General features: G+C 39.1%; 2 protein-coding genes and 1 long non-coding RNA gene across 3 annotated transcripts in view; 2 read left to right on the plus strand and 1 right to left on the minus strand.

The window, feature by feature from the left end:
* Positions 1 to 3,871: 3,871 nt before the first annotated feature.
* On the minus strand, positions 3,872 to 23,832 carry acyp2 (acylphosphatase 2, muscle type). The gene is made up of 4 exons (XM_066697219.1): positions 23,621 to 23,832; positions 22,995 to 23,011; positions 22,190 to 22,299; positions 3,872 to 4,357 (listed from the first exon to the last, which is right to left on the minus strand). Exons 1-4 carry the CDS (start codon positions 23,784 to 23,786, stop codon positions 4,243 to 4,245), a joined length of 408 nt encoding a protein of 135 aa, XP_066553316.1. The 5' UTR covers positions 23,787 to 23,832; the 3' UTR covers positions 3,872 to 4,242.
* Positions 23,833 to 39,276: 15,444 nt separating this feature from the next.
* foxg1b (forkhead box G1b) lies at positions 39,277 to 42,274 on the plus strand. Its single transcript, XM_066697024.1, has one exon. It carries the CDS (start codon positions 39,655 to 39,657, stop codon positions 40,723 to 40,725), a length of 1,071 nt encoding a protein of 356 aa, XP_066553121.1. The 5' UTR covers positions 39,277 to 39,654; the 3' UTR covers positions 40,726 to 42,274.
* A 2,543-nt stretch (positions 42,275 to 44,817) lies between these two features.
* LOC136719067 (uncharacterized) overlaps positions 44,818 to 72,089 on the plus strand; it is a 29,178-nt gene continuing 1,906 nt past the window's right edge. The window contains exons 1-2 of the long non-coding RNA XR_010805354.1: positions 44,818 to 45,115; positions 71,923 to 72,071. This is a non-coding gene — a long non-coding RNA (uncharacterized LOC136719067). The remainder of the gene's footprint in view (positions 45,116 to 71,922; positions 72,072 to 72,089) is intronic.

The raw sequence follows: 72,089 nt of genomic DNA on the forward strand, positions 1-72,089 counted from the left end.
CATTTTGCTGGTTGGGTAATTTGTTTCAGGGCTTTTTAAGAAAGTTGAAAGCTGTTATGCAATAGTATTGTGCCCCCAAAAGATACAAACAAGAATATGAAATTACAAACCATTCATCAGTTTTGCACTAGAGTCTCTACTTGCTCTAGCTGCTTGTGGTGTACCCTAATGGTGAAGATACAACACAATACAGCTGAAAGCTAAATTGCATCGGGGCGTCATATTCTACAGGAGGGGTGTGGTGAGTGTCTCTCACCCATAGCCCACCCATTTCAAGGTCAACTCTTCCTTTGAGCGCCAGGGTTTAATTACAATTTGCATAGGCATTACAGATGGGAATGAATGGTGCGACACTCACGGCATAATTAACTATACACAGTTTCACTATAGATACAGCAAAGATGTCAAAATAACCACACTATTGCATCGGTAATCATGATAACACCTTACAACACTGATTCTGAGGTAAACAGGTAAACATTTTATATATGAATCTTAATGACTGATTTATCCTTTGTTATCTCTTATATTTCAAGGCACGGCTGCATTCATGTTTAATATGTTCAGAAAACTGCATTACAATCAACACATTTAGTCCTGCTCTTCCAGGTTTTTTGTGTTAGGTAAAAGCAGGCATAAATATAGTCGCTGTGCTGGCCTCAGCAGTATAGTAGTCTTGTTTGGATGTGTACTTTAATTAGTGTCGCCATCGTCAGGTGCTGCAGGGACACAGTGACGCTGCACAACTGGTATCTTCTCGTTCTGGTGAGATGAGATTAGACTGAAGAGGTGTGATCAGGAAAGCCCTGTCTTCACTGTGTGCATGACACCTATGGGAGAAATACATCAGCTCAGCAAGGAGTGCTCCCTCTACGCATTGTCACGGCCACTCAGAAACGAAGCATTGGTTTGTAAAAGGCAAATGTTACTCCACAAAAACCTGTTACATCACTTCTCTTTCACACGCCGTTTATTTAGCCAGAGGTTAACCTGGTGGATACAGGGTGCAGGCCAGGGGACACCAGTCCACCACTGAGAAAATATTTTTATTATTATTAGTATTATTATTATTGATTAATTTGGCCACATATAAGGTTTACAAGATCACATACTATCAGAATGTAAGTGCAAATAAAAGCCTTAGTGTTCATTTTTATATCAATGATGAAAAAAGGCAATAAATACATATCAAATATGATAAATATTACTAATAAATCATCATCATCAGGCTCTGATGAAGACCTCCCACTTGTTTTGATCTACAGCAAAAACAACATTAGTATCACTACTAGTACTACTACGAAGTAACTACTATTACTACTACCAATAATAATAATACAAATGGAAACCAAAGTATTAAAATTACACGTAAACGAAACCGAAACCTAAAGAAGCTATTCAAATATGATGGAGAATTCCTCTAAAGTCCCTGTCTGTACATAAAGCTACCAGGTATGAAGGCCGTGCGATATGTCTAACACTGTAAAGTGCAGCCAGGCGCCGGCATCGCATGATACAGCAATTTTCTACAGCAATAACCCCCCCCATCCCGCCACTCTCGTGAATTACATTACCGGCTTCCCACCACTGCCTGTTTATTATTCCCCCTCCTGGTCGCATCACAGGACTCTCTGATAAACCCCCTAAGCCTGTGATCTAATCAGGTCTTTCTGTCTGCTTAAGAGGATTCTCCCTCCTGCCAGCATGCATGCAGATTGGTGACAGCGAGGCATGCTGGGAGAGAGGAGGCCCTGAATAGATGTCACTTCAATGCGGATTGACAGATTGGTGTCATACGGGAAGCAGGAGAGCAACTTCGGCAGCAGGCTCTTACGTAACAGCGGCAGCGCTAGTGCGGCAGGAGGAGAAGGCTCCTCCTCTCCTGTGGAGGTAAATAAACACAATGGCCGCTGCCTTCAGGGTGTCGTGGGGAACAGCACAGGCCTGCAGGCTGCAGTGGAACAAGGCCACTGCCTCCCGTGTCAAAATATCACATGGAGGCCCAGTGCCCCTGCCATGCATCTCAATTCCAGTGCTCTGCTCTCCTCTACATTCCGTGGCATCTCAGGCAGCGTCTCTCTGGACTCCTCTTGCAGACTCCTTCCCCCCAGAGAAAGCCCCCCCGCCCCATCTCCAACCCATTGTAATCTGTATTTCTCATTTTCCGTTTCTCTCAGGCTTTCCGAGATCTGTATTTCACAGACAGCTGAAGATCAGGCCTCACTTAAATGAAAACTGCTTTGGTTGCCAGAATGTGAAACTGCTTGTGTGTGAACTGAGACGATGCACTGGCTCCTGTATATTGCTGCTTCAATTGTCCTTCCTCTTCAATATACAGCTGACTGTTCTTTCTCCTTGGCATTAAATTAGTTTTTCAAACACCCAAAGAGGCATCACAGTATTTACATTAATGCCAGCTTATTGAGGTCATGAACTTTCATTCTGATTTTTGGCATCGCTGTGCTCCGTCCCTAATTATTTGCATGTTGTCTGAACCAAAGTGTCTCCACTGTCGTGTCCCTGTGTTTTTTCAAAACAGCTAAAGCTATTCTGAAACGGTAATAAGTCACATCAGGCTACAAGTTAAGTGAGACTTTTGAAACAATTTAGGCACGAATGAGTTATAATAATCATTACAAATACCACTGGCACACATCAGTTTTAAACCCAGATTTTATTTTCTTTAATTTAATTTTCAGATTTTGTTTCCAGAGTGATGGGCAAACTACTACACAAATCCGGGTTTTGTGGCTGAATCTTAATCCCCCAGTGTGTCATTGGAAAGCGGTCAGTTCAGTCTCCCTGCACAGGACTGCATTCATACCGAAGCACATCTGACACCATCTGGCACTCCATCAAGAGCAAAAAACAACAACAACAAAAACTAAAAAAAACTAAAAACATTGAGAATCGCTGTTTGTCTCAAAGCAGCTGCTTCCACAGTGTTTATATTTGGTGTCGATGTCCCTGCCAAAAATGCTCTTGTGGAGAAGTTATTTTTCCGGGCTTCCCACAGACCTGTAGAGGAGATGTAATGAGGCCTAGTCAGGAAGATCATGGGGTTTATGAATATTCATTACTCAGTATCTGCATGAAAGACAGAGGAAGCTATATCCTCAAGACTGACAATGGTACTGCCAAAAAATTGAATAATAAAAAACTCAGAGAAGGCAGCTCCTAAGTGATGCTGACACAAAGGTCACTGTATTCAGACAAGAGATGAAACCTGGAAATTAAATGTTTTAACACTAAAAACAGGAGACCCTTCTTTACACCAAGGGTTGTAGGAGTCTTGAACAAGTTACCCAGCCACATTAGAAGCAGACATACTACAATTCTTCAAGAAACAACTTGATACAATCCTTTGTTGATAAAATTAATTAATAGCATGTATGAGCTACATAGGCAATAGAGGACTTTATCTGCAAGATTTCTTACATTGTTGTGCTCATGTATTTGTTTTTTCCTCCAGGATGATTAGGTGAATGTATAAAACAAACAAACTAAATAATCTATTCATAAAATGTCCCTAAAATGTCTTGGAAAACCAAAGACATTTTGCAAGGGTGAAAAACATACATGGAGAGAAAACAATATCTCTGAATTAAACCACATATAGGAAAACCTACAACCCCTCAAAAAACTTTGCAGTCTTCTCAAATGTTTTTTTTTTTTTTTTATGTTCAGTTTACAATGGATCAAAATACTTGAAGCTTTTGTAAGCCAAGTATAAATCAGAAAAATACAAACAACAAATACAAATAATGACAGTCAGGATCCACATTGAAGAATTATATATTTTTTTTGAGGTTGAAATAAACTGACCAAAACAATACCAGTTGGCGCTTAAAATGAGTTCATCAGCCTTGGATTCATCTCATGTCTTTATTATTATATTTTGTTGTTCAACAAAGAGTTATGCTCATGCATCCGGTTTTGCCAGCCCATAAGTACATGAACAAGATTATAAAGCAGGCACTTTGGTAAGAAGCGTAGACTAGGGACAGACCAGGCTACTGTCACATTCTGTTCTTTTATTTGTTCACCTCACTAGGAAGTGAGGGACTTTACTTCCACAAGGGGCAACATTTGCTCATGCCACTAGTATAACAGAAAGTGCTATGTGCATAAAGTAGGACCATGCAATGTTAGTGTAAAATATAGCCCCAAGTGCAAACAGTCTATTACAGCAGTCAGAAGTATTGATGGCTCTTTAGCGGCCGCAGTGCAGAGAGGCCGGGCTCAGTATCGCGTGCTGAAGCCTCTGCACTCCAGCTTGGAGATCTCTTTCTCGTTGGAGAAGACGGCGCGGGAGATGCGAGAGCTGGGGCTCCCCACCTTGCTGAGCCACACCTTCCTGTGGAAAGAACAAAATCCTCTGGTTATCCCTGAGAAGCCAGACGTGAAGAAAAGATTGCTACTGTAATAAACAAATATAGAATCAGAAGACCTTGCTGAGCCCATCTGGTCAAAGTCTCTGTTGGAAGTGTGCCCCATACCTTGGGCCTTGCCAGTGCTAATTCAGATTATGCCTCTAGTCCTGTCTGCTGGGCCCTTCCCAGGTGGCAGCTCTCAACTGAAGAGGGATGGTTCTAGTATGAGATGATCTGGATGGTCTTGGTTCATTTGCTATTTCCCCATTCATGTTAAAAAAATAACTCTCGGTTCGCCAACAAATGCTTTGCTGTACAGAAGTTGCGAGAAAACACTTACATTTAAATTACAAGCGAGTCCTATTCTAGTTCAACGAGATCAGGTCACAAGCGCCTTATTAACATGCTATGGCAGTATTCCAACAGGAAACTGTTTATTTACAAGAACGCTGTGCCCAGCAGGGGTGGGTTATAGGTAAATGAATCAACCTGGTTTAGCAACACTGGCATAACTAAATGGCACAACGAATACAAAAGCCCTCCGGGACCTTTCACTTGATGCATTTTGATAATTTGCCTCCTCTCTATAATCATCAGTCAAGTGGAAAAGAAATAGAATAGAAATCCAAAGCCACATCATTTCTAGCTAATCTTGCTGTACAGCGCTGTGAAGTGCAGGTGAAAGATGACTGCAGGCAATCGTTTTTCTTGTGTTACCGTTATCCACCGAGCAACTATGTGTTATTGGGGGTTTTCTAAAATGATACCCTGTACTGGCTGTGACGAATCACAAAAATCTTCTGTAATAATCACACAAACTGTCTGCTTTTATGGTCTCTATACACATCTCAGGAGCCCCCAATGGAATAGGTTTTGGTTGCTTATTGATGAGGGGTTTGCAAATAAAATTACAGGCCAATGTTTTGGGCTCAAATCTGTTTAGCTGAAGGACACTAATGGGATGTAGAAGAGAAGGTGGATACCAGAAGTATCCCCCTCACATGGACTGAGCCAAGGAGACAAAAATAGGAGGTGGGGGAGTAATGGGAAGGTAAAAAGTTGTAAACATATAATTATAACTGGACAGGACAGGGAGTTTAGATGCACCCATTGGAAATGGTCTGCTTTCCTGTCATCTCATAGCTGCATTTTGACCAGGCAGTAATACTGGGTGTTGGCATCTATGTCAGCTGATGTCTCCTGGATCAATAATTAATCTGGGATTCCATCTAAGGGCTGCATTAGACCAAAACGTTGACCAAACCTGCCAATCATAGCCTTCGCTATATCTGATCTAAACATTTGTTTGTGTTGGCAGCCAGGTACAATAACTGAATAGCACTGGGAAAAGACAGAACACAAATGTGGCAGGGCATTTTTTCTCTGTCTCTCTCTCTCTCTCCACATAATTGGTTTAAAATGTATTCCTTTGAACACTGACAGTACATGCGAGATTAAGGATACAGTATTTTCCTCAGCAGGCAGGTTTTCCGCCCGGTGATGTGAGCTCTCCAGCTCCATGCTGGGCCTCATCATGTCATGTGGAAAGTGTTGAACACATAAGTGCAGTCAGCCATCACCTATTGATTTATGCTACATTTTTGTTTAACCATATAAGGGCTAAAAGTGCTGTCAGTGGCAACTGGCATATCTAAGCCATAGCGTGGTAGGTAGAGAAAATAGCACATTCATTCAAATCTATTATCCCTCCATGTTTAAGGCAAAGTGGTTCAGTATCAGTGCAGTTGAAATATAAAGCTATTGAGCTATATTGAGTTTAGAAACAAGCACACAGACATGGTTTATGTAAACAGAGAGAAATCTGAATGCAATCTGGGTGCAGTTTGCAGGAGGGTTTCAAGTAATGTTGCTGTCTGTTCCTATACTTTAAAGCTGCGAGTATGACAGACTGTACACTGACGATAGAAACACAGAATTGTACTTGATATAACTTATTTATTTATTTCAATTTAGAATCCCCAGTTGTTTTCTTCCCAATTTGGAATGGCCAATCGCTGACCTCTGCTCGCTACTATGACGCTATGCTGCTTCTGAACAGCTGAAACAAAACGCGCTTCCGTCAATGCAGCATACCGATCACAGCCCCCAGAAGATCTGGCACAGATGGGATAGCTGACACTCATGAGGACGGGCCTATGGGACACACCCTGAGCGCTTGGAGGATTGCTTTGACCAGATGTGCCAGTTGGGAGCCCAATATTCAGATAATTTATTGCAAATAAAATGGGCAAGAATTTAGATCCACTCCACATCACTGATACAGGGAAAGCTGCAAATGGTAATTTAGATACCATAATACAGATCTTTACATTTAACTATAAATACAGAAGCCTCCTCCCACAAAAAAAGGGAGGTGCGGCATTTTAAGCACTGCCCTGCATTGACTTCATGTAAACCGTTCACTCATTCTTCCTTCAGCAATTCACACTTGCACAAACTGACTTTTTTCTTCCTTCTTTTAAATTCTCTTTCCTGTAAATAGCCTGATTAGTGTCTGTCCAGCATCCTGGCCCCTGTGTGCTTGTGGCCTGTGGAGACGCAGACCGCCCACACATACCAGGCAGGGCTGAGAGAGAATGACGAGGAATTATCTCCATGTAGCCATCGCGGAGCCAGCGTTCACATGCTCTGTGCAAACATATGGAATTCCTGTAACCATTTAAAGGCTGACTGCTATGCAAACTGACTGGACCCTGGATAACTTCTTCTGGGTTCTGGCAAAGCAGTAAAACTATGGGAACAATTGTCAGTATTTCCCAGCTCTCTAGGCGAAATGCAGTTAATATATTCTGTCTTTCTTTACTCTAATTTTGAATCCCCAATTCCCTCCCCCGCCCTATTCCCAATTTGGAATGGCCAATTACTGAAATCCTCACTATGATGACTTCACAAGCCCCAGTGCTTTTTAAACAGAATTGAACAGTGGTCCCGCCCACACTTTTTTCAACACTACTGATAACAGTTCTGGGATCAATGCACATGACCAGAAAGTCCTGTTTCTTTCTCTACTAAAGCCATGTGAAGAAGGCCATTAAACGGGCTGGTTAGAGCTGAAACAATGTCATTCCCATATACACTGCAATCAGAATGTTAATTTGCTGCATCGCATGATGAAAAAGTATCAGACAGGCGGTCACAACAGGGGGTTTTCTGAAATCAAATCAAAAATATTTTAGGTTCAATACATTCAAAACCTATAATACAATGCCATGCAGCACACACATCTTTTTCAACGGGTGGGGGGTGGCATTATCAGGAGTGTTTAATATTATAGTCATATCATGTCAACATTTGAAGCAGAAATATCAGTCTGCCGCCTGCTATGTCTCTCCAGGGAATGGATACACTTTTTAAACAATGTTATAACCTAGTTACTTACAGATCCTTTTCAATCCTGTAGTACTACATTGCAGTTTACACTATATCCTGCCTCCTGTGACACCAATGTGGCCACAGGGTAATTAATGTACTGGGTCTCCCGTGATATCAAACGTGAACTTGCCTTGCTCTGTTTGTTGGCTGCTTCATGTTTTAAGGAGTTTGATCCCCTTAAGAAAAGAGTAACCATTCACGGGGCCTTCATAGGTCGACGCATTCAAAAAAGGTATCATAATTAAATTACACTTAAGTCTAAATCCCATGATTCTGAGTTTATTAGATAACCACATCTTGTCTGAGTGGAGGCCGGCTGAAAGGCTTGGCAGGTTTGCAGCTCTGTCCCAGGACACAGACGTTTGGTTCAGACACTCAGCATGGATGACACTTGCAAATGATTCACAGGGGGGCCATCCAGTGGATAACTCGCATAACTCACTCTGGCTTTGTGGAGATGTCTCCTACAGCCCCCCCAGGGGACTGGACTGTAGCACAGTCACACAATGGCCTACCCTCTCCACACAAGCGCGGCCTAACATGTCACACCCCCTCCTGCTTCTGTTCATTCTCTCACGTCTGCATTATCAACCACAACGACAAAAAAGGATAATAACACTGAATATTTCTGAAGTGGAAAACAATGATATTGCATTTGTGTGGACCTCTAGGATACCTCTCTAGGTTACTGTAAATGTCATCTTTTTTTTCCACTTCATTCCTATGTGACCTTGGGGATGTGGAAATGAGTGGTGTCAAAGCCTGTCATGGGTAGTGAGAAACAATCTCAGATAAGCAGTTAAGGGATCAAGAATAAATCGCTGGGTGTGTGGGGGGGCATGCGTTAAATGTATGAAAAATACTAAATACGTGAAGGAGTTGTTTGTATGGTTTGGGTATGCATCGCGTGTGTGTGGCCCTGATGGCACGATTATATTAATGCTCTCAGATTTGCAGGGACACTGCAGGAGGGTCCTGACAGCCTGGGGATCTTTCATGGCATTAGATGATGGGACTGTGACATAACAGTCCTAGTTCTGTGGCAGAGGGATCAGTTCAAGGGGAGAATTCACCAAAGGATCATTTCTGTACCAGATGGGCCCTGAGAAGTCCCTCCCCCCTGGGGGCAAATCAGGCAGTGATTACACTCACATAAAAACCAGAAGCTTAGCCATCTAGAACTAGAACTGCACATTCCACAGAAAGAGGAAAACATCTCCCAGGACAGCCAAGGAATGAAGTAACGGCTCATGGAAGCAAAGCCCCAAATAGATGGGTGATTAATAAAAACCTAATTTATGCAATTAAACTAATTTTTATGGACAAGACCATACAATTACCCATTTATACAGCTGAGTTTTGAATGCAGCAATCTAGGTACCATACCTTGTTAAACGGTACAACAACAGTGTCCCTCACCTGGGATTGAACTCAGGACTCCAGAGTCTAGCGCCCTGACCACTGATCCACACTGCTGCCCAATCAGATTGACTTTGTGTTTGCCCTTCTCATTTGTACAAGAGGCTATTTTCCATGCAATGTCTAAAAGTAAATGCAGCAGTGTTAATGAATATGTATATATAGAAACTGAAATCCATGTCAAAACAGAGTAGTTAGTATATCTATTATTGTCACACAACAGTGTGCATAATTCCTACATTTCAAAGGTCACATGACTGCCAGAATTAAAAAGTTCAAATGTTTATATTTATATGTCGGATTCTAGATCTGTTTTTTTTTTTTTATATATAATTTACTACTTGTGCAAAAAGTGGACAAAGTTTCCCATGCTCCAGGATTCCAGCTCTTAACTTTGTTTTCAGCTAGACATATATGCCTCGGTTCCTCTGGCTTAAGCGTCCGTGCCGTGCCAGAGTCCCAGAGCTTTCTGTAAAACCAGGCCATTGTGAAGTCCGTCCCTGTTGTGGGAGGAGCAGAGCGATTGTGGGTTTGCTTTGTTTCGCTTTAAAAACAACAGAAAACAACGGCCACGTCTGGCACCAGATAGTTAACCGGCCACAAAACCTGGACTTAAGCCAGTGGAAACACCCGTTTAAGCATCCGGGGCTGGACGTGTCCACCATTGGAAACGGGGCATTCATGTTTTTACTTACACTGTAATTCAATTCCCTTACGTTGACTACAGCACTGACTATGCCACCAGGATGAAGGAGAGCAGGGTTAGTCTTCTGACCAATGAGGACTAGTCTACCCATAACCAATGAACTCCTAATGTAACCAATGATGGCATATTTAAAACACTCATGTGAACACCCATAAGCATCTTGACAACACACTCTTCTGGATGTTCAGCCCCATTCATGCAATGTTTGCCTGTTTTTGTCCTGTTGCAACCCCATTCACCCTGGCTTTAAAAGCTGGCAAAATGCAGGCATGTACCCATTCACACAGAAAACAGAGAATGCAGGCATTAGTGCTGTAGCCATGTGAATGAGAAGCCTGTGGATTTGGGAGAGGAGACACAGACCCATATTCTGGACTTGTTTGTAAAAGTTCTCTCATTTCCCTGTTTTGACAGTTTCTTTCCATTGTATTTACTGGGTTATTGGTTCTAAGCAAGTTCAGTTTGTACTCACTAACCAAGAAGAAATAGTCAGGAGGGAAACACAAACCATACATCAATATAGGGTGCATTTTCACACATGACCAGTTCATCAGGCTGTATGGTTGTGTGTTTTGCGGTCAATGGACCCAGTGGTCACTGATCAGTTGAACCAGTGGACCCAGTATGAGACTCAGCTTCTTGGTTCATGGTCTCATAACGAGAGGTATCATGTGGGGTCTTGACATATACTGCAGATAAATCATCTAAAATAAATGAGAAAAAAGCATGACATTACATTGTGTGTATATCTAGATCTACCAAATGTCTGAGTGTGCAGATCTGCAATTGATTGATTGCTCAAAACAACTTATTTTATTTTTCATTTTATTAAGTTTGACATTACTGCCTTAAAATCAAATGAAATAACTTAAATCAAACTACCATCAGAGTCACTGTAATGCAGTCTAACACGTTTGCCTATATTCAGAGATATTATATTTTGCATGATTTATTGGTATATAACCCCTGACATACACTCACCTAAAGGATTATTAGGAACACCACACTAATACTGTGTTTGACCCCCTTTCGCCTTCAGAAATGCCTTAATTCTACGTGGCATTGATTCAACAAGGTGCTGAAAGCATTCTTTAGAAATGTTGGCCCATATTGATAGGATAGCATCTTGCAGTTGATGGAGATTTGTGGGATGCACATCCAGGGCACGAAGCTCCCGTTCCACCACATCCAAAAGATGCTCTATTGGGTTGAGATCTGGTGACTGTGGGGGCCAGTTTAGTACAGTGAACTCATTGTCATGTTCAAGAAACCAATTTGAAATGATTCGACCTTTGTGATTATCCTGCTGGAGTAGCCATCAGAGGATGGGTACATGGTGGTCATAAAGGGATGGACATGGTCAGAAACAATGCTCAGGTAGGCCGTGGCATTTAAACGATGCCCAATTGGCACTAAGGGGCCTAAAGTGTGCCAAGAAAACATCCCCACACCATTACACCACCACCACCAGCCTGCACAGTAGTAACAAGGCATGATGGATCCATGTTCTCATTCTGTTTACGCCAAATTCTGATTCTACCATCTGAATGTCTCAACAGAAATCGAGACTCATCAGACCAGGCAACATTTTTCCAGTCTTCAACTGTCCAATTTTGGTGAGCTTGTGCAAATTGTAGCCTCTTTTTCCTATTTGTAGTGGAGATGAGTGGTACCCGGTGGGGTCTTCTGCTGTTGTAGCCCATCCGCCTCAAGGTTGTACGTGTTGTGGCTTCACAAATGCTTTGCTGCATACCTCGGTTGTAACGAGTGGTTATTTCAGTCAAAGTTGCTCTTCTATCAGCTTGAATCAGTCGGCCCATTCTCCTCTGACCTCTAGCATCAACAAGGCATTTTCGCCCACAGGACTGCCGCATACTGGATGTTTTTCCCTTTTCACACCATTCTTTGTAAACCCTAGAAATGGTTGTGCGTGAAAATCCCAGTAACTGAGCAGATTGTGAAATACTCAGACCGGCCCGTCTGGCACCAACAACCATGCCACGCTCAAAATTGCATAAATCACCTTTCTTTCCCATTCAGACATTCAGTTTGGAGTTCAGGAGATTGTCTTGACCAGGACCACACCCCTAAATGCATTGAAGCAACTGCCATGTGATTGGTTGGTTAGATAATTGCATTAATGAGAAATTGAACAGGTGTTCCTAATAATCCTTTAGGTGAGTGTATGTGTAACAATAGTTAGCATTACATACGTCACCAACCTGTTGGTTCATCAATAACAAAAAGCCTGCATTTGTTTCAGTGTGAATGGGGTGTTATAAACTCACGCCGGGCTAAATACAAGACAACACACACAAAAGAGGACCTAGTCACACATCACAAAGTCAAGGAACACATTCCTGCTTTTTCCATTAAAGCAGACGATGGATTTCCAAGTGACCAAGTAATATCTTGCAGAGTGTTTTGGGGTTTATGTGGTACATTATAAGGAGACATCAACCAAAACCGATTGTGAAAGGTGCTGTGTGAAAGGAAAATGCGCTGGTGAACCTGTAGTTTAGAATCGGTTCAATTTGTGCAAGCGAGTTGACTGGTTATCCTGCATGTGATTGAATCAGCTGCCAAAGATTGTGGTGGTGTAGCTGCTTCAGTCTGCTATGAACGGGCATAGAGGCCCACAGAGAGACAGGAAAAGAAAACAGAGGAGTAGAGAGGTAAACGGGCTGGCGTGGGGAGGCTGGCAATCGGCAGTGAAAAGATTCAAGGTACAGTGATCCCGTTTCGAGGGCATTTTCATAGACAACCCTGCAATGTTCCTGGATAACAGTGTCTTGTCTCCTAAACAGGCATGGAACTGAAGAAAACGACATCTTGACTCGGTACAGCGAGAGGCAGGCAGTGAGAATGAACCGCAGCAAAACAAAAAACAAAAGGGCAAGACTAATCCTCCACGCTGCTTTCATAAGACAACCAGACACCTGGACAGCTGCCACCAGACCTCTCAGAGTAGGGGGTCATTCCCAGCATGTCTGTTTCGATTAAGCAAAGGAAAGTACTTGGAAACACAGCCCTGTTAGCTTAGCCAAGCCAATTACGCTGAAATTACAGGAGAAAAATCCAAAGATAATTAGAAGTACATGGAGATACGGTACACACAAACACAGAGACAAGCACGAGCGATGGGCCACCGACGCAAACCCATCAATCGGCATGCTTGTGTGAAGCCTGCGCCAGGCCATTAAACGAAAAAACACGGAGGAGATCTGGCCATGGCTCGTCTCTTGTTCCTCCCTCTGGTAACAAAAGCCTTTTATCCTCAAAGAAATTTGGAGAGAATACCAATTAGGATCACTGATGAGGCTGGCCAGACAGCTTCCCATCATGCACGTTCATTGCGTTTAAATATTAATGAACAGTGCATTGTTAGTGCATGTCCCTGATTTTCATGTCAGTAGCCTAACGGGGAAAAAAAAGCGACTCCAGATAGAGATTTCTGAAGCTTTGTTCGGAGTCTGTGTTTTAGGCAAATAAAAAAATTCTCCCTTCGCTAAAAATATTAGGCACCAGTTAACCTCAGCAGATACACAAGCACCATTGTTTTGATGGTGTTGCCTGGAGACATGAGCCTAGGTCTTTGATTGACGTCGGAGGGTAATAGTTTAGCTGGACCGACCAGTTCCTCGATCGATGTGCTCCACACAGTGCCTCACCTGATGATGCATGGGAGAGATTTACTATGTGAACACAGCGGCAGAAACACAAGATTTTTGTTAACCGTCACATGCACCAGGAATTCACGGTCACTGCTTTGTGGAGATGTGCGTCGATAATGGGCCCTTACAAAAGCTTCCTGGAGAGATGCGCTTAGCAACTGCTCAAGCAAGACTCACTCAGTCACTATTGCTCTCAAGGCAGAATCACAGAGCAGTATTAACAGCCCAGTGTGCTATAAATGGACCTTTCATGGCCAGGAATTGTTGTAGCGTTTTCTACTCCAAAGTGGTGAGGACTCAATATTCACTGAAGCTGTGACAGAACACCTGGAAGCCTAATCCTTAGTGAAAGCCGAGAATGAGTATAAGATTTAGTCTTGATCAGGTTTAAGAATGGATATGGGGTATGTTTATGTTTCTTGAGGGAGACAGTTACAAGTTGGAATACTTTTATGAGAAATTGTAGTAATAGTTTGTCCAGTTCAAAGAGTTTGAGGTGCATGCAATGACAGGAAGCACTGAGCACTGGGCCCATAAGATTTTTTCTTCCTCCAGGTGATTAGAGATCTGAGGCATTTTACCAAGTGATGCAAATTGTACAACCACTTGTATTTCTGTAGACATCTTACATAACTCTGGGTAATCAAACATGTGCAATCAAGAAGTGTGGTGCCCTCACCAAAACAACAAGAGTCAAACCTCTAAAACAATATAAGAAAATGGGCTCCGAAAGGAAATGGATTGTTATCAGAGCAGATGGAAATCCACATCCCCCTCCAAGGGACCATGGGCTGGCAGAGTCCCTGAAGGCTGAGGTGCCACAGTGAAAAGAGATGCTGAGAATGGGCACTCTTTCTTTCTCTTTCTTCCTTATTTTTCATCTCCTTCAGTCGGTTAGTAAAATCAGTAAAAAAGCAAGTGGGTCACGTTCTCCTCTGAGAGCCGCGATGCTAAATTTGTTCGGCTCGGCTGTAGGTCAGCTATACAGACAGGATGTGTCGAGCGCTTGAAGACCGTACCTAGAGTAGCAAGCCTGACCCATTAACAAAACTGAATTAGCTAAATATAGATCTCTCTCTACACACACACACAAGTAACCCACACCAATTGGGACTCTTTAGATATTGGTTATTTGCCAGGTTAAATATTTGCTGCAGAAAAAGTCTGGTGGTGCATTCTGGTGCGCATATTCTTGTGGCTCTGTTCAGAGATGCGCAGGCCTGCGGCCGTGATCTCAGAGATCAGGCCCGGCCACACCTGCAGACTGGATGTCTGTCACACTGGCTGCAGGAGCCTGGATGTGAATCAATAGGATAATGCAGAGCTCAAGAGCAACCTGTCAACCTTAATTTAAAGTGATATAAACCGAGCCATTGAAAGCAATAGTAGTCTGGACAAAGTTTTAATTATTCACTGTGGCTCTCCGTCACAATTACGGGAGCAGCTGGAGATATTCCTGAAACACAGCTGAGAAAGCCAGCACCAGAATGATTTTATATTGATTCGGATGAAAATATAACTGATCATGAATGCAAATGTTTCACTACAATTTGCAAACCACTCCCTTCTCACTGTTAGCAAACGCAGACTCACATACTACATGCATTCTATCATACAATTTAAACAGAGCAGGACTTTAATCCATTTTAGCTGGGGGGGCATGGCCGGGGCAAGTTGTGATTTTGGGGGGGCCATCATCATCCCCGCGGTTAGCTGAATTAACGGGGGGTATGGACAGTGTTTTGTCTGCGGTGCTAACGGGGGGGGATTAACGGTGTTTTGGCCGCGGTGCTAGTGGGGGGGGATCTGAAAATGTTTGATCAGCGGTGCGGGTTGGGGGGGCAGCGGGGGATCAAGCACTACAGTTGGGGGGGCAGCTTGCCCTTGCCCCCCTGTAGATCCGCCCCTGGATGGGAGTAAGATCTAGGGAAGTCAGGTCAGTCAAATGTGTTGCTTCCTCGAGACCCTTTGTTCACACACTACACTCTCTGTACCTCTGGACTATGCTCTGATAATTCCTTCTATTTCCCATCACAGAAGGCCCTTTCTTGAGAATGATGCCTGGGGGTTGCCATCATTATATTTAATGTCCTTCCTTGATTTTCATTGATTAGTTTGGGTTTCCCCCAGCGTATATAAAGAACATGAAGGAATACACAATGTTTCAGTGGCAACACGCAGAACGCTGAAGCCCCCAAAGATCCAAGGACCCCAAACTACAAAAGAAATACTTAATATATGCAGGGTGAGCCAGGGATCCATATAGGTTTTCACAAGTGTCTCAGACCCTGAAACCTCAACAGCATCCCTTACCAAAGTAGAGACACACCTAACAGAACTGAACACAAACTGGTACTGTACAACCCATTCTTCCCTTAAATCTGAATGACTAACCAATGTGGAATTAATCAAATAATAGTGATGCGCCATAATCAACTCTGCAGGCGTTGATTTTAGCAGATTATAGTGTTCCGCCAGGCTTCCATACTGACGTTCGATAATAACATCACTGGTCTTTAAATAGCAGTTTTATTATCAGAAGAACAGAGCTGTTTCCAGGGCAGCATCTGTGGTCCAGGTCGCATGACTGGGGGCCAGACTTTCACTGCGATCCTTGGCAAACGCACATCTCACCCGACACTTGGGAGGAAGGGGACAGGTAGGTTGTCTGGCAGGTGTCACGCAAGCAACCTATCAGCCCAAACAGGTTCTGAGGGAAAGCATACATGCTGACCTAGTCTAGGTCACCTTTTGCTCAAAGTTATGCTCTCGGTTGCAATTTGGATGGATTGATAACAATGCAAATATTTCCTACTGGAGAATTATAGTCAATTTCATCGACATTACTTTTTATGTCATTTGCATGACCTCATTGGTGGGCAGTTCCAGAAGTTCCTCCCAGGCGCTCAGTGACTGATCTTGTCAAACAGTGCCTGAGTGATGCAATGGTTTCTCAGTAGCAGAAGGAGAGATGTATATTTGTATTGTGAACTGGCACCCAAGGGGCAGAAACAGAATGAAGGAAAATAAAATACTTTTATTTCAATAAACACCAAAACAAAACCACCAGCACTCTGGCATGAAACAACCCCCTCCCCCCTATTCTATAAACTTAATGACATTGTTTTCTTACAAGGGGTGCAAACTTGCCATGGTTAGCGTGTTATGAATATGACCTATTTGAATTCCTGCAAGATTAGCAGATTCAAAGGTCATAGTATTTTCATATGAAAACAACATATTAGAGCAATGAGAATTCACAAGTTGAGTCAGACGTTCCCTACAAAGAACATGCTATCAATCATTGCCAACTTGTACAGTGTATAGATGTGTAGTGACTGCACAATGTATAATACAGTCAGTGGAAACAAAAAGGGGATGGTAGTTTTGAAGCATAATCCTTTACCCAGCTGAAGAAGGGCTTCTTTATGTTTACAATGTGACATGCGTCCATTATTATCCATGATTTCCAGTTGAGTTGGTCAATGGATATGAAGTAAACATCTACATTTCTGTTCAACCTGGAATATCAATGCTGAAGTACTTATTATAATACTATGATATGGTTTCTTAACATTTTTCTTTATGTTTTGTATAAACCTAATTTCTGTATACAACACACAACCTGCTAAGAGTAGGTACAACTTTGATATGACGAGAAGCACAGATCACAAGTGTTTCCACCGCTTAGGAGACAATTGAAGAAAACATCTGGAGGAAGAGATTATCGTTCGTGAAAATGCCATAGTTCTTTCAGGGGGAGGGGAGGGGTGACAAATAAACTCTGATACATTTCGTCCCCACTTGCTGTGTATGATAATGAACAGTGGCTGAAATACTTTTTTATCTTTACAAAAATAAAAGATTCTCAGGGGTTTTATGGTACTCAGAGCATGAGGATTGTTAGATTAAATGGATTACTGTGAGGAAGCTCTCTGGTCCTGTACCTTCATTTGAGAGAGATCAGCTGTTCTCTTGAGCTGGCTTTGTTGTGGGTAAACAGGGAGCACTCAGGCTGTGCCACACAGTGAAGTTCAGGAGAGTTTGAGTCAGCAGCTGGGAAGCTTGCAGCACAGACAGTCAAACCCAAATTGCGGCAAAGAGCTGAAATCGAAGGTGGGTGCCAATAAAACGCGAAAGCTCCCAGGTCAGCAACTGCAGCCAGGAGAGCCCATGATGCTGATGGAGAGAAGTGGCCAGTGATGGATGCAGGAAGATGAGGGCAATCTAAAATCAGTTTAAAATAATACCCGCTTGGTGGTGAATGAGCCGGTTGGCCAGCTTGAATACAGAGCTTTCATTTCTGTGTTGTTTCTCCTTGTAATAGCAATTCACCATGGAAAACGGATTTGTCTTTATTTTTGTGTGCTCAAAGCATTAAGCCAGGAAGTGGTCAACAGTGAAAAATAAATGAGCATCTAAGAGTGGGCATTAGTGAGGCATTAGCATTAGCAGATGGGCTGAAACTGACATACAACAGCTGACAAGATGAACACACCACCTTCATTATTACACCAGATAGAGTAGTTGAGGAGCAGGTTCTGTACACAGGTGCTAGAGAGCAGGTCACAGATGACACGATCTGCCTCCTGATTCCTATGGCAGGAGCTGCATTTCACCCCATTCCCAACAAAGGAGAACTTAGTTTTCTGATTTCTAGACAGCTCCTGAGACCCGGGTTCAATTCCAGAAATGTACGTGAGTCATTGTGCCAAAGGAAAACTTCCTAACGCTCACTTCTAGGCATTTTACACACAAGGACAACCACAAAATCCACATGCTCTCCCTCACAGTCCAATGGCACTGATTAATCGAGTGAGGGAGATACAAGAAATGTATGCATTTGCCTTATCACTACGAGGTGTTGAAGCAAAGTGAACAGGCCTCCTATGTTCTAGTCAAAATAAGAATGTACAGACGGGAGGGGAGGGATGGCGAAGGGAGTGAGTCAGATTTGGGAAATGTATCTGCTTATTGCAAAGTTCTAGTAAAAATGTCCTTGAGCTTGCAGATCTAAATGTCAATTCTCACAGTGATAAGAAATCTTTTGAATTATTATTTTGTTTGTCACTGTGTATAAACAGCAGAGAGATATTGTTCAGTCAGGGGAACTCTGTCTGTTTTGATTTCACTCCCTGCAATTGCTTGTAATAATAAAGCGTCTTGACTAACAAAGGGTGAAGCCTCATTCTTCCACAGAGGGAACACTACGTAAGTAGACTTGATCCAACCTACCCTCCCCGAAAAATGAACAGCAATTATGTCATGCAGATCCTATGTCTTGTGTAAAGGCTTGACATATGGCAGGGCAGTGTATGTTCTCGAAAGCTTTGGGATAGAAGATGCTGTGAGAACACAACCGGTTACAGTTCAAAGTGCCTTACAGTACAGCACACGTTCTTCCCTATAAGACACAGGCACACATCTGGGTTTTCTTACCTGGAACCTGCAAACAGCAATGATGCCAAGGTCCCCAGAGTGCAATCTGAGACCCTCTAATAAGGTCAGGACTGTTCAATGTAGCCCCTCGACTGCTAGAGTTATAGCCCAATTTCTCTGCATGTCTGTTTTTCATTTAAGTCATTTTATGTCATGAGTATTAAGCCACCCTCCCCTCCCCTAAACCCCCAAAACAAAAACTGACATCAGCGCACTCCGTCTACTGGTGCTGGAATCTCCCTCTGGAGAGTTTGGACTGAGATCCCACCCAAAAGCGCGCCAGGGATGAAGTCATTACAATCAGACTGCATAACTAGACCACGCAAACATGGGAGCGCACAAAGCATGGGACTGGATTCCACGGGTACCGGCACTGTCCCAAACAAGAAGACCTGCAGTGATTGGGCCACCCACACCCAGAGATCCCTGCTGTGAGGCACAGAGGAACCCAGAAATAATGAGGCTGTCACACTGTTCCACGCAGGCTCTGGACAGAGACCTGATTGATTCCAACACAGAGACTGAATGGCGAGTTAATGGCATTCAATCACCTGTTCTGTTCTGGATCCAGACAGACAGGTACCGTCTGCCAGCACTGCAGCCTCCCTGGAGGGTGTTTACTCATAGGTTACCTCTCTCGGCCTGCAGGAGGTAATTTTGACCCGGTTCCCAAACTGAGCTCAGCAGCAAAACACAAGGCGATAAAATACTAAATGGGATGCAGATGCGATTAATTTTACAAGGGTTGTTAATATGAGTATGGTGTAGCAGTGCCTGCATAGCTGGTTACAGGGAGCCAGATTAAGGTCATTTTATCACTGAGTATTTGAACAGAATCCGACACAGAAAGGTTTTTGGCCTACTGTCACACATCTGAGGGGGAATTAGTTTCCTTTGGCTTTTTTCTTGGGGACATTTGGATTTGCACTACATGTGCATGTCACAGTATACCCCATTGCAAAGTGCTTCTCATCTTCCTGTCTTAACCACAATAAATTGGTGCATATTTTATTGACACTGCAACATTCTGTAATACACTGCCCCTTGATCTTGGTTATTTTATACCAGTCAAAAACTCACACAGCCATTCTTAAATAGTTTGCTAACTGCACCCTGAGTAAAGCAATGAAGGCTCCAGCTGATTGAGTACATAAACAGAACAACAATCATACATTATTCAGTATACACTCAACTGGAGAAACATGGTTATACATTCATTGTAGGGATTGGAGAGATGATCATAGCCATTTGGATTTTCTCATGACTTGCAATATTCTGTGTATCACCACCTGAAAGAGTAGGGAAATGATTATTTTCGTGGAATTTGCCAGAAGTCTGTCTGTAATGTGGCTGTAAATATGCTGCAATGTACTGGTGTTTTTCGCATTATCCCTTTAATAAACGCACTGTTCACCGGTCCCTCGCACTTCAGCTGTATACTTTCTTTAACCGCGAGATGCAATCCCAGGATAGCTAGTATAATGAAGTGAATGGCAAGTTTCTCAATTCATATTGATGATAAGAAACTGCTGGGTGGTTTCAGGAACCTTAAAAAAAAAAAAAAAAAAAAAGCACTGGGTCTACACTAGCGACTGAGCGTTGAGGTTAAGATCAGTGTTGCTTGGCTAACAGTCCATGAACAGCTACAGCTAGTGGGGAGAGAGGAGGACAGGAGGGAGTAAGACAGGACATGGTTTATTGTGGAAATCCATTTGTCAAAATGTCCAGATAGGTGTTACAAAAACCCTACAACCCCCAATCACAAGGTGTCCAGTCAAATTCAACATCAACAAAGAATGAGGCATCCTTCAGACACAGCCTAATGTTATTTCATATGCTATTTTAAAAACATTTAACACAACTAGCTTGCCCCGAACACCACATAATGCTTTGTAATACCTTATATTATAAACCTGTTTGTTTAAAAGTATTCTAGTTTTTCTTCTTTTTCTCCTATTTATTTTAAGCAGCTTCAGTTATTACTCCCAAGTAACACATCACTACAAACAAAACCAGCTCAAAGACTGCAGTCGAGCCTTTGTATTTGCCTGTGATGGAGAGACGAGGATTTCTGGAAAGTTCCACAGCAAAAGCCCCTAAATGGGTAAAGACTGACACCAGGTGGTGAGAGGCTGAAGACTAAAATGATACCATCTCTATTTCTGCTGCCAATGATTGATGAATACCTACATCTGACCTTCCAGGGTTACTATATTATTATTTCAAAGTCAGTTTGATAGTGATATTTATAATTCATGGGGCATTTATTACTTACTACATTTGAATGAATAATATCAGTGTAATCCCCGTACTGATTATGTATGTATAGCCATCTCTATCAGGAGAGAGAATGTAGGTGTGTATGTGTATAATCTATATATTAATAATAGTGCCTGCTATATTCTTTGCAGTTAAGTTCTCCTTTCCTGAATCCCACATGGACAAGCCTGTCCAACTCTCACACAGACACTCAGACACTTGTATACTCTTCATGCGAGAGAGATGGATTGTGTGTGCTGTGTTTAGTGTGTCAACGGGATCTGATTCAGTTGCACTGAGCTCAGTTAATCTACAACTCTATGAATGTCTATTTACTGCTCATTCATCATCTTCATCAGCAAGGGAAATGATCATCCGTCTGTTTCATCTCCAGTGTCAGTTATTATCATGGTGCCAAGTTGCTCAAACAAAAACATGCTGCTCATCTGAGAAGTTTTAACAGCGATTTTAAATCATCTTTAACTCCACATTACAACAGCAATCCTTGCTTCCACGCCATAGAGAATACCTGTAAAATCACTATTATTTTCCACAAGAGATGGCACTATTAGCTCAAGATTAGCTGGAATATGAAAACTAATGTCTAACATTTCCCAGTCTGTGTTCAAAACCACACTACTCTTGCAGACGGACTGAGGTGAATCAATCTATATATTCAATTTTATTCTGTATAGCGCCCTTCGCAGGGTAGATACAGAGCGCTTTATAGATTGAAAACAAATTAACAATATAAACACATAAACCATAAATAATAAAATAAAATAAACCATAATAACAAACTATTAGGCACAGAGGAGAGAAAACAAAAACTCCTAGAGGAACACAGAACAATGTTCCTCCTGTACCCATGGTTTCTACACCTTCCTTCCTACGTCTGTGAATCTTTGCCTCTTTACTGGACTTACATTTCGTTGACTTTGTCCGGGGGCCCCTGCACCTGGCCCACCACTGTCCCCTGCCTGGTGTTCTTCACCCAGCCGGTTACGCCCAGCTTGCGGCCCTCCTCCTCTGTGTACTGTAAACCGGCAGGAATGGGAGAGGAGAGTCACAGTTAGGAACCCAGAGGACAGCCACTTGTTTCCCATGGTCTGGGAATTAATGTTTGTTCTAAGGAGCAGATTCATTTATTGATATGTTAAGTTCCTTATAGATCTTACCAACTGAATGCTAGATTTTGGTGTGCAAAGTAACTCGAAGTAACAGGGCTTAACAAACATAACACTTTGTGTCATGCACCTTATGGTAATAACCCTCACAACAAATAATCCACCATTGCACACATTAATTAATACAAAATGTTTAATATGCTCTCAAAAGTGCACAGAAATGATGACACCAGCTGTATAACATATACAAAGATTGAGTGAAAGCTTGCAGATAACATTCACCTCTCTTAAAGAGCTAAGAAAAACAAAATAACCTGTCTGAAGTAAAAACACAAGCACTATACTGGTACCTTAACTGCACATTTGAAAACTGAAATAGTGCTATAAGATCAAAACTAGCCATTATAACCTACTATAAAATAAAAGTATAGATACAGTTCCCAGGCTGGTCACATGCTGCAGAGACAGTGAACCTTAATACTCTCTCTGACTTCCCTAGTATTATTGCACCCCCCTCCTTCCCAATATGCATGTCTTAAAGTGTAGACAAAGCCATATACAAGACCTATAAAAGACAGTGTTTGCACTGAGGTGCTTTGCTTACCATTCTGAAGCAGACGCCTGCAATGCAAAATGGAAAAATAAAGCAGTTAGGCATTGAATTATAATACAATATTCCTTGCCAAACACATCAGTAAATTATTTGTAAACCAGAAGAAACAATTGGTAAAACAAACAAAAAATCGTTTTCTCATCCACAAAAAACTATTGGAAAAGACAATCATGTAACATTATGTACATTTTAATAACATCCTGCAAACCAATCCCATTTATCTTTTGCTGTGCAAATGAACGTCACTTTTTAAGCAATTTCAAGCAAAGTGTCAGCAGAGGGCGGTAGGCTACATGTTTCTGGTGCCATGCAAGACATCATGTCCGCAGCTTGAAAACAAACCTGGCGTTGAACTTGCCAACTGCCTGATTTATATTTTGCAAGGATATAAGTATAAAAAGTAACGAGAAAGTCTGCCTACAGAAAGCAGGAGAGCTACAACGTGGACTAAGGTAAATCACCCAATGCCACACAATCCAATGTTGGGATTATTAGGGGTCCAGGGCGGCATCAAATGCAAGACCACGTCTGCTTCTAAATTTGGAAACGGCAGCTGATCCTGACGGCGAAGCTACACAGACTGCGCGTCTGCAGTTTTGCATGCACCGGCTACATACCCTGAACGTTGCCGAATATTTCAAAGTCTACTGAGGCCAGCCTGGCCCCGGCATTGACCACGTCGCTTGACATTGCTAAGAGAAGAAATGCGCCCCAAACCAGCACCCCAGTTCGGCTCCACCAGCCCAGCCCAGAAGCGGGGCTCAGTCCCAGCACAACTGGCATCTCATGTTGCGCAGCGCGGTGTCAAACATGGGCTACTTTCAAAGCCGCTGACTATTGGCCTGAAAACGCAGATCACGTTGGTGTAGGGCAGGTTATCGCGGGTCTGCGCGGCTCCACCAATGGGATCGATGGGATTCTGCAGATCTGCGCAAACCTGCGGACATCTGAGCTACACGAACGCGACCGTAGTCTGTGCCCAATACGCAGGTCTTCATTCTGTACACGTTAGTGAAATTACCGTTATTCCGCCTCCTAAAGAAAATGCTAATGTTAATATCGCAGAATACTCATAAAATACATGCCAGTATCACAAATGCATGTTGAATGTAACGTGTATTAACATTATCTCCACAATCAATGTAATGCAATGTAGTGCAATCTAATGCTAGTTTATGGCACATGTATACGGCGTTTAAAGGTGTAGTGTGTATATAGTATGTAATCAAAACATTTCCTTTCCATGTCACAGTCTCTTCTTTAAATCTGAAACATTTGACTAAACTTTGATAACCTTGTTACTCATAGAGAAATCAGTCCTTATTGTTCTGCTGTCAATAAAGCTTTCATACTTTAAATGAAGACAGCTCTAATGTTAACAGACACCTTCACTATCAATTATACTATCAACCCTGCTCCTGTGCTGCACAGATAGATAAGTAATTAAATAAAACAATGTATCCTCTTCAAAGAAAGCAAGACAATATATGACACTTGTGCACTGCTTCAAGAATGTGTTTATAAGTGCATTGGTGACTGAAAATCAATATCCTAAAAACAAGACCTACCTGCATTGTCCACTAGGTGGCATGCAGTGCATTTTGCATGGACCTGCTAAGTATGTAAAAATGAAAATGCTAATGATGTCCTCACAGATCACCAGTGAAGGTGTCAGTGACTTTGTTAGCAATATCATGTCTACGCTCGCTAAAATAGATATCACCTAGTAAAATCACATTTCAGTCACATTGTTGAGCATGACACTGCAGTTTATCACATACCCTACTAACACAGGAGAGAAGTCACATGATATCTGTTGCTAAATATCCCGGTTCGCTGTCTTTTGTCCCTGTAGCTCTTTTCTGGGGATGAGGAGTGCCCTGCATACACACTTATCTGCAGATTAAGGTGAATGAACTTCACTGGCACACAAAACCCAGGGAGAGGCCTCAGCCTGGAGGACAGACAAAAACGCCAGGTCACTATTAAACCTTTTCTCAGGGTAAAGCATATGTCTATGACTTTTTGTTTGTAGTTGTTACTTAGTTGTAATTAATCATCAAGATTAACCTTTTCAGTAAAGTAAAAAAGGTGACTTTGGGCACCATAGGTTATTATGCTAAGGTTGGAGACTCTGGATACTTTGATTTTGACAAAATTGCTGTTCATTTAGTGTCTGATAGGGCATTTCTGTAATCAATCCGGGTTTGACTTATTATTAATTTGGAACATGCATTTATTCAGGTAACTTCGGTTGCAGTTAAGAAGTGGGTTTACCCGTCTGTCTTTGAAAGCCATTGTGTCTTCCTTGGGAAATGTCTTGCCTTAAAGTTTATAATCTCAGTTTAGCTCCTATGTCAAATATTGATTAGCTGAAGTAAACTTATATGAGCAAACCTTCTAGCATTGACAAACTTTTCCAGGTATCTACCATTTAGTCTGTTGCCACGAAAGAGGAGGCTGTTCATTTTTGGGAATGCGATGGCCATTAACTCGTATGATCATATTCAGGCAACAGTGCACAAACACGCCCAGAGAAACTGCATTATGGAAACAAACAGGCATGACTGGGTCTAATATTTCAGCGGTGCCTAAATTGAGAGATGGAAGAAGAGAGACGTAATTGAAACTAAGATCTTAATCCAAGCAAGGAACCTTCTAATTATATTCTATTTACAATAACAATAACAAAAATAATAGCCATTAATACCTACTCCTATAGGAATTTATCATAAGTACATGTTCATAAGGGGTTTGTAGTTCGTAAGCAGGCTAAAAATAAGGGACGCCACAGGGGTTGTACAATATAAATAACACTTTCCTGATAGGTATTTAAGCATCCTTCTAAAAACCATACAACCTAAACAGCATATGTAAATATCCAGAGAAATAGGGAAAATACCATAAGATCAGTGGATGATGCACTCTAAGCTTCTAATGATGAACCAGAACACACACTAATCTCCAGAGAAAATATCCACATGGAGCTCATTCAGTTTGGCAGAATGACACATTTTAGCTGTTATTAGGGAACCTAAAGCAAGCAGATGTGACTTAATTTATTTATTAAGATGGCAATTAATGAAGTTGATACTTATGACTCAGTGACGCCACGCCATCAGTTATTATTATGTTCGGAAGATTTCTCCCTCTTTTTTCCTATGGTATTTAATCTCGTCCTTTTTTGTTTATTAGAAACCACGTTGTGATGTGGATGGAAAGCTTTATTAAATCCTTCTATCAAAGTGTCCCAGATTTTTTCACCCCGCACATGTTCGGCACAGTTCTGCGGCTGCCTGTTTAAGTACAAAAAAATATATATTTGCTGAACCAATTCGGGCAGTAATACCAAATTACACAATAAGACAACTGCTGTGAAAGCCTTATCCTGAGTCTATTAAGGGTTCCTTGCCGGCGTGCTGTACGTGATGTCCTTACATTTCCTGTAAATTAGTGATCCCCAGTCATTCCACATCTTTTCACTCATGAGGAGACCTTTACATTCCCCTGTTTATCTGAATAGCTAGTAAGCTGGAAAAACAGAAAACGTATTTCGAACAAAGTGTCTCCCAAGAATCTGCTGTTTTTCACAGGGCCCCCAAAGTGTGCAGCTGTCCTATACCCCCCTGGTACTTGATGTCTTCACCTGAGCTATAATTATTCTGAGCACCTTTGCCAGGCAGAGGAGGTGTTGGTGTCTGGTTAGTTTTGTGCTTGGTGACTTTGACAACCCCTTTGCATTTGAAGAAAAGAGGCTGCTAACATGAAACCTACTGTCCCCCCTAACCCTAGGCTGTACAGACACATACTGGAAACAATACAAGCCTTTGCATACAGGAGCGTTTTCTTACCATTGCTTTTAAGCTTTGGATTCAGCTTCCTTCATATGGCTTTTTGTGCTAGAGATCAGCCTGATCTTTGGGTGCTGATGATAATGCCAAGGCTTGATTTGTGATTTATATAGAAACTGGTTTGAGAGGGTCAGTGGAGCTTGCTGGAGAGATAACACCTCTACAATAATTTCAGTTTTGCACATCTCATGGGTGGAGATCACCGTGTGCAGGTTGTGGACAATCTAATGTAGGTGGGGGCAGGAAATAAGGCAAGCTGGACAGAGAGCTCCTGTAGGACAACAAGCAAACTCGGCACAACTGGGGAACCTGCCACTGAGGCAATAAGTCACAGATATTGTGGGCTGGGCTGAATGGAGGTCCATTCAGCCTGGGTTCTGCTCTTTTTCCACAATGCACTCATCTTTCAGCACTTTCTTTTTCCCTGGCCAGAGGGAGTGCAGATGCCATTTTTCCTGTGCCCCCCATGACTCTCTCAGCCAAGTTCAGCACAACAGGATCTTCCAGTTTCATGTGGCGAAACCTATATAACGAAAGCTGCTTCATAATGGATTCTTTCAATCTTTCTAATATAATAAATACGGAGGCCTAAATCAAATCAAAACTTTGATCCACCCTGTGACCCACATTACATACATATATATCGAGTTGCCTTTTCCTGTATTCTCAGAAGCCACTTTTTGCTACTCATAAAAACACAACAGGATACAGGGTTGCTGTTTGTGATTTGTGGGCAGGTCAAAGTGTTGATTTGCTCTTTCCCCCAATGGTTATCAACTGATTGGCAGTTATGCCCGGTGGTCCCAACATACATAAGGATTAAAACAAATTATAAACCAATGTCTATACTTATAATTTGAAGAGCAGTTTATTTTCCCATACTGGTATCCCTTCACAGTCTCCCAGTAATAACTTACTAACTGACATGATAAAATTTACACCAACTGCATGCTACTTTTATTTAATTCGTTGTTGCATACAGCAGCAAGACATTTTCTTTCTCAGTCTTTCTCTGAATGGCTTATGGATCTAGTTTCCAAACAAAAAGTGCATCCCTTACTGCCAGGAAATGAACAGTGCAAAATAATCAGACTCATACCGACAAAAAAGTCTTAACAAATGTTTGTTGTGTAAAACCCGTTTTCTTCGGTCATACAGTGAGGGGAAAAAAGTATTTGATCCCCTGCTGATTTTGTACGTTTTCCCACTGACAAAGAAATGATCAGTCTATAATTTTAATGGTAGGTGTATTTTAACAGTGAGAGACAGAATAACAACAAAAAAATCCAGAAAAACGCATTTCAAAAAAGTTATAAATTGATTTGCATGTTAATGAGGGAAATAAGTATTTGATCCCCTATCAATCAGCAAGATTTCTGGCTCCCAGGTGTCTTTTATACAGGTAACGAGCTGAGATTAGGAGCACTCTCTTAAAGGGAGTGCTCCTAATCTCAGCTCGTTACCTGTATAAAAGACACCTGTCCACAGAAGCAATCAATCAATCAGATTCCAAACTCTCCACCATGGCCAAGACCAAAGAGCTGTCCAAGGATGTCAGGGACAAGAGTGTAGACCTACACAAGGCTGGAATGGGCTACAAGACCATCGCCAAGCAGCTTGGTGAGAAGGTGACAACAGTTGGTGCGATTATTCGCAAATGGAAGAAACACAAAATAACTGTCAGTCTCCCTCGGTCTGGGGCTCCATGCAAGATCTCACCTCGTGGAGTTTCAATGATCATGAGAACGGTGAGGAATCAACCCAGAACTACACGGAAGGATCTTGTTAATGATCTCAAGGCAGCTGGGACCATAGTCACCAAGAAAACAATTGGTAACACACTATACCGTGAAGGACTGAAATCCTGCAGCGCCCGCAAGGTCCCCCTGCTCAAGAAAGCACATGTACAGGCCCGTCTGAAGTTTGCCAATGAACATCTGAATGATTCAGAGGAGAACTGGGTGAAAGTGTTGTGGTCAGATGAGACCAAAATCGAGCTCTTTGGCATCAACTCAACTCGCTGTGTTTGGAGGAGGAGGAATGACCCCAAGAACACCATCCCCACCGTCAAACATGGAGGTGGAAACATTATGCTTTGGGGGTGTTTTTCTGCTAAGGGGACAGGACAACTGCACCGCATCAAAGGGACGATGGACGGGGCCATGTACCATCAAATCTTGGGTGAGAACCTCCTTCCCTGAGCCAGGGCATTGAAAATGGGTCGTGGATGGGTATTCCAGCATGACAATGACCCAAAACACACAGCCAAGGCAACAAAGGAGTGGCTCAAGAAGAAGCACATTAAGGTCCTGGAGTGGTCTAGCCAGTCTCCAGACCTTAATCCATAGAAAATCTGTGGAGGGAGCTGAAGGTTCGAGTTGCCAAACGTCAGCCTCGAAATCTTAATGACTTGGAGAGGATCTGCAAAGAGGAGTGGGACAAAATCCCTCCTGAGATGTGTGCAAACCTGGTGGCCAACTACAAGAAACGTCTGACCTCTGTGATTGCCAACAAGGGTTTTGCCACCAAGTACTAAGTCAAAGGGGTCAAATACTTATTTCCCTCATTAACATGCAAATCAATTCATAACTTTTTTGAAATGCATTTTTTCTGGATTTTTTTGTTGTTATTCTGTCTCTCACTGTTAAAATACACCTACCATTAAAATTATAGACTGATCATTTCTTTGTCATTGGGCAAACGTACAAAATCAACAGGGGATCAAATACTTTTTTCCCTCACTGTATGTCATCACATCTCACCTCAGGATGAAATGAAATGAAGAGTAAAGTACTTAACAGTTCTCCCCTGATCAGCTGTACTTCATACAAAATATAGTTTTTGTCCCTAATAGGTTGTACAAGATTAATTACCCATTCTCTTATGAATGTCAGTGTTCAGAATATGATGTAAGAAAGATATAGTAGTAACAGCTTCTTTCACATAGTTGTTGAGATAAATCACAAAGAGAAGGAAAGATATCTGGAGAGGCACAGAAACTCAGACAGGGAAATACAAACATGGTGAACTTGCAAATATCCCATGATTATGACTTTTTACAATAGAAATGCTGACTGTGATTTCAGATGGGCACTATTGATATTCACATGTGCTGTAAGACTGCTTTTGAGTGTTAACAGTGGCAATCGCTTTCATCCGTGGTATTAAGCTGTTGAAAAATGAAAGTATTCTCCCGATCTGAATTTATTATAGTGTGGTGATATAACGTGATTTAGGCTTGTTCACACATGGATGGGTTTTGTGTGATTTTTGAAGCTGTATTTATTTTAGCTGGGTTTTTAGGTCGCTGTGTTCTTACAGCCTCTGTGAAAGATGTCAACTGCTATTCTGCACTGCATGCTGCACTTGTGCCACCCCTGGGGCCGTGTACAGAGTCAGGTCTGAGCAGAGATCAAGGAAAGTGAAACAGAGTTTGTTCAAAGCAGCAGAGGCTATCCCAGTTCAGACTACCTTGTCTTCTGTGCTGTGCATCAACAGAGGAGTAACTCTACCTACTGGAATCCACCCATGGCTGCTCTTGGCTCCACAAGGTTGTAATCACTGCTTTATTTTTATCCACCAAGCCCAATTAAACAGCAGGTCTGGGGAAGTATGCACTAGTCTGTTAAATAGAATGCTATTGACTGTGCAGTATTTGTATCTGTGTTTATATGCATTTATATATATATAATTGGTCGTACTAGGCCATTTGCTCACTGGCCACAAGCCTGTGAGTACATTAACCTGAGGCCTGGGTCACTTACTACAGATTACATTGTCCTGGAGCACGGCCCTCTCTTGCAGGTAACCCTGTCTCACAGTTAATTGCCTTGACTCTATTAGTAAGTGCATTTACTCTCAGGCACTGTACCCTTCACTGCCATTTAAATTCACTGTCAAGACTGTGGACAATTATACACATTTATGGATCCATATTCCACAGCAGGCCAACGAGAGGAAGAACAGAATGGAGCATTTTTGGTAAACCCCATAGACATTAGGATTAATGACTAGTTACTGCACGATATTATTACCTCGTGTTTAGGTCATTGCTCAAGTCTTGAAAACATACTTGTTTGGGTTGGCTTATCCAAGTCATACAAGCCATGAAAACCAAAAGTACAATTCAAAAACTAACACTGGAGGTTTTTTTTAAATATGAGAATATGAACATTTTAGTAACTTAGTTAAAACGATTTTCTTAAATATTAAGTATAGAAGAAACTATCTGAAAGTTCAAATCTGGTTATCTGGTTATGCTGTGAGCTGGAACGTGTATAGATAAACCTCCTTACATCTGTACTATAAATAGCATAAACTTTTGGCGACCCAAAAGCTGCTGTCATTTCAGGCTGATTCCGCTTGGCACTGGTGTGAAGTTTGGCTTTGAGAGATTTAATTTGCTGTATCACAGGTTCCAGAGAAACTTCTCAGCTCACAGATGGTTTACACATAGCGGCAGTGCCAGGAAAAGGTTGACACAGACTTTTTTGTCATTCTCCAAAGACTGGCTTCAGATTCCTTGACACTTGTTTGGTTCTGGCCATGTAATCTCAAGGCCCAGATGACAAACAGTGTCCGTTTCAGTGAGACTCCCCTGTGACACTTCGCTAATCTAGCTGCTTGGTTCCTTGCGGAAGATTTGTGACCGTTTATGAAGTGTGTGAATGCAGTCATACCCTGTAAAATGTTTTGTGTTTGGGTTTCCCTTGGTACAGCTCATTTTGTCATTGGATCTGTTCTGAATATCATTACCCTTTTCATAACCCTTGTTGTTTTTGTTAATTTTAGCTTTCCTCTTCGTAATTCATCCTCTGTTTATTTGGACAGCAATCACCTCATGCCTACTGTGCAGTAATGTAAGGACCAGAGGCCATAGTGATCGAAAAAGCAACCCTTGAATAACAGATAACGTCACTTAAAACAGCCTGGAAGGTGGCAGGAAATTTGTAGAAAGTCACAAGCAGCACCTTCCCTTAATTCTCTGTGCCAGAGCTAGAGGACACAGCCCAGCACCGGAGTATTGTGGCAGCTGACCAGCCTTGGTGTATGATGTGGATGTGGACAGATGGTTTTGCGGAAGAACCAGCTAGGAAAAGTAGTAAAGTAATCTAGTCTGCAGGAAAACACAGGCATGGATAATTCATTCTTTCGGCTGTAACACTGCTCAGTTGTGCTCCTAAAAAGCTTGAAAAAAATAAAAGAAAGACAAGAGAAACACATCTTGAATGACTGAACAAATTCAGACCTCAAACCTGAAGCACAAAGGGTACCTGACTTGTGCCATCAGAGGGACTCCTACAGCACAACCTCTTAATGAGAATTGAAATATTAAATGTGTTGAACTGGAGCCCAAAATGATGGAGTACCACATGCGTTGGTGGCATGTTAGGTTGTATTTCTCCCAGAACCACATAGTGGTTCGAGGAGAGGAACACAGAAAACATTATGAGCGCTCATGACCCCAACCCCCACAGAGAAGACTTGCACTGAACTGGAACAGTGAGTTGGGAAGAAACCACAGGGGCTAGTTTCTCTTGCTTCAGTAGAAAGAAAATGGTCATGTATCAAAACGGTGGTCCTAGGATTGCATGAGCCATTAGTAAGGTCAAGGATTGGTCTCTACCCTAGTGAATGTATTGTGAGCAGCTGTTGTAAAAATATTTGTTAATATATATCTTCTGCATCAAAAGCAATCAGGAATACTTTTTAAGTAGGCACCATGGATAGTAGAACAATAAATAACGGCTTCAAAAATCCAGAAGTATTGCTTCATTAAGTTCTGCAGCCTTTCACAATGGAAACATTTTTGCCTTCATGAGTAAATGGTCATTCTGACTGTAATAATTAGACACCAGGAGGGTCTAGTTTGAGGAGAAATGGAACTGGGGAACTGGTATGGAATAAGGATTGATATTAACTATTAGTTGAATACCCTTTTGGGTGAAATAATAAATACATATAATGCTGTGTAGAAAGTCTTTATGGGTTAGACCTTGGGAGGAGAAGAAAGGTGTCACTATCACAGAGGAATGAGGAGACAGGTTAGAGGAGATTTGAAGGCTCTTGCTCAGACTAAAGTTGCAATAACTATTCATGCCTCAATTTTCTTAGATCGGGGTCCTAGGGAACACGATCTACTAAATGTACATGTTTTGCATAGAATTGTCCATTTTGCAAAGTGTTCCCTGGAGATATCAATTTAAAAAAAAAAAGCTTGGATCAGATTACCTTGCAAAGCTTTTGATCAGTGCTTAATGGGTTTGTTGATTCTACATTTGAATAAATGCTCATGAGTTAATGTCTGCTGTACAAATGGACATGTTAGCTGATCAGATGCTGACTTGATTAGACTGGGCCCAGGGCTGAACATGAAAAGAAACAGCCTGATTAAGAGTATCTGGGAAAATGAATCCCAGTGAAGGATATCAATTCAGGAATCAGGGGTAAGTAAGGGAATGTGGCGAGGGAAATGACCAGACAGAAAGTTGCTGCCCATGCCAGCCTATCTGGGTGTGGTACCACAATATTGAGTCACTTTTGAAGCATTCTTCAAAACGTGAATCCAGTGCCAGTATCTATAAGTGGATTTAATGGTGTTGAGGAGCTATATGGGGCAACAGAAGATTGAACATGAATATTTGCATATTTCCAATAAGAAATACAAAAGTTTCATCATTAATGCCATAAAATATGTCACGAGTCCAGCTGTCTGTGGAAGAATATTTTTTGCAGATGAATATTCAGTGATTTCAGTGAATGTGACAGAAAGTGAAGTATGCTTGCCAAGTACTCCTTTATTAAGATCCGCAGAAGCAAATAAAGAGTAATTTGTAACATAATCTGCAGTTAAACCCCACTGCAAAATGTCCTATTTTTTATATTTTGGCAACATTGTCCCAGAAGGTTTTTCTTTTATTGTAATTGCTTTAATCTGTAAAGCCTGGTACTGATGGAAAGTTTAATCAGTATGGAAATATTTTCATGTGCTTAACCTTAGCCACATCATAACCAAAAATAAAAACAAAAAAAGTATAAAGAAGCACCAATAAAATTTGTTTGTCCAGTTTAGTTTTCAAGATAAGTAAGTGTCAAAAGCAATTGTTAAAAAGCACATCTGAAAGCACATCTGCAAGAAGTTACATCATCTTTCACAGACTAGCTTTGGCAACTTTGAACAGATAACAGTGTAGCTACAGAATATGTGTGGATTTTGGGGATGTACTGATCATTTAACTCCATTTCTCAAGTTTTCTTTAAGATACAGCAGCACAGTGGTTCTCAACCCCAGTCCTGGGGTATCCCTGAATCTTTGACTTACTGTTCCAACTGAGATATAAATTACTAAATTGTGGACTTCACTAAAATGGCATAATTGGATCTTATTAATTATTGTCAACTGTTATACACATGAAATCATGGTCAAATCAAATGATCAAATGGTTGATCTCAGTACCCAAACTCGGAATAGACGGGGCAATTCGAGCACTAGGGTTGCAACTTTAGCAGATTTAGGACTAGAGGAAACGAGAGGAAATCAGTGAGAAGAAGCAAAATTGTGGATGGTTTAATTTGCCAAAAGAAATATTTTGTTACTGTGCCATTATAGTTAAGGAATATAGTAATTAAATCCAGGTAAGATCCAGACAAGCTGTATTTATACAAATTTGCTTTAATAAAGTTAGTCAGTGCTCACTATTCAGAGGTATAAATGCCCAATGTTTGTTTTTCCCAAGTAAATATATGCATTTATTTTCTGTATATTCATTGTCAAGTAGTTCCAGTTGATAAAATCAAGTGCAGATGACTATTGTGATTAAAAACACTTGCATGAGCACCAGCGTACATAAACAAGAGGGTGCTTTAAGAATAACACCTCTACCTGCTCTACATGTTTAGGGTTAATCACCTTAGTCCATGTCATTCTAACCCCCTTATGAAATACAGTATCCCTTTCATATTATTTTGCATCTGAGATAGGGTTAACAATATGCAGACATATGTATATAATCAATAACTTCAGAAACTTAAAGGGCAATTCAACACTGTTTAGTACAACAAATGGAAGAAGTACACAATCTGACAATGTAGATGATATGTGTTTGTTAGCCACTTACCCAGCAGTGGCTATTAAAGGCTATTGTATTCTTAATATACTCTGTACTAATTAAGTAACAATGTCAATTTAGCAAGGATTGACAGTCTTAAATATAAATGACAGTACCTCACATGGCCTGAGTCCACCACCAGCAGCCTGGATACAGTGGCACAGTAAATGTAAGTTCTCTGACCATTTAGGGGGCTGGAAGGGGGGGATTCATATACTCCAGAACCATTCAATTAAGTTTCTCTTATTTGGCACAGTGGGAGGGGCTGTGCATTGCTGTAGGAGTTCGGACTCTTACAGACATTGTCACAGGGAACCAATCAAGAAGGCCCTTAGAAAGATTTGCCATAGTTAATTTGCATGACAATTTGACAGTTGTCCCATTGTTTTCCATGGTAGTACCATGCAATTACTTTGCTCTGCTGGGGTTTTCCATATGACCATGGTTTGACTCATGTTTGCTTTACCTGTACATGCTTTTCTGTGTTTTCACTTTTCTTTATAGTGCTTTTATCAATCTGTAATAGTAGGATTTTAGTACTACACTTTTGTAATGCTTGTGTAAACTGCCACGAATAATAATAATAATAATAATAATAATAATCATAATAATCATAGTAATCAAGCTATACTAAATGTTTGTAGGGGCACCTGCAACCCCTACACATCCAGATGAGGGTCTTGGTTGGTTATTACATGTTTGCTGCTTCACAAACTTTTCCTGCCAAACTGACCAGTCCTACAATTCTGGCCACATGTTCTTGTAAAAAGTCCATATCAGAATACAGATTTGATAACGATTATTTTATTTGTACATTTCAGCAACCTCTAATGTTATATGTACATTCTATATATTTTACAATGGGTGTTGCAAAAAATTGACAACCCTGCTCTATCAATGTATTAAAAAGGTACAGATTTTGAGAGATTTGACATACATAATTGAAGGCAGTGGGACATAGTTCTGAGGCTTTGATAAAGTAGCCTGGTTTGTAATTTACTCATCCTTCATTTGTAAAGGTACAGCTATTTTGAATACTTTAGCATCTCTGTGAGTTCAAAATAAACCATAACATAACATGTGAAGGAGACACAAAAAACCTGCCAGTGGTTTCCCCTTCAATATGTTAGGGCTTTTAATCATTGATGTGTAACATTGTAGTTATTCTGACATATCTGTGTTTATACCGGGGTTATTATTTGAAAAAATATTTATTTCATCCGGACCATAATTTTCGTCTTTTTATTTTTATTTTTTATTATCCGTCATTATTGAAAAAAGAAAAACATTGAGCACCGTGTCTCCATTAAAGAACAGTCGGGTTTTGTTCAAAGTCCGCCATATTTGCGACATTATGCTGATTTGTATTTGTTTGTATTTGAGCCAAGCAGAAATCGACAGTTGACAGAAATATGTCAAGAAAGACTTAATTTATTAACACGGTAATTTTCTGAATTGACAGCATTTAATAGCCAACGCACTTAATTAACTATAGCAGACGCGTTCGATTGCTTTTGAGTTACAAGACTGCAGAGAAAATGTAAAGCTAATATACTCGTTTTAATAGTGAAACATTTCCTTTCTGGGCTCGTTTTTCTGTTAACCCTCCTGGTCTCCCACGTTTTCCACATGCATCTGACATTTGCACTATTCTGCACGATGTATTTATTTATTATTTTAAATAACTTATACTATGCATATATACATAGGCGGACTGGCCATGGGCAATTCCTGCCAAGGCCAGAAGGTCTGGTCCATGTGTCAGGTCAAGGGGCCGGTCGATTCCTAAATGGGCCGCTCGCCCCGTTTAGACAACCGGAACCGTACATCGCCAAGTTTCAACAGGTTTCTTCTGCATTTATAATAAAGGTTTATATGTGAATCATATTTTGGTTAAAAAAAAAAAAAAAAACTTTGTCATGTCTAAATGTTTGGACGCCAACGAATATAAATACGTTTTCAAAGAAATATGTATGAAGTTGTAAATGTTACATTTAATTTACATAACCCGGTGCTTATAACTGATGCCAAAATCGAAATATTTGATTAACCACCGAAGGCCCTATGGTTCTCCCTTAAGGAATGGTAATTTTTTAACACTGGATACATAATATTAACTATTTTTCATTTCAATTAGCCTACTTGACATTTATAAAATATAATTTAAAAAAAGCATCCCACTTGTATTAGATATTTTGAAATGCAAAGAACAAACAAATAAACACGAATATATAGGTATGTATATGTAGCATATGAGTATTAAGTTAGATCAGGAGATTTCAGCCTTGGCCAAGGCCTGGGCTGGGCTTAATGAACCCTTTAATTAAAGTGTTTGCTTGACTAGACCTTTTTTGTAACCATTTCCGTTCTTTAAAAGTGGGATTAGAGGTTTGCACTAAACCCTATAACAAATGCTGGCTTTTAAGACTTTCGTTTAAATCTATCACTTCAATAGGGCCTAGACCCAATTAAAAATTGACAAATTCCAAACATCACCCTTGTCGCGTTTGTTTAGTATAACTAAAGTATAGCATTTACAAAACAAATGCAGGAAACCGTTAAAACGCATGTGACTATGAAACTATATTAATTAAATCTATAATGAGCCTTAGCAAAGAATAATATATTACACAACAATGAGAATGGCTACGTGTGCAATACAAAAACACTGAATTAACAGTGATATTTAATCTCTGAAACTCCCGACTTCTTTCCTAATAAGACCAGTAGTTCAAAACTGGGGTATTTCTGTTGTAGTGATTTATCTAAATCTTTAATTAAACGAGTTAGGAGTCTTCAACTAATTTAAAAAACTTGGTTTAGACTGCACTCTAAAATGCAGAGCTACTCCTCGTTTTAACCAGCTGTTCAAATGGACGAATAAATGAAGGTAAGAATAAACCCAGCAAAATCAAAAACAAAAATCAGAAAAAAAAAAAAACCATGTAGAAATACATATATCATGTTTAAGGACGTGGGATTTACTGGATTTTTTTATAATATGATATAACCAATTATGAAATGGTTAATGCAAAATCAACTTATTTAATCTTAATAACAGAATGTATATATTAAATAATTGTGTTTTGGGGTAGGTATTGTTTTATTTGCGTCAGTAATGCAATTTGGGGATCTTCAAAAGCTCTGTTTACTGTTCAATCCCAATAGCCTGTAATCCATTATTAAGCATGTACTGACCGGTCGGAATCGGGGGTTACTCTTGCACATTCATATCCGCATCCGCTTTCTCACAGATTGACTGCTCGCCTATATACACACAACGCTTGGATGAACTTTCAAGATGATTAAAAATGAATGGGGTGTTGGTTTCTTTTCTATATATTAAATGGCAATACAGAGAAGACAACGAAGTGTAAGAAATGTCTGGGCTTTGTGCATATACAAAGGTGAAAGATAAATACATAAATTAATACATTCTTTATGGATTTTCTTTGTTTGCGCATCAGGATTTTAACCCTACATGGTTGAACTGGTGCTGGATTGTCATTAGTTTCAAATCAAAGTGGGTTTCATTGTGTATTTATTTGTGTATGTATGTATGTATGTATGTATTTGCAAGTGCAGTATGTTTAGATGCGACTACATGCTACTTTGCGCATTTAAATCTATACGGAGACCTAAAGACCGTTTAGATGTCGTTTGGTGTGGGGGAGGTGAGTGTTGAGCATATGGGTTAATCGAGATGATAAAAGCAAGTGGAAAAAAGTAGGTCCGCTTGTGTAAACAAGATGTAGTCTTCACAAAACAAACAAACAAACAAACAAAGAAATGCCTTAAAGCTGCACTCGGGATATGTCAGAATTAAGCTGGTCCACTCGGCTCCCACCCAATTTGCTTAATATTAATTTATAATGTCTCCCAGCTCTCTTCAGACTGAACAAACCCATAGGTTATTATTATTATTATTATTATTATTATTAGTAGTAGTAGTAGTAGTAGCAGTATCATTATGATCAACCAACATTTGAAAACTCACAGCATAGTCAAATATAGTCCATCCACTGAATGTCGCTATGCATTTAGCTATGGAAGTGAAAAAATGAGCTAACGTTTTAGGGGTTACAAATTTAAAACAATAAATTAAACAGATCTTGTTTTCTGTTTTATCGAAATGATTAAAACAAACAAACAACAACAAAAAACATCCTATAGCTACAGGGAATAACGTTATTTCCAGAGCTGATAATTGCATCGCAATGTTATCCTAATGAAATCGTTCATGGATTTCGCTCTATAACTCATTTTAATCTTTATTAGAGATACACCGCTTAGATTGATTCAGGCAGTACGTCCATATTATTATAATGCATGTCTGCAGTCGCTGACACAAGGTTTAAAACCACGCTTGCAGTGCCCCCTTTTTGGATGTCCTCCAAGCAGGACCGCTGAGTCCACCTTTGCGCTGGGTTTGAGGATGCTCTCCTTTAACGACGTCCACTTTCTTTAAAGGTGGGATCTGTTGCCTGTAACATTTCAGCAAGTTGGGAGCTCCTCCCCCGCCATGATGTAGCTGCAAGACGGAACCCCCCCTTAATGACTAATTTCTCCGTCCCACTCCAGCCCCTCTTCTGTCCTAGAAGCTCCTTCATGCATGCAATGTCCCGATCCGATCGCGCCTGACCTTTTTATTTCTGAAACACAAAAACCCAGGGCTTGTTGTGATTGCCGGGCATGGGAGATCAGAGAGAGCCGACCATGGTGCCCAAATCCACTTCGTTTAGTATCAAGAGCCTGCTGCTGCCTGCGAAATGTGACAACCCAGGCTCGGGGGCCCCGGAGAAAAGGACTCTCCCTCCAGGGTCCGAGTCGGGGACATCTCTGGATCCCACGGACATGGAAACGTCCTCTTTAACCCAGGAAAACCACCAGGAGGACGAGGAAGCCAGTGACCGGGCGAAGGAGCCGAGCAAACATGGAAAATATGAGAAGCCGCCGTTCAGTTACAATGCCCTGATAATGATGGCCATCCGACAGAGTCCCGAGAAAAGACTCACTCTGAACGGCATCTACGAGTTCATCATGAAGAACTTCCCCTACTACCGGGAGCACAAGCAGGGCTGGCAAAACTCAATCCGCCACAACCTGAGCCTCAACAAATGTTTCGTGAAAGTACCAAGGCATTACGACGACCCGGGCAAAGGGAACTACTGGATGCTGGACCCTTCGAGCGACGACGTCTTCATCGGGGGGACGACGGGCAAACTGCGGAGGCGCTCAGCCACGTCCCGGGGCAAACTGGCGATGAAGAGGGGGCTCCGCTTTGCGCCGCTCGGGCTGGGCTTGAACGAGCGGGCGAGTAACCCTTTGTATTGGCAAATCTCGCCATTTTTATCCTTGCATCACCCGCATTATAACGGATCTACAGCTGGGTTTCTGAATCAGGGCCATGCGTACGGATCCATACTTTCCGGAGTTGAGCAACTGGGCAACGGGGACCTGACGCGGCCGATTCTGGGGGGATCTGCCGGGGGCATCGGTCTCACGAACGGTTACGGTGTCAACACGTCTCCCGTTGGTTTGCTGTCCGGACAAGCGGGCTATTTCGTCTCAGGGACCCAGCACACACAAGCCCTCTCGCAGAGTGGGGCTGGTTTCGGGGTGCCTTCCAGCTCGTCCCCCACTCTTCTCTCAGAGACCCTCAGGACTTCCTTGCCCTCCTTCACGCCAGGTGTTTCCACGGGATTTTCGGGAGTCATATCCCATCCAAACAGAGTTGCACCTGCCAACACTTTTCTAAACTGACCCGATCACTCCAGGTGGGGAAAAAAGAAAAAATATATACATTTCCTTCAATGACACTTTTTTTCTGCAGATAAACATGCATTAACAATAGCAGAAGTAAAATAAAGTTGCTCCAAGCGACACTGTTGCGACCAGGTTGTGTTATGTTTATTTCCATGTTGCAGTTATTGTTTCACGTAAATGGGAAAAGGGACAGACTTTGTTACCTTTAGTATATATGAATTTGTTATGCCAAAGGTAACGACATATTTTTCCGATTATTTATATCTTGTGTTAAGAATCTGAATGGTTTTTGTGACGCGTTTAATTTATGTTTCATATTTATTACAAAATATTATTTAAATGGTATTTTGCCATTACAAATATCCATCAGTCTTAAGAGAAATAATATACGCTTCCTTAAATTATTGAATATTTCATGTAAATGTTACTTTTATGATATGTAGATTACTTTTTCCATTCAAGCGCCTTAAAAAACAACACAAAATCAGGGCATGTTAGACATGGACGTTGAAATACATGAGTGTTTAACTTGGATCTGCTCAGGTTTTCAATATAGGTTTAAAACAATGTATTGTATTGCTATCATTCGTGTGCGTAATGAACGCGGTTATGCAACGGTTCTGTTGAAATATACAGACTTTGTTTGTTGTTTTTGTATTTGCTTGTATTTATTTATTATTTTCGTCTAAATTGGATGCTATTTTCTGTGGATGTGTACCGCCGCGCGTATTTTACGCAGGAAGAGCGGATGCACAGGTGGAGGGCCCTGTTGGGATTAGCATGTCCTAGCCTAGAGGACTCTAAAATCATGTTTTTTTTTGTGTGTTTATGTATTAAGTATTAACCGTGTTATTCCCTAAATCACGCCAGTGTCCCAACAGTTCAATGGATATTTTCTTATCCCCACCATAGGGATTGTTTGAGTAACGCAATTGGCGCAAAGCCCATAAGGCACGACCTGAAAGGCTACAAAATAAAAATAAGACAACAACTATAGCCATATCGCTTGCTCTCGGTTTTTCTTTTGCTAATTCTGGTATTTAATTGTCTTGTTACCAACAGAAACGCCTGCGTTGGCCCACACAATATCAAATGAGGTATTATAACCATTTGGGTGTTGGTTTATTTGGTTCTTGTCTACAAACAGACACTTAGGGGGGTGTTATATGTGAAATATGTTATTTTTATTTTATTGAGTTACGTACATTCAGAGGCACAATCTATTAATTCCCAACCTATGCATTTAATACAATTTTAATTTGTATCTGACTTTCTCATAAGCTTTTCCTATTTACGACTTATTTTTGATCATATATTTCTCTATATAGGATAAAGTGTTATTTATTTTACAACATGGCATTATGTCGGGGGTGTCTGCGTTTTATTTAAAGTGTTATTTCCAAGTTTTGCACTTTTAGTTTCTAGAGTTTATTGATGTATGAAGTTTGTAACTGTCTATTGTTTTCGTTTTGTTGCTGTAAAAAAAAACTTTAACGTGGTTAAAGTTACGAAAATAAAATATTAAATTTGGTTTTATTAAGAAAAATATGTATTGTACTATTTTATACATTTGGAGTGGCTCAATATATACCGACATTCTGGCCAAGTACCATTTGTAAAGGCTAATTGTGAATGCATTAACGTAAATTTACATATTCAATCTTAAATTTCAAACGCAGAATCCACAACAGCCTTAAAAAAGCTCGTTTCGTCATATTAAATACAAGATTATTGCCTGTGCCTATTTTACTGGGTAACGGAGAGAGAAACTTGGACAATATCTTTTTCGTGCCTACGGTCTTATTTATCCTTTTGCTTTTCATATTATTACACCAGCTATAATCTCTAAGTAAAATGTTTGAAGAGAATATAAAATACATTGTTGATGTCTTATAATTTCCTCAGAGATGATGCAGACGTTTCAAGATAGGCCTCCTTCATTGTGTGAGTAAATGGCCTATGTCTTTCAAAACATGTATGTTTCATATAGTGTTTTACATCTAACAGTGGACATTATATTTTGGAAGTGGCACCACATAAGTATTTTTTGTGCGTAGGCCTAGGCCTATATGTAATTATCAATTTGGAAACGATAGCTTGTAGTGTATTTTATTTAATTAGAACTAAGATACAGAAATATTAAAATGTGAAGATAGGAGTTATCAAAGCCATTCAATTGCTATATGCTTCTTAAATTTAAATCCATGTCATTATTTGTAAATAAACAAAATTACAGTTATCCCAAATATTATTAATCAGCCTGGACATAATTTAGCAAATGTAAACCCTTTAATAAAGAAAGAAAAAGAAAAGTAATGTTTTTAGGTGATATTTAGTAGGTTTCCTATTCGAACAAAAACAATGTTCAGTTATATACGTTTTCTAAGAAATCATTAATAAAGATTATAGTATGTAAAAAAGTTTTTATAACTAATAATTTGAAGGAAAAAAAACAGTATTTTTGGCAAAACCATTTTAATAGATATTTTGAACAGTGAATTATTGCAATAAATAAAAGATAATAAAATACTCTCGATTGCCAGATTACTTTTAAAACTTGTTTTTTTACATAGAAATCTTTGAAAGATTAATTGAATGTGCAAAAAAATCAGTATAGATTTTTTCAATACAAATCATATAATTAATATTAACAGAATGTTTCATTCAAAAAATAAAACATTACATACACGTGGAGTCACCGCAACAGATCTAACACTGACATTAAATATTAAATATTATATTTATTTTTATTTTTTATTTATTTGACAATTCATATATATATATATATATATATATATATATATATATATATATATATATCGCCATAAAAGTCCACTAAAATAACCGATATATTGGTTGCCATAAAGAGTGGAACAAGTTAATAATAATAAATAAAAAAATCACATAGGGCCTACGTAAAAAAAAAAACAAAAAAAAAAACGTTTTTTTTTATACGTAGGCCCTATGTGACTTTTTTTTATTTTATTAACTTTACTTTATAAAGAAAAGTAAAATAAAATATCGCCGACATTATATGGTTAATGTCAATAATCAGACTGCTAGTCGAAAATATCTAAACTGAGCGAGTGAAATATACACATTTCTGGGGGCGACGATTGTTTTTTTATTTTACATTTTAACCTCATACACTTTTGAACTAGTCGTGAACCTGGTCTAGAATCAGTTCAAGAAGCGCTGAATCTTACAGACCCATCTTCATTATAGTTTAGCAGGTACAAAGTTGGATCATATTGCACTGGTTGTGTAAATATAGCTAAACATTTGTGTGTCTGTGCACCAGTATAATTATATTGATTATAACCTATATATATATATATATATATATATATATATATATATATACACATATATAGTATATACACAAATAGTTCTTATCGCACAGGTATTAGGCTAAACATATTGCACGGTTAAACGTATTCTTATCTTTAGTTATGGGTGGAATCTGATTAAAAATAATACATATTATTTTGGGTTCCAATAAAGACGATGTGTTAATAAGTAGCAAATTCAAAACGTCACATTTTATGGTCTACATGGATCAGTATTTACATTAAACATACATCTGCAATCAAAAATAAAATGGTTTATGGTCACATCAACAAGAACATCATACTTTCAATCTTTGTGATGACAACACATTTATGTTTCGGTTTCTTAATGTAGATAGTCTAGTGTGTTGTTGTTCGATCATTGTAATATAGTGTTATGCTTGTTTAAACACCACACATTGGTTCACAATTAAGATAAGTCATGTGTAGTATTTTGTATCACCTACTGATTATTAATCATTTTCCCAAATGATCAGAAAAACTTTTTCTTTGGTTATTTCTTCGTTGTGTGTATGTATGTAGCTTTGCATAGCGAAACGGGGAGGGTTAGGGGTCCCAATATAAATTAGACAAATCGCTTGGGGTGCTTTCTCTATTTTTCTCCAGTGCGACAAAAAGTTATCAATTTTAAAAGTTGAAAAACAAGATGATTAAGTGACGCATGGCCGTCTGAATTATTACGAAAATACAAAATAACAATATTGATCGAGACATGACAAAATGTTCTGCATTTTCCGTATTTCAACTGCTTTGGCTGGAGCTCTGCTTTAAAAATGATCTTTGCCACCAGCAGTTAAAAATCCGGTGATGCTCTCCGGCGCTGTCTCACCTTGGGGGGCTCGTCTTACACACTGAAGGCACTGGAGCGTGTAGGGAAGGGAAACTTTTTATTTCTGCCCATTCTTTGGGGATCTGATCAGGACGAGTAACTCAGGAGAGGGCCCTGCTCAAACCAAGTTACTTCCCCCTCAAGATATCTTCCTTAGGTGTTAGGATTCATTTATGAAGGAACAAACGCGATGAAACAAGGAAGAAAGGTATGTATTTTACTGCATGGCTCTTAAAAGATCCACTGAACAGGATTGAAGTCTAAAGCTGATAGGTCACATGGTCTTAGATGGTTAAAATATGGATATGCTTTTGTAAAAACAAACTTAAAAAAAAAATCGATTAAGTAATATGTCCGAGTAATATGTCAGGTTTATAGTCTGCATATTGACAAATATGTTATTTTGCGAGGTTGCGTCAGATGTGATGTGATGTGGTGTCGTTTTTCACCCAGTTGATAATAATACAGAAGGCAAATTGTTGTAGTCTGGGTCAATTATTATTATTATTATTATTATTATTATTATTATTATTATTATTATCAGTATTATTAATACTACTATTATTGTTGTTGTTTGTTGTTGTTGTTACAATAAGTCTGATATTACTATTACTGTTGTTGTTGATGGGGAGACTTTGTTGTTAATTACTGACACCGTGTAAGGACTCTAAGGGGACTGAAAGACTGGAAATATATTGATTTAATGTTATAATTTATAAATTAATCGAGCACACAGTTTCCTGCATCTCCTATATTATTTATGAACAGAGATATGCTGTGGCCTTTATTTTGAACACTTTTCATTGCCGGTTATATGTATCACAGTGCCCTTGAACCGCACATTTCATTAGACCGGGGTCCACCAATTGTCCCATCAAGAATTTACTTTTAGTTCTGACGACTGCTACTTGTAATATTACCAGAACATTGAATAATGATTAAGTTAACTTTCAAACAAAGAAGACCATATAACTATTAGATTTAGAGACTTGAGAAGTTAACAGAAATCACTTGAATGAGGGAACTACCAGTATAAGGTGATATATATATATATATATATATATATATATATAATGTGTTTTAAACAGTCACATAAAGTTTAAAAGTAAAGTTACTACTAAGTTACTAAAAGTCTCTCTCAATAAATAAATAAATAAATAGATAGATAGATAGATAGATAGATAGATAGATAGATAGATACATGTAATTAACTCTGCTTACAATATCGCACATTTATGAAAACACAAGACAGCTCATCAGCTAGAAAGGCCCAAAGACTGCTCAACTAGATGACCAAAATAAATATGAACTTTTCTGAACGGGACTGTAAGCGGTCCTACTGAAAAGATGTCCCATGCACACAGTTACCAGGAAACATTTTGATAATATTGGACTTTTTATGGAGGCTGCACATCACTGGACTTCAACAAACCCCAATCCGTGGTCTCTAATAACTCCATTTTATAATGCTGTGTAAATATGTTTATTTATTTTATTTGAGAATCAACCAAGATATTAGAGAAATAGCTCAGTCTATTTAAATCTAACTTTTCACATCACAAACACATCAGTTAAACTTTGCGCAACGTCAGGTTTATATTGTTCATTGTTCACATTGTTCATCCACATATATTCTCCCATAATTAGACTTACATTATGGTAATATATTGTCAGTCCTTCAGTTTAACTACCCTTTTAGGCAACAGCCACATGTGCAACAAACGTGGACTGTTAAACATTACTAAAGTTCTTGAATTTACCAATACGACATATTTTTGCCAGACTAATCGGTTCATACTCAAATTCAAATATTAAAAGTATAACGATACATGGTAACGCAACCATCAAAACGTAAATAAATAAATAAATACATAAATAAAGCAAAAGGTGTATCAGTACTGCAGATGTCTTCAGAAACTCCTGAAACGCATATAATGTGACTGTTTCATTAGGATGTACATTACTGTGTTTGATTAAAGGCAAAAGGAGCAGAAAACATACATTTTAGGTCTAAACCTACCAATTACTCCCGAAGGACCTTATTTGGTTATTTGATTACTGAATGGTAGGGGATGGGGAGTGGTTGGAGTTAGTGGCATGAACCTACAGATATGAAAAGGGTACTACTATGTGTAGAGTAGCACTTTGCATTATTACAATTTAACCAATCCATTTGTTTCTACTTCTTTGTGATTACCAATGATTTTTGTATATATATATATATATATATATATATATATATATATATAATGCTCAAATATCGAATTGAACTAATATATGAATCCCCTCACCTGCAAAAACTATTCAAATAAAACATTCACCACCGCCCTTATTTTACAGCGTTGCGTAATATGCATTTTCAATATATTTTTTTATATAATCACTTAATATTTGACATTTTAACGTGAAACAAAACCGAGCCCACTTCCATGTTCAAATGTTATTTTTTGCGCTCCAGGAATATGACGCGGTACTGAATCCTATTTATGTTCAGCTAATTGTTGATGTTATGGTTATTGTTATGGTATTATTTGAGCATTTTGCGTTGATGATCGAGATTGAATGTTCAAAATGTGATAGGTATCATATAAATGAATTGTTTGATATTAGAGCAGAAGTCATTTGGTTCAAATTAATTAAATCATTGGTTATAGGCTGTATGGACCCGCAGACCTATGGCCTTTGAGACCTGGAGTGATCTCGTATACACTGAAAACTGTAAAGTTGTGCTAACTCATTTAAAGTAAAGCTTACTCATCTCATTACACTTACTCTGTTTTCGGTTGTTTTAAAGAACTAAACGTCAACAATTTTATTATCATTACAATGTACCTGTTCAACGTAGTCATTATAGCCTTTTCCAGTATGTACATTGACTTTTTGTATTTTTATTATTATTATTGTTTTGATTATTGTAAATGTATATTTTTAGTCTGAGGGTATTTTGTGCGGATTTGTGTGGTCCCGTATAATCCCCCTAATCTCATTTCTGGTTCTGTTTCCTTTATGTTTAATGTGTTTGAGAAAAAGTATTAACTGGTGTGAAGCTCCTCTGTAAAACTTTTGAACTACTACGTATAAGCAACAGTTAAGTCATATAAACATGATGGTTTAAATTCTTCAAAATGGTGCAGAAATGTATGTAACTATATATATATATATATATATATATATATATATATATATATATATATATATATATATGCGAGTGAGCTCAACTCGAGTTTTGACTATATATTATTTGATTATTTAAAGCTAATACAGCTCACTTGCGTGCCCATTTCCGTCCTTGCTATACATTTATTCCTTTATACGAACAGTAATATTAATAATAAATGTGTATTAACTTAGGAATTTAGGTTAGTACTATCTATGAAGCTTTTATGATAATTCCATCCAATCATCTTGATGCTAATTCTTTACCATTGTAAAGCAAAGCAAATACAAAAAAACGCACTGCACCTTTATTTCCAATTCTGATTATTAAAGAAAAGCATGTCTTGATATGGTCCTTTAGGACACAGGAGCCTAATGCGAGTGAATGTGACTCCATGTTTATGTACACACGCACTTGAGACCTGTGATTTATTGAAAACCTTCACAACAGAAAGGTAAATATTTACAATAAACATTTGGAAGCATCCTGCCATCTAAGTAAAGCAACTGAATCGATTTGAAGCAACTGAATTATAATTATATATACAAATAAATAAACACAATAGTAAGTACGTACATAAATAAATACATAACACGAAGTTACTGCTGAAAACAGTTTTCTCCATTTAAAAGTTAACTTTCTGAAAGCATGGCCGGGAGAAAATACACAATTTATTAATTTGCGACACATAAATTAAGCGATATCCTAAAATAAGTTTTGGTTAAAACATACTTTTCAGAAGGGAGTTTTGTCACAGTAAAGTCTTCAATCACAGTAGTAAATCGTCACTAAGCCACAGGAAATGCTGAACATTGTAGACTTTTATGGTGGGTGTGGTTAAAGGTACAACTTAAGAAAACTTAAGTGTTAATAAACACATATTAAAGACATATAAAGCTACATACATACACGACCAGCATCATTTTGTTCATTTTATGGCAATCAAATCAGTTTGTAAAGCATATCTACATTTTTGGGGGGTTATAGAGGGGCACATTATAGTTTAGCATTCGTTTCAGACTCAGAATATGTATTACACGTTTATTTTCCAATACTGATCTGGAATTTAACAAAGTGTGTTTATGTTATTCCTACAGTATCTGTCACGATTTTAGAAGCCCCCCTTCTGTGACTAAAGAATAAAATAGAAACCCAAGCTAAAAATCATAGAAGCCTCAGATAACCTTTTAAGATACAAATCAAAACCCTACTGATGTAAGTACAGTTTAACATCCACTAGGTATAAAACACCTTTTTAAAAATGATGGCAAATTTAATGCAATGCCTTTCTGCTTAAATTAAAGAGCAGCGTTTACATCACTGCCTCATGTCCCTGGGTCATGTTACACAATATTGCCCCAATTGTAGATTTTGAGAATAAATACTATGTTATTTTAGTAATCACTGTCTCCTGCCAGTAGAATTTTCCTTTTAATTATTTTAAGCTCCAACAGAATGAAGCTTTCTGGAAATTGTACTGCAATCGTAAGCAGGCATAGTAGGGGAATTTCAGCCTTATCACCCTCAGAAATACTGCTGTGTTTCTGTGTCTGCTTTATATAAAAATTATATCAACAGCGATTAAACAATTGAACACAGTGACCCTCTTTTAAATGGTTGCTTGAGGGCTGTTTTCAACCAGTAAGAAACTATAACAATAACTTTGCCTAAAGTATCTCTACTTATGACTGTGGGAACTGTCAAATTAATTACATAACTTTTTTTAATAACCTTTCTGATTATGAGTAACTACAGCAAGAAAGAAAAAATGCATGCTAGAATTGTTAACGGAGTATTCTCTTAGAAGTCCCCAAATCTGTTCTGAAATATTTTTGTACATCCAGCACAGTCCTCAGGTAAATCTACTTGTGATTAATGACATCAAGAGTTGCATCTTGCAAAGTGAGAAAAAGTTTCATGTTTTTGCCAACATACCGAACCTCCACTGCTTAGACCGTAAGCTTTTTTTTATATATATTATATTGCATCTGTTTCAACTTAATGCAAGCCTAATTTAATGTAAAAACTGCATTTAACACTAAAATGTATTATTATTTCTTGCTTTAACTAAAAATGTTTTAGGAAGCCATGGAGAGGCTGAAACAGACAGATAACACTGCCCTGGCCTAGTTGAGATGCCCAGCCTAGGCCGAGGGAACTCTTGCAATAGAACAAATGCCAGAAGATGCAAAATACTGATTAGCATTGGAACTAATGTGTTAACTTGTTTATTGCTACGTTGGCAATTTTTGGTGGCACCCTGTTCCTTCTGTATTGTCAGTCTAGCTACATTACTCTCTGGCTTTCGGGGTGAGTAGGGAAAGTGAGACTTGTTGTTCAGATTGCATGGAGAAAGAAACAAGAAGTGGAGATGGAAATTTGAACAGAAACGCATTGCATTCTGTACAGTATTACCTTCTTCTGCGATTTAATGTCAATTGAAAGAAAGCCCACATTTGCTTTTATTAATTCAACTACTGTACACGAACCAATGTACTTAGCCCTTTTATCCATTACAATTATTACTCTCTGTTTACAGTCTGTTTCAATTCACTGCAATACAGACCGAACACAGGCTTGTCGCATTTCCTTCAGTTCTATTCCTGTGAGAATCAAACTCTGATACTGGCCTCATTGCTGTTATTCAATGGTCCATACTGGAAATACTATATGAAGCAGATATTTAAAATACATTTTTTTACATTGTACTAATCATTTTATGTAACCTATCCTTTATTATTCCATTACACATTGTGTAGCATGAGAACATGCATGACTAAGTAAACACGCCACTACAGGATAAATTATTATTTTGAAAAGTCAAATCTGAACAATCTCTGTGGTTGGTACTGTACAAAATATTTAATTTATAGACTGTGTTTTCAAATGGCACATATAAAAATGTTCCACCTTTTCACAAAGCTGGATAAATATATTTTGAATGATGTGGCTCATCAGATGAACAAGTTAAATTAAGCAGGTGAATACAGACCCACTTATGGATACCAATAATTTAAAGAGAATACATTCATTTGAAAAATGAGAAACAGATTGCCATTAAGTTGAATATGTTAGGAATCATTGAAATATGAGATTATGAAATAAAATATATATATTTTTTAATTGTGTGGCATTTCATTATTGTCATGATAATTAATAATATTTATTGCGGAACGAAGGCATTCAGAACGTTAACTGAAGTCATTACGAAACAAAGTGTTTAGTTTCATATATCTTGAATAAAGCGTGCAGTTCGGTGCACAGTTAAATTCACCTGTCCTCATTGTATCACAAAACTGCTGGTGTACAATTCAAGTAACCAGCGTTTACTCTCAGTACTCAGTCTGCAAATTCTGCACTAAACAGATTAACCTAAAACACCAAAGGCTCTGTTAGGACGGGACACAGAGAGATGTGATTATATAAATTTGACTGCATTGTTGTTTTAAATCTCTCCCAGACTTATTTAAAATGTAAATTATTTAGAATGTGAAATAAAGAAGCAAGGGTTCTTCCTTAATGTAGTTGTCTGATAACTATTCTATAATAAAAAGTGACTTAACCATTTATCATCTCTATGACCGAACATGACTGATTGCAACTATAGGGACAAATATGACAAAATACATTTTACAGGGTCACACATCAGATAGTAGACGTGTAGACAGTAGTAGAAGTGTAAAATTAAGTTGGAATGTACTGCAAAGACTTTGCCTTGTTTGCAGTGTGCAGGCAAAATTAATTATAGTGTAATCTTGGATATATAAGTCTCTTCACTCCATGAGCCACAGGTGGAATGATCCTCAGTACTCATCCAGATCTTCCCCCTGGTCTCTCACCCCTGTCGGTTCATTCACACAGAGCTGGGAGTTCTGGTTATTATTATTATTATTATTATTATTATTATTATTATTATTATTACCTTCTTGTGCCTTTCATCTCTTGTTATAAATCACACCCTGTATGCATAATTGTTTTTATATACTGAGATCATTTGTGAATCCGAGTTGGAAGTAACCAGTTCATAAATATATGTAAAAAAAAAAAAAAACACAGCAAGAATTATGTCAATGTAAACTGAAAAAAATGAGCTTTACTGCTAAACAGAAGATTCAAATGATTTAATTGTTGAAACACCTGATGTATAGTTTTATTTTTCAGATTATTAGTAGGCACCAATAGTTAAGATGTTTAGGTCATCTGAATTTTTCTGTTTTTACTTTTTACCTGGTACATACCTTGTCATGTGTTGTGTTCAGGCATATATGTAGAGAGTGCAAAGGTGAATTAATAACCTGTTCTTTTGAGTCGTTTTATTTTTGTCCTTGACTTTCATGGCACAGTTTGTTCTAGTAGTGCGCACAACAAGGCAGGATGTACACGGCCCGTGAAGTTGGCTGGGCCAGCTTTGTCATGATTTAGTCCATTTCTAAAATGGATTAGGTTTTGAGAGGTTATGTTTAGTAACTGATGCCTATTGAGTAGAGATGGGTCGAGTGCTGCAGAGCTCAAAGGCAAATACAGGCCTTTGGAGATGAGTGTTTGTGATACTGGGCTCGAGCTCGGCCAGCTGGGAAGCCAATGTTTTTTTTTGTTTTTTGTTTAACTTTGAGTAAATTAAGGACCAAAAAAAAAAGATTAAAAAAAACAGAAATATGTTGAAGAAAAGAGGGAGAAAATTATATTAATTGCAAGAAGAGGGAAGTATTATATTTTGCTTATTCTACATCCTAACCTTCCAAACTCCTGCTGAATTTTGTGTAACATGTCTGACTATTGTTGCATATGTTACAGTGGAAAGCGAACTTCCACTTCCGCCTCACTCTTAATTATGACTCTGTCATGGATACAGTGTTTTCTGATGGCCTGTCATTTCAGCCGTGCCAGCTACCAAAGCCTTGAGAAAGTATATTCATAAATAAGGTTCACTAATGAATAAATTAGGAGTTATTTATTTTTTATGTTAGTTATTTATTTCTTGGCAGACGCCCTTATCCAGGGCGACCTACAGTTTACACCATTTACTCCGGGGTAGGTCTTTATATTTATTTTTGTTGTGGATTAACTGTTGCATAGCAACCAGCTCGCCCATCATCATGTTTCCAGGGTGACTGTTTATTAGGACAGTGACCCGGAATCTAAGAAGGGCTCTAGAATTCTCAAACACATTGCCCATTTTGAATTAATTTGTTTCAGGAATTTCACTGTGAAAATCATTATCTTGTATTTTAATAATAACACAGTTCATTAACTTTTTTTTTATGAGGTTACAAAAGTCTGAATCACTTTTTTACATTAAATAGGAAGGCAAAATACATCCCTATTTACAATAGAACTATACAAAAGTGACAGAAAGGTTTGGCTCCACAAAATGCATTGCTGAGAAGTGTGAGCCAGTAGGTCTGGGAGAGTAAATATTTGGAAGCAGAAAGACTCATTGTTTCAGTGAGCTGTGTGAAACCATGTCTGACAACCATCCAGCTGAAGAACAATTGGCCTGAATCTGCAACATCAGTTCAGAAGAGAATCATACCAAGAATACCTGACCACTGGATAATGGGTGCCATCTTTTCAAGAAGATACACACGATTGCACATACCTATCCAATACATCAATACGAATATAGGCAAGGATGATTTGTCTTCTGCCCATCCTATGCTGTGAGAAACAACTGAAGTGAATCCAAAAGCAGGAAGCAGATAGCAAAGAGCACCAGCTTCTGGTTGTTAGATGGCTGGATTTCCTCGGTATACAACGAGAGCACTGTGCTTCAGACATCTGCTCGGTCCGCTTCCTGCTCTCCTGGCCCAATGACCATATTCAATAAATAATGAGCATTAATCGTATTTGAGGTGCATACCAGATGTCTCAGTCACGTCTAGGAGAAAGTCTCTCTTCTGTATACGTGAAATTGTTATGTACATATATAGGTTCTGATAGGCTCAGTAGGTTAGAGTATAGAGTACAATTTAATATAAGATGGTCGTCATATTAGTGATAGTGTGAGAATCTCATTTTGACCCTTAAGCGGGGGAATGGTAATTATGTTGCAAGATTCAATATTACGGACAAACATGAATAACTTCATGCATAGAAAATATAATGTATCATAGGAACACATATTAAAATACAACCAGAAGTATTATTTAGTAGTCAAAACAATAATTTCAATCACAATAATCCATATTAGATTTTTTGCTTTATTTGAACATAGCAAATATACTCATAGTGGCAAAGCTGACAAACCCCAAGAATACCAGCGATCACTTAGGCCGTGAACAAGCAGTGTAGGAACAGCTCCCTATTCCACATCAAGATCAAAAACTAACATATTTTTTAAAAATAATAAGACATTAAATATTTTGTATACATTTTTTTCAATGTATTTACAATTCAAAAAAGCTGTATATATATATATATATATATATATATATAGCTTTTTTGTCTTGTAAATAAATCATCAATATGTGAAATAACATTATATAATATATTTGCATGAATAACTGGAAAACTGGAACAACTGGAAAAATATGTCTATACTTAAATAAGTGTGTATATATTTATATATTAAGTAAACATCAAATTTAAATATTTTTTATAAGAAATAGTTTTGCTTCATTTTCTGTTTTCTGCATTTCTTAAGAGCAAAACACTTAATACAATTATTTATTGATCCAACCCTTATAAGCAAAACAAATGTAAAAATCACTGAATAAAAAAAAAGTTTGTACATATTTTGATCTATATATTTATTTTGTATGCATTCACAACGGATAGTCCCTAGTTAAAATTATGTAGTGATTTGTTGTCCAAAGGTATATAGATTTTCTATCTGTCTGCTTTCTCTACATAATCCTGTTTTTATAGGACTACATGAAAACATGTGAATGTTTATTTAAAATATGTCTTAATGCATTATGATACATAGATAAAGGAATAAAATGTATGTAGATAATCATTTGTATTGTATATATGTACTTATCTACACAAACGGACACAAACATAAACAAAATTCATATCAAATTGGTCATAAACTAAATGTAATTTCTTTAGATCATTTGTAAATAAATGTATTATCATGTATTGCATTTAGAAGGACAATTTTATTCTGTGAAATGTATTTGAATATTAGAAGCAAAGCTTTATTTCCACAGAGTGAAATTGATATTGTCAGCTTGGGCAAATATAAGGCAGAAAAAACATAAAAAAGGAATATTATTTTATTTATATTATTTATATCAATATTTTTTCCTTATTAAAATCATTAATTTTATTAAACGTATTATAAACATTTCAGCGGTCAGAAATTAGGCAGAAAATTCAGAGAAATATAAGTTTGGCTAAAAATACAGTTTATAAACCCTCTGAAAATACATTTCTCCAACTCTGCTCCTCATCCGTACACAGTAAAATGCCAAATAATTGCAGGTTTAATATCAATTTTATTATATCTAGTTTTTATTTTAAGTCTCGTGTTAGTATTTTATATGGAAATCACATTCTACATCACAATTAGAAAAGTTCAAGCTTTTTCCCAAAATGATCTACGACACAATGCAATTGTGAATGTTATTTTTGTTAAATTAATCTATATATGTAAACTCATACAAATAATTTTAAATGTATTCATATTGATTCTAACTTGTATTTTTTCAAACATTGAAACTGAATCATATGTTTATCATTCCAAAATTAAGTACAAGATGAGAAAATGTCTGAAACTCCCCAATATGATATTTTTCTTTGCCCAATTCATTACTTTTCTGCTATATAATTGAACATAAATGCACACTTTATAACATCACATTCCTATTGCGTGTAAAATAATGTCCTAGTTCTGCGTTGATGCGATGTCTGCTTTACTTGACTACAGTAGCATAGCCATCCATTTAAATAGTTTGTAATGCATTTTAAACCAGCAAATAATCAAGAAATAAGTAAGATTACGTATTAACTTGGGGAATTGCACCGTCTATGCGTCTTGAAATACAATTCATACGGAAATTGCCATGTAGCATAATTACCTGCATTTACTGTGTTATGTCAGTGTATGTTTGTGCCTTCATAGAAGAACCATTTCATAGTAACACCTAAGCAAAGAAAAGACTGCCACAGCCTACCCACGGCCCGATGTTTTCCTTACTAAAAGAGGATTTCATGTATGTGGGGCAACAAAGAATCTGAGAGTCACAGCGAAAACAGATTATTTAATCTATAATCATTTTGCTGTAATTATATTAACTGTGTCTCAGAAGTATTAAAAAGGCCTATTCCTTTCAAGATTTCAGAATGACTGCAGTAGAATCATGCCATTGCAATGAAAGAAATGTGATGCAACAGAAATTGTACAAGTCAGTTATGACTGTATATCTTAAACCCTCACAAAAAACTTTTTCTAACCGTTTGCTCTGTTCCCAGACCTAAAATTCACTTTCACATGAATTGTGTGAAAACAACTGATTGAAGAGAGTCAATCTGAATTGCCAGGTTTCCAAATTTCTTTTTTTTTTTTAACTTTATAGGGGAAAATCAACTGCATTGAAGCTATCTATTCTCTTTCCATTAGCGCACTAGGGCTGCAGCAGACATTTTGCCACATAAACCTTCATCAAATTTGATTAAAATCAAAATTCTGCAGGATTTATAGGAAACAAAAGTAGAGATATAGGGCCGGATTAAATCAAAACTTTGACCCACCCGCTAATAGCAAACTACAAACCTGTACATCATAGCGGTTACATTTCTGATTAGAAGAAATTGGCATCTTACTAAAAATGAAGCCGCAACTGAGTACAGTTCTATAGTTTTCTATTAGCGGGTGGGTCAAAGTTTTGATTTAATCCCGGCCATAGTCAAACCTCCATAATATGCTCAAATGCTGTGATGTATGTGTATGTTTCCAAAGATGGAGCCTCTTCCATGAACACAGGGATGAGGATGACATCATGACACATGCGCAGAAGGGCCCGAGACATTCCGTGACAACGCTAATAGTCTGCATGGATCACTGGCACGAAGAGTCACTTCAAATTATGATTATCCGGATCCACTGGAGTTCTATTTTGAGAATCCATCTGAACAATTTTCGGTGAAGCCACAAATTGCCCAAAACCACAGTATTCTCTTTTTCATTCTGATCCTCAGCCTTTCTAAGTGTGACTTTCCAGATTCTGCAAAGACAAAAGACTAAGTACATTCCACGGTCTTTGAAAATGGATCGTTGTTTTGTATTTGCTGGATTAAGACAGCTGTTATTGTGTGTTGCGCCAGGGATGTGGCCTGCCCTGTTTTCTTCATCACATCTGTTCCCTTGTGGCGGCCATTACTGAGCTGCCATTTTAAATTGCATGGGTTAAAAGGGAGAAGAGGTTCATTAGAATCAATGAGAAACAATGCAGGGATTCTCACAGAAGGGGACCTATGTTTGCTAAATTATTCCTCTAGGTATTTTGCCTCTTTTTAAGGGTATTATTTATAGTATTATTTAAAACACAGCATCCTAACGTCTCAGTACTGCGGGATTCTGTTTGTTGTACATTAATATTTAAAATAATTGAGGAATAGTATAAGCTGATATTACAAATAAGGAGATATTAAGTTAAAAAATATTTTAAAACACAAATTCAATTCCCTATACAGCAACAGAACTTTGATAATACATTGTTGAAAAAAAATATTTAATTCCAAAAGATTCCAATTAGATGCTGATAATTGCTTATACATCAGCAAAACAAAAATGTAATAAAATAAAAACAATTTACTATATATATATATGTTTACTACACTATTTCCATTAACTACTACTCAAACCAGGTGACAAATCAAAACAATTAATAATTAATAAACAAATAAGTTAATATCTGCTCCACAATAAATTTTGTTCTGATTTTTGTACATTGAACAAACTTTTTTTTAAAACTGTTATCGAAAACCTCATCATGGAAAAAACCTTCCATAAAAACAAATAGCCTAAATTGAGAACACAATAAAAAAATGAACTCAAAAATACTTATAATATACAAAATACAATAAAATATGGATGTTTTGTTTTTCGTGTTGCAGTGGACCAAAACCAAATTCAACTACATATGACTGAACATGTCATCTGGTATTAATGGAAATCATCTAAACAAATCATCTCCATTAATAAACAAACAACAAAATGTTGCAAATATGACTGTCACCAAAGGGAACAGATAAAGCCTTTGCACTGTATTAGTCACAAGCTGCAGAAAGGGATAGAACTGTCAGTGAAAATTAAGAAAAAAACTAAATGATCAACAAAATCTTATACAGGTTATTTTCCCTGACCTCATTTGAAAGTTTCTGACAAAATGTTAGTAGGGGAACAGTGATGCAATGTGTGTGATGTGGACTAAATGGTGCTGGTTATGTGCATATTTACAACCTGGACCACTTCTCACATAGGAAGGTTTAAAGCTGAAAAGTGCCAAATGCCAAGCTATGCATCCATTTCCATATACCCAGCGTCAATGGCCTTTGACAAGATTTTGTGAACGTTCAGATGGACATGTTTGCACTCGATTGTTTATTCAACATAGCATGCTGTATAGAATAAAATAAAATACAGCAGATATTTGCAGTTTTGCGTCTGTCACTTCATACAATAGAAATCACACTGTATTAACTTTTCCGTGAATTCAACTGGTTTCATTTTGCACCATCATTTAGAAAAATAAAATAAAATAATAATCATAAAATAAAATTCATACTATGCATTTGTCAAAAGCGTATTTAAGAATACTTGCATCTGTGACACGCAGATAATAGCAAATGTTTCATATCAATTATATATGTAAATAAAAAAGAAAAAGCATATACGAGTTGTGGCAGGGCAGTGGGAGTGGGCAAAATGGAGAACTTTGCCCACACTACATCCCGCTTTGCGCAATGACAAACTGTCATTACCTGACTAAGCACGACAATAGTGATTGGTCAAGAGTCCTGTTGTGTGCAACATAGAGGGCATAGCAGGGTCTCCCCCCAAAAAATACAGCATAGGCTTGGTGGTCTGTTTCTGATTTGTTTTGATGGGGCGGGGGGGGGGGGGTGTAGCCACAGCAAGCAAGAGCAGAGGTGGGGGGGGATTGGCGAACAAGACGTGGGGAGCAAGAGCAACAGCGGTTGTGTTCTAGAAACGGTTTTTTTTTCCTTTTTCTTTTTCATTCACACATTTGTTTGGCCAGGCAGCACCAATCTTTTTGACCAAATTGCCTATGGGAAGCCTGGGTAGCCCTGCATAGATAGTGATAGAGTTCTGCATATAACTTTTTGCCTATGAAGCTGACAAACACTTTGGATTTGTCAATCGGTTGTGTATGCCAGCAGAAATTCTGTTGCCTGGCTAATTAGACTGGGAAAACCAAGAGTTAAGACCGGCTCAAGAAAGAGCAAGGGCTGCGTTTAGTTTTCTTCATTTTCACTCAGTATAAATAATATATTGGCCATTTGACCTCTTTCCACTGACTCTGAGTCTGTGCCTTCCTAGAACCTGCAGTGTTTCAGGTGCTGGAGAATACTTGTGAAAGCTAGCAGGTCTTGGGAATAGCACAGCTAGCAGCCTACAGAGGTACTACCACCAAATAAATCAATAACAAAAATAGATAACACATGGTGGCCGATGCTGAGAGGATGTCAGATACCAGAACCCTTGAACATTTGGAGAAAGAGGAGGGAAAAACCTCTTCAGGGCCCCAGAGGTCATGGAGAACTTTCTGCAGGTCCCCATGATGTGCAGTGAAGAGTAATCCAGGAGACACCTGCCTTTCCATTGAATGATGTGGTCCAACAACTATTGTGGGAGGACTAGCACAGGTAGCTGACCTGGTTGGCCCACAATGGGGGAGTTTAGGCCTACATGCAGAGTTTTTAACTTGGATGAACATCCACGTTAGGCCCGCAACCTCGGCAGAATCATATTTGCGTCCAAAAAACGGCCACAGAGAAGGACAGGTTCAATCCTAAATACTCAAGTAAATGACGTAAAAATTACGAAAACACAGGGAAAACACGCCCATTTCCACCTGTAAACCCACATTTCACGTGTAAACACTACTGAGATCTGAGACAATTGTATATATCTGTAAATGTCCGCATTATAAAAGTGAAAGATAACTTGTCAGTTGTGGGTTACAAGGTAAAGTAACTTGCTGATGGATTTTTCAAGGTTAGCAATGGTGTATTTCATGTTAAAGGTAATGTGAAAATCTTTTTTTTGTTGGTTATCATTATGCTGTCTATATTTTTGTGGGTCTGGTTGTGCACTATTCAGTACAGTACTTCATGTTGTAATCTTAACTTTATGAAACATCTATATTCATGGCTTGCTAGCTCCATCAGTGACGTGAAAAACTACTCGGGTAAGAGGGTCATTTCATGTTTGTCTCGAGCATATTGTCTCTCGTAAGGTCAAAACACAAGTTTAAACTCCGCCAATGACACCCCCATCTGTGACTACTGCTAGGAACATTGCCAAGTGAGGAGGGAGATTGCTCGAGAGAGCCTGGGAACAGAGGAGGGCGCAGCTTGGGGGAGAGGGGTTTACTGAGCTGCTGTGAACAAATAGGAGGTGCTGATCTTCACTGAAGTTGCTCTGGAATGGGAAGATGAGCTGCTGTGCCAAAAAACTGCCTTAGTATGGAAGCTGTGGCTGCCATCTCCCAAGAGCCTGTTTGTGCAGGTTGATGAGGAACCATGGCCCTACTCAGCACAGCTGCCACCATGGCCAGAGACACCTAGGCCTGTGGAGTTGCTGCCTAGTTCCCAAAGGGGAGTAGCCACTGCTTTGGTGGGAGGTGCTACTAATGTGGCCAGAGTCACATGGGCTGAGGCTACTGGCACTGGGGCACAGAGGAACTGCCACCTTGGCCAGAAGCCTTGCTGGGGAGGGCTGCCAAGGAAATACGGCTGCAACTGCTACTGCCGCCATGCCCAGAGAGGGAACGTGCCACCACCGGTACTACTCCCTCAGGGGAGAAGACACAGCCTCCTGAACACCCAGAGCAGGAAGATGCGGTACCTCCTTATTCCCACGTGCCAATGGGAATTAGACTGAGCTGCCACAATAGGGTGTACAAACTCAATTTCCTACCAGTCCTTTGTGTTGCGTCCTCCAGTGGGGGAGAGGGGTGGCCATGGCTTGGCTGTCTTTGGTTCCTCCCACACGATGGGTGCGGGCTGAGGTTCCCCCCTCCCCCCTGATCCTCTGTCAGTCCCGAACCATGATATAATGTACAGCACGTGGTATGCATTTATTTTTATTACGGAGGAAGATTCGATTTTTTAATGTGTGGTCATTTTATATATGTATTTATTTATTTAAAACGAAGGTTCGCCTCAATTCTTTTAACATTATCAATAATAATGAAATGTTACAGAATCATTTGCAAAATTCCACGTGAGAGCTTCCTACAGTTCTTATGTAATCACCCTGTATAGATTCTGTGGAAGTGATGTTATTTTATCAGAATTCTTACGTAGCTCCCGTTGAATTATGGTGATGTAATCAAGGGTTTGGGACAGCGCACGTGAAGAGCTGAGAACGTAGTGTAGCTGCAGGTGTTTTATAGTTTGGTTGAGTCATTATTTATTAAAAAGGAGTCGTTTTATAGTAGAAACACTGACGGCAATTAATGAAGATACAGAACAAAGAGGGCGAGTGAGTTAGGACAGGAGGAGACGGGGAAACCACCGCGCTGCTAGAAACACTGATCGCACTGAATATTGCTTTTGTTTTCATATTTACATTCTTTATGTTTTATGAAAAGCTCTTTAAAATCAATTGTGGTCTTTAACAACATCCGTGTTAAAAAACAGCTAAATATATAACAATAGAGGAAATACACAGATAACAGTGGAATTTAAATTTAACACAGAAAGTCAATACTGCAATAGGCTGTTGAGAACTCTGTCCGACTGCTAAACTGGTATATGTATTTAAGATCTATCTATCTTTAAGAACTTGTTTAGTATGATGAAAATAAATGATTAAAATAATCCAATACTGGGGAAAAGGCAGAGGGAGATGGCCACTGAGAAATGTGTATTTTATATATTCTGTAAGGGCTACAACATATCCTTTGTCTTTTTGAAGAACATATAGAATATTATTTTAATATATTTATAAATGTAACAGCATATTTACATTTGTCAGTTGAAGTGTGTCCGTTTGGGGAGGTCATTAAGTGTTAAAACTTTCCAAATTCTGAGTTTAGCAGTCGGACAGAGTTCTCAACAGCCTATTGCAGTATTGACTTTCTGTGTTAAATTTAAATTCCACTGTTATCTGTGTATTTCCTCTATTGTTATATATTTAGCTGTTTTTTTAAAAACTAAAATGTGTTTACAAAATTCACGGTGCAACATGCTTAATACAACTTTTAATTAAGTTAAACACAAATGTTTGTGCTGTATGGAAATTCTAAAACATTTGGTATCAAATCTACTTTTTTCTCTCCCTAAGATCACAGACACACAACATAATGCATTTTAGAGAATGAGGATATAAATACAATATATTTAAATACTTTGCAGCTTATCTAAATCTTGGCCTATGACTTGATTCAAAATGTTTACTGATAAATAAAATAAACCAGGAACCTAGAACCATTTCTTGACCTATAAAGATTAAATTACCTGTTAAATAACAGAGAAAGGCTTTGTGTGATTGCAGTGCTTTGTGTTACGGCGAGTGTCATCAAAGACAAATCTGCCGAACACTGACCCAATGAACATGTGTCCAATATAAATGGCTGATCACTTCTACTTATCCCACTGATGATGTAACCACTGCATATTTGTAGAATTAAAAAAATGATACAGCAATATATATATATATATATATATATATATATACACTCACCTAAAGGATTATTAGGAACACCATACTAATACTGTGTTTGACCCCCTTTCACCTTCAGAACTGCCTTAATTCTACATGGCATTGATTCAACAAGGTGCTGAAAGCATTCTTTAGAAATGTTGGCCCATATTGATAGGATAGCATCTTGCAGTTGATGGAGATTTGTGGGATGCACATCCAGGGCACGAAGCTCCCGTTCCACCACATCCCAAAGATGCTCTATTGGGATGAGATCTGGTGACTGTCGGGGCCAGTTTAGTACAGTGAACTCATTGTCATGTTCAAGAAACCAATTTGAAATGATTCGACCTTTGTGACATGGTACATTATCCTGCTGGAAGTAGCCATCAGAGGATGGGTACATGGTGGTCATAAAGGGATGGACATGGTCAGAAACAATGCTCAGGTAGGCCGTGGCATTTAAACGATGCCCAATTGGCACTAAGGGGCCTAAAGTGTGCCAAGAAAACATCCCCCACACCATTACACCACCACCACCAGCCTGCACAGTGGTACCAAGGCATGATGGATCCATGTTCTCATTCTGTTTACGCCAAATTCTGACTCTACCATCTGAATGTCTCAACAGAAATCGAGACTCATCAGACCAGGCAACATTTTTCCAGTCTTCAACTGTCCAATTTTGGTAAGCTTGTGCGAATTGTAGCCTCTTTTTCCTATTTGTAGTGGAGATGAGTGGTACCCGGTGGGGTCTTCTGCTGTTGTAGCCCATCCGCCTCAAGGTTGTACGTGTTGTGGCTTGACAAATGCTTTGCTGCATACCTCGGTTGTAACGAGTGGTTATTTCAGTCAAAGTTGCTCAACTATCAGCTTGAATCAGTCGGCCCATTCTCCTCTGACCTCTAGCATCAACAAGGCATTTTCGCCCACAGGACTGCCGCATACTGGATGTTTTTCCCTTTTCACACCATTCTTTGTAAACTGTAGAAATGGTTGTGCGTGAAAATCCCAGTAACTGAGCAGATTGTGAAATACTCAGACTGGCCCGTCTGGCACCAACAACCATGCCACGCTCAAAATTGCTTAAATCACCTTTCTTTCCCATTCAGACATTCAGTTTGGAGTTCAGGAGATTGTCTTGACCAGGACCACACCCCTAAATGCATTGAAGCAACTGCCATGTGATTGGTTGGTTAGATAATTGCATTAATGAGAAATTGAACAGGTGTTCCTAATAATCCTTTAGGTGAGTGTATATACACTCACCTAAAGGATTATTAGGAACACCATACTAAATACTGTGTTTGACCCCCTTTCGCCTTCAGAACTGCCTTAATTCTACGTGGCATTGATTCAACAAGGTGCTGAAAGCATTCTTTAGAAATGTTGGCCCATATTGATAGGATAGCATCTTGCAGTTGATGGAGATTTGTGGGATGCACATCCAGGGCACGAAGCTCCCGTTCCACCACATCCCAAAGATGCTCTATTGGGTTGAGATCTGGTGACTGTGGGGGCCAGTTTAGTACAGTGAACTCATTGTCATGTTCAAGAAACCAATTTGAAATGATTCGACCTTTGTGACATGGTGCATTATCCTGCTGGAAGTAGCCATCAGAGGATGGGTACATGGTGGTCATAAAGGGATGGACATGGTCAGAAACAATGCTCAGGTAGGCCGTGGCATTTAAACGATGCCCAATTGGCACTAAGGGGCCTAAAGTGTGCCAAGAAAACATCCCCCACACCATTACACCACCACCACCAGCCTGCACAGTGGTAACAAGGCATGATGGATCCATGTTCTCATTCTGTTTACGCCAAATTCTGACTCTACCATCTGAATGTCTCAACAGAAATCAAGACTCATCAGACCAGGCAACATTTTTCCAGTCTTCAACTGTCCAATTTTGGTGAGCTTGTGCAAATTGTAGCCTCTTTTTCCTATTTGTAGTGGAGATGAGTGGTACCCGGTGGGGTCTTCTGCTGTTGTAGCCCATCCGCCTCAAGGTTGTATGTGTTGTGGCTTCACAAATGCTTTGCTGCATACCTCGGTTGTAACGAGTGGTTATTTCAGTCAAAGTTGCTCTTCTATCAGCTTGAATCAGTCGGCCCATTCTCCTCTGACCTCTAGCATCAACAAGGCATTTTCGCCCACAGGACTGCCGCATACTGGATGTTTTTCCCTTTTCACACCATTCTTTGTAAACCCTAGAAATGGTTGTGCGTGAAAATCCCAGTAACTGAGCAGATTGTGAAATACTCAGACCGGCCCGTCTGGCACCAACAACCATGCCACGCTCAAAATTGCTTAAATCACCTTTCTTTCCCATTCAGACATTCAGTTTGGAGTTCAGGAGATTGTCTTGACCAGGACCACACCCCTAAATGCATTGAAGCAACTGCCATGTGATTGGTTGATTAGATAATTGCATTAATGAGAAATTGAACAGGTGTTCCTAATAATCCTTTAGGTGAGTGTATATATATATATTATTATTATTATTATTATTATTAAAACAAAGTGTTAGCAGACATCCCTTGTGTGCGCTTCTCCTTCAGGGTTAAGTGTGTGCGTTTTCTTATTTTCTGTTTAACTTGAACTATCTAAGCAACACGGTGATAATCCTTAAAGCGCTGTATAGTAATGTTGAACATTTACCCCCAGATTTCATTTAATCACATCCCCCACATCGTGGTGCAGAAATGTATTAAATTGTTTTAGTTTAGTCATGTTTTACACATCGCCAGAATCAAAGGAGAAGTTTCTGTCTTACTATCCATCACTCATTCTGTCACAGACATAGAACATTGCCTTCTTTGCAATTGTACTGCAAATAAATATATACAGCAGAAGATGTTGACAAACCCCATCACAAAATAAATAAGTACACATCACACACATAAATAAATATATATATATATACATACATAGATAAATTATTGCATTAATATCCATGGCAGAAAATATTCCAGGTACCAATAAATAACTAAAACAAATAAGATGTATAAAATATTAACTTTACCTTGCTGCAAAATGCTTTATATCAGATTCAGACATTACTGGGACATGTTAAGGGCCAGCTTTAGTTTCAGCATTCATCCCAGACTCACAGATATATACACCATGGTGTGGATTCTGTGGTCTGGACACTCGTGTGACTGTCATGGAGCGCCACTGTCTTTTATTAAGTTCAGAAAGTAGTCAGTGCAGAACACCTGCAACACCAGCGTGCAGTCGAGCAACACACACAAATTATAGTCCATTTTGAAATTCTCTTGTTGGATAAATGACAATAAACGCTTTGACCTGTGCTAGCACTATTACTCCAGTCACACTAAACACAAGTGTCAGGATATTAGCAGCTGCCAGAGTTGGCCTTACGGCTGCAGCCTGTGCACTCTGACACGGCGTCCTAGGGGATCCACCTGCCTGGAGAGGTGAATCAAACACTTTCTTTCCTAAGATTGGCAGACCCAGTATCACTGCATTTAGTTAAGTACAACCCTACCTGTTATTTTTTTTAAAACCTGTTCTTGATCTACACATTTTCACTATAAGGTTTCCATTTCCCACACAGCCCAATTCTTAAACGGTCTGTTGCCATGGATTTTTGGAAGTGGTTTGCATTTTGGGAGTATTTTTCTGTTACAACTAATATCCTGGCATGTCGAATTATGTATTATTATTATTATTATTATTATTTAATTGTAGTATTGTGTATTCTGCTAGGGTCAAATTTAGTATACATCATAGAACAAAGTACCTTTATCGAATAAATGATGAAAAATTCATACTCTGAGGTTGTTTACTTTACATTCTTGATCTTTGGCACAAATATTAAAATGGACTGAAAGCTGAAATATATGTTTCTGTTGCTACACTTGTATGCTGTCTTAGCAGAACGGTTTGTAGACAGTCCTGCTGTGGAATATCTATCAGTCATTAAGATATTTACTTATAAAACAAATATATACAAATTAACCTGTAATAACTACTAGATTATAATATAGTTTCAGTATATCACTGCTATGAAATAGCCAACTGTGTGTTAATATTACACAATTTCCACAGGATATATTTAAATATTTTAGCATCCTCTTGCTTGCAGTATTGCATTCATTTAAATGTTGTGTCTCCACTTAGACTGTCTAATCAGAAAAAAAAATCAGTACATTAAATTAAGCTTCTGGTGGATTCTACCTCTTTGCTTTGCCATCTGTGAACACTGGCCTGTGGCTTGGCTTTACTCTGATGCTTGATTGAAATACTCCTTTGGCACTGAGGTCCTGCTAGAAATTATTCAATACACACCAGACATAAAATAAAAATGATTAAATGGCCAATATCTATCTATATTTAAAGTAAATTAACCCCCAGCTAATTTGGTGCCACTTTAGTTCATACCAAAATATGTTTTTGAATTGTTTGTCTCACCTGCCCACCAACAGGAGGCCCGAAAATCATATATCGGACTCAACATTTTTTTTTAATTGCCTGGAAAGTCTGAGAAACAAATATCTGTCTCTGCACAATCAACCTTGTGTGCATGGCTGTCTTCGCCGCCATTGTGGATGCACTCTGAGGGCAAGTGAAGACGGGGTCCCCTGGCTGGGTGTCCCCCATTGATGCAGGGCCGAGGAGATGAATGGGAAGGGGGAGAGCTCTCTTGGAGGTAGAAAGGGAGACCACGGTGAACAATGCACCACTGTCCCCCCATGTGTGCTTGATGACTTGTGAACTAATCAGCGTAATGATGGAGGCCTGTCCTGGGCTCCCTGACCTCAGACAGGGGCTGGGTGAGGAGGTTAAGCAAACAACTGTCAGGACGACAGTAATCCTCTTGTGCCAGGAGGCCTGGTGTCAGAGTGCGGAGACACGCCCTTCATCTAGGGCTAAACCAGCAAGTCATGTGAGTCAAATTGCTCTGATCAAAGAATAACAGTTTTTCTTAGGAAGCTATGCCCTGCAGTAGTGCTGCCCCTTTGGCTTCACACAAATGAAGGAGCACAGGTCTCCTGAGTGCGTCTCACTCGCTGCTCACTCACTGGTGTCGAGAAAGATGTGCATTAGCAAGGCCTACGCCAGAAATCCCCATTGAAAATATCCAGTCTTGATAAAAACACTATGATATTGGGTATGGTGTATAGACAATATATGGTGTGGACAGATATGTGTATTCCTTAAATACATATTATTTTGCTTAGCATAAGGGTGTTAGCTCATTATTATTATTATTATTATTATTATTATTATTATATATTTTTATAGCCTGGGTTATAACTATGTTTCTAACTGTTTAATAACATCTACAAATAAAATCATGCCTAATTTGTTTAAGAGAATGTACAGTATTACAGAAGGGGTAATGGAAGCTCTTCTTATACCAGAAGATTTTGTTGGTACCGAAAATGCTGCCTGTTCCTTCTTTTTTAGTACATTAAAGTCAATGAAAGTGAAACAAAGTAATATAAAATCCCTCAAAAGACAATAAGGGTGTCAGTTTTTACGACAGCTCCAGAAACAGCCCCCATGTACAGCTGCTCCACCAGGGCTAGTCTGACAATCGCAGGCCTGAGTGTTCAGGCCGAGGTGTCTGCAGGCCAGAGCACGTGACCCTGGGACCGGATGTTTACACTTTCGCGGGGTTCCGTTATCTGGCAAGCCTGCAGGGCCAAAATGGTGCTCAGTAATTCCTGGGACACTGAGAGACAGAACGGGCCTTTTAAAAGAAATACAATTTCCCTTATATTGAAACAAATGAATAGGCCTACATATTTTTTACACTTCTGCAAGGGCGAATATTGAAGTCCTTAGTAATAGCTGTGTTATTACCATAAACAAATTAACAGCGTATGGAATCTCATTAGGGAAAATATCCAGGACACGCCTGACCAAAAAAGATTTGTGTTAGATCACATATCTCCCGGGTTAGTCCGTGATCAGGAGGTCAAGTTAATTTCTATGAATTTCACCCTGACGATACTCTCTCTTTTTCAGAACATTTCATTAAGATGGGAACCCCATATCAATATTTGTCCATAGATACAACATGGAGTAATAGCTAAGATATCGCCCCACAAATAAATAAGACTAATAGGCTTGAGGGGAATGGACGCTAACGCTATTTTATCACATTTCAGCAACGGAAAACTGGAATTCATGCACAAATATAACATAATAATAAGAAATAAAGCAGAAGGATTTAAACACAGGATTTAAACACCTCATCAGAATAAGATGCTAAAATGGTCAAATTCTCTTTGTAACATTTGAATTTGCCGCCAAATACTATGAGGCCCAGTTCCCGGGCACTCTCAAGCAAGAAGTGAGAACTAAACACCTGAGGTTGTGATTGTGAGCTTAGGGTTGATGATATTTACCCTTGCTCTCTCTATTACAACTAAACTAAGACCTTTGTGACAAAAAACAATGAAGGGTGTGGGGGTCTGTTGTCTGTGCAACATCCCTCTGTTCAATATTTCAACATGTTTATACACTCACCTAAAGGATTATTAGGAACACCATACTAATACTGTGTTTGACCCCCTTTCGCCTTCAGAACTGCCTTAATTCTACGTGGCATTGATTCAACAAGGTGCTGAAAGCATTCTTTAGAAATGTTGGCCCATATTGATAGGATAGCATCTTGCAGTTGATGGAGATTTGTGGGATGCACATCCAGGGCACGAAGCTCCTGTTCCACCACATCCCAAAGATGCTCTATTGGGTTGAGATCTGGTGACTGTGGGGGCCAGTTTAGTACAGTGAACTCACTGTCATGTTCAAGAAACCAATTTGAAATGATTCGACCTTTGTGACATGGTGCATTATCCTGCTGGAAGTAGCCATCAGAGGATGGGTACATGGTGGTCATAAAGGGATGGATATGGTCAGAAACAATGCTCAGGTAGGCCGTGGCATTTAAACGATGCCCAATTGGCACTAAGGGGCCTAAAGTGTGCCAAGAAAACATCCCCCACACCATTACACCACCACAACCAGCCTGCACAGTGGTAACAAGGCATGATGGATCCATGTTCTCATTCTGTTTACGCCAAATTCTGACTCTCCCATCTGAATGTCTCAACAGAAATCGAGACTCATCAGACCAGGCAACATTTTTCCAGTCTTCAACTGTCCAATTTTGGTGAGCTTGTGCAAATTGTAGCCTCTTTTTCCTATTTGTAGTGGAGATGAGTGGTACCCGGTGGGGTCTTCTGCTGTTGTAGCCCATCCGCCTCAAGGTTGTACGTGTTGTGGCTTCACAAATGCTTTGCTGCATACCTCGGTTGTAACGAGTGGTTATTTCAGTCAAAGTTGCTCTTCTATCAGCTTGAATCAGTCGACCCATTCTCCTCTGACCTCTAGCATCAACAAGGCATTTTCGCCCACAGGACTGCCGCATACTGGATGTTTTTCCCTTTTCACACCATTCTTTGTAAACCCTAGAAATGGTTGTGTGTGAAAATCCCAGTAACTGAGCAGATTGTGAAATACTCAGACCGGCCCGTCTGGCACCAACAACCATGCCACACTCAAAATTGCTTAAATCACCTTTCTTTCCCATTCAGACATTCAGTTTGGAGTTCAGGAGATTGTCTTGACCAGGACCACACCCCTAAATGCATTGAAGCAACTGCCATGTGATTGGTTGGTTAGATAATTGCATTAATGAGAAATTGAACAGGTGTTCCTAATAATCCTTTAGGTGAGTGTATAACGGAATAGTATGTAACAACAGTGCTTATTTCACATTTCAAATTTCTTTCATTATACATTATGCTGTCGGTTGTTTTTCTTTTTTGTCTTTCGTGTTCCAAAGAGACTCATTACTATAGAAGATGACAGAGAAGATTGCTTTCAATGTTAACTTTCTCTAAAAGTTATTGGCAAGCACAATGTGAAAAACTGAAAGCCTATAAGAGAAAACTTGGCCATTTGTGCAGGTCATTGTGAACTGTCCAATTGATTCTTAGCTGTACACGGGCACAAGCCATAATGTACAGGAGAACTAAACTGTATTAAGGGCATTTGCCAGTAAGGAGAACCCACTCCAGATTATTGCAAATTGTTGGTGTTGTGTTTACAAAATTTAGCCCTGGTAGGAAAGCCCATTAAAATACATTGGCCAGGTCAACCTCAGAATAACGTTAAAGGAGACCCAGCTGTTGTATATTACACCTATGGTCAATGCATTTAGGTATTAGTCAGTTTTAGTAACCTTCCCACTGTGGATGGAGATCTAATGTCTATGCCAGTCCCTGACGCACAGCCAGGCACTAGACCGTTTCCAAGTGCAGGAGAGCAGTTGAATTGCAATGGACTTCTACAGTCAGTGAGTACACAAGCCCAGTGAACCAATGAAATGAGTGTTAACCCAGCTGCTATTATTTACAGTCACATTGCCAGCTGATTGGCTCTCTGATGTATATGCTTTCATGAAACTGGCAATGATGTCAAATATAATTATACTTTTATAAGGAAAAACATGGATAGTTTTTTTTTTTTTTTAAGGTTACAGTTCAAAGACATACAACCAAAATGTAAACATCTACAATATCGACCTGTACCAGAGAATCAATGTATTTGTTCATACACTAGCTCTTAACTGTCAATTTCATGTTGTTGCAACTTACTTTCATATGACACACATTGTATCAACATTTAATTCTTTAAGGCATAGTAAAATGTTTATATTACTAATTGTGATCAGCAAATAAAATTACAACTGAGACCACTCAAAATCATAATAACCAATTCCGAATTTAATGGTACAGCTCAAAGTATATAACTGTCAGCACCCCGTGAGAGTCATGGTGATGACTTTAATAGGGCACAACACAATGCCATTCCTCCACAGTGCTGAATGTGTGCCGCAGCACTCGAATGAAGCCATCTATATTCATACAAACAGTGATGATCTGTTACCACTACACATAACATAGGAGACATAAATCTGTCATGTGAATTAACCTCAGCTAAACTGATTTTTGTATTTGTTTCGTCCTGCAGAAAGCCAACGGTTCGGCCGTGGACATGGGCTGAGGTTGCACTTCATACTCGATCCTCACTATTTATTTACCACTCCGAGCATGCACTGTGAATAAAGGCCTTCCATGACTGAACACAGTGCGGCCTGTTCGGCAAGTATTAACGTGTTGGTAAGATCATCTGTATTA

Source organism: Amia ocellicauda, chromosome 23 (genome assembly GCF_036373705.1).
Source record: "Amia ocellicauda isolate fAmiCal2 chromosome 23, fAmiCal2.hap1, whole genome shotgun sequence".
Classification (NCBI taxonomy): Eukaryota; Metazoa; Chordata; class Actinopteri; order Amiiformes; family Amiidae; genus Amia; species Amia ocellicauda.

Coding starts and splice junctions, on each gene's coding strand:
- acyp2 (XM_066697219.1), bottom strand. CDS start 23,786: ATGCCAGTTGTGCTGGGACTGAGCCCCGCTTCTGGGCTGGGCTGGTGG. Junction 4,358..22,189: donor CCGGACAAAGTCAACGAAAT/GTAAGTCCAGTA, acceptor TTCTTTCCACAG/GAAGGTGTGGCTCAGCAAGG.
- foxg1b (XM_066697024.1), top strand. CDS start 39,655: ATGGGAGATCAGAGAGAGCCGACCATGGTGCCCAAATCCACTTCGTTT.